General features: G+C 57.7%; 1 protein-coding gene across 1 annotated transcript; it reads left to right on the forward strand.

Moving 5' to 3' along the window:
- Positions 1-3894: 3894 nt before the first annotated feature.
- LOC308614126 (uncharacterized protein) lies at positions 3895-33344 on the forward strand (the record flags this gene model as incomplete). Its single annotated transcript, XM_081228314.1, is given in 9 exon segments — positions 3895-3952; positions 5592-5644; positions 7032-7118; positions 7122-7216; positions 12203-13359; positions 25361-25377; positions 25381-26632; positions 31999-32015; positions 32019-33344. Coding segments are annotated over 9 exon segments (4062 nt in total).
- Between the last annotated feature and the right edge of the window lie 37285 nt (positions 33345-70629).

Genomic DNA, 70629 nt, shown 5'->3' on the forward strand with positions numbered 1-70629 from the left:
CCCCGAATAGCCAAAGCAATCTTGAGAATGAAAAACGGAGCTGGAGGAATCAGGCTCCCTGACTTCAGACTATACTACAAAGCTACAGTAATCAAGACAGTGTGGTACTGGCACAAAAACAGAAAGGTGGATCAATGGAATAGGATAGAAAGCCCAGAGATAAACCCACAGACATATGGTCACCTTATCTTTGATAAAGGAGGCAGGAAGGTACAGTGGAGAAAGGACAGTCTCTTCAATAAGTGGTGCTGGGAAAACTGGACAGGGACATGTAAAAGTATGAGATTAGATAATTCCCTAACACCATACACAAAAATAAGCTCAAATGGATTAAAGTCCTAAATGTAAGGCCAGAAACTATCAAACTCTTAGAGGAAAACATAGGCAGAACACTCTATGACATAAATCACAGCAAGATCCGTTTGGACCCACCTCCTAGAGAAATGGAAATAAAAACAAAGATAAACAAATGGGACCTAATGAAACTTCAAAGCTTTTGCACAGCAAAGGAAACCATAAACAAGACCAAAAGACAACCCTCAGAATGGGAGAAAATATTTGCAAATGAAGCAACTGACAAAGGATTAATCTCCAAAATTTATAAGCAGCTCATGCAGCTCAATAACAAAAAAACAGACAACCCAATCCAAAAATGGGCAGAAGACTTAAATAGGAATTTCTCCAAAGAAGATATACAGACTGCCAACAAACACATGAAAGAATGCTCAACATCATTAATCATTAGAGAAATGCAAATCAAAACTACAATGAGATATCATCTCACACCAGTCAGAATGGCCATCATCAAGAAATCTAGAAACAATAAATGCTGGAGAGAGTGTGGAGAAAAGGGAACCCTCTTGCACTGCTGGTGGGAATGTGAATTGGTACAGCCACTATGGAGAACAGTATGGAGGTTCCTTAAAAAACTACAAATAGAACTACCATATGACCCAGCAATCCCACTACTAGGCATATACCCTGAGAAAACCATAATTCAAAAAGAGACATGTACCAAAATGTTCACTGCAGCTCTATTCACAATAGCCTGGAGATGGAAACAACCCAAGTGTCCATCATCGGATGAATGGATAAAGAAGATGTGGCACATATATACAATGGAATATTACTCAGCCATAAAAAGAAACGAAACAGAGCTATTTGTAATGAGGTGGATAGACCTAGAGTCTGTCATACAGAGTGAAGTAAGTCAGAAAGAGAAAGACAAATACCATATGCTAACACATATATATGCAATTTAAGAAAAAGAAATGTCATGAAGAACTTAGGGGTAAAACAGGAATAGAGACACAGACCTACTGGGGGTGGGCTTGGGGATATGGGGGGGGGCCGTGACGGGGCGCGGGAGAGGCATGGACGTGTATACACTGCCGGCCGTGGGGTGGATGGATGGTGGGGGGTGGCCGCATGGCGCGGGGGGATCAGCTCGGTGCTTTGTGGCCGCCTGGAGGGGTGGGATGGGGAGGGTGGGAGGGAGGGAGATGCAGGAGGGAGGGGATGTGGGAACAGATGTATATGTATGACTGATTCACTTTGTTGTAAAGCAGAGACCAATAAAGAAAATATATATATTTAAAAAAAAGGGGCTAAACGTTTACAATGTTGAGACATTTGGCTAAACTGTCCTTCGGAAAAGTTTGTTCTGTTTATCTTCTCCAACCCCAGGGTAGTAGAGGGGCGTGCCAACTTCAACACACCCTCAGTACCAATTCTCTCTTATTTTCATTGTTCCCATCTGATAGTGGAAACGTGGGGTGTGTGGCAGTTTGGGTCCTGCAAGAAGCAGATGTCAAGATGGGATTAGACATTCAAGAGAGTTCTTGTGGGGGGAATGCGGAGGAGCCATCAGATGCCCACTCAGGGCTGACTCCATGAAGGACAGAAGAAGAAAGCAGGGCTGGGAGGCAGAGTCCAAGATTCAAGAAAGTGTTTAGAAAGTTTCAGCCAGGCCGGTGGGGTCGCCAAGCCAAAGTCGCCCGCAGAGGAGTTTCCTTCATAATGGAAGGGGCTGCACCAGCACCTCTGCCAGCTAAACTCATGGGTAGGCAAGAAGCCCTGGGAAGTGCGGCCTGGGGGCAGATGAAGTGGTGAATTCAGAGCACAGCCAGGGCTGTCTATCAGTTACACCACTCCTCCCACCAGCAGGAGAGCCGAGTACACAGTCTTATGGCTGCCACAGGCTGTTTATTTTATTCTTAATAATTTGTATATTAGGTATATTATGTATATTAACCCTTGTGAACATTGCAGATATTTCCCCCCATTTATTGAATGTCTTATGATCTCTTGGGAGAGAGAAGGGAAGACTGTCATAAAGGAAGGAAATTCTAAATATTTAGACAGAAATATCTAACCATTTTCTAAACAGCTTTTGGGTTGTGTTTTTCTTTCTTTTCTTTCTTTTTTTGGGGCATTCTTGGAAGGCTTTTCTCTCCACCCCACACATTTAAAAAATATTCACTCATCAGTACAGACTAAGCCATACAGACTCAACTGAACTGAACTGCCAGTTTGCAGGAAACACAGTGGATGGAGGGACATGTTCAACGACACCAGGGGATGTAGCTGGCCGAATCCAGACTGTGGGAAACTGCAGGACCAGAGACCCTGACTCTTCATCAGAGAAATTGCAAGGATGGAGAAAAAAGAGTTGAAGGTGGGGAACTAGTGGGTTAGAAGAGACTTGAGAGCACGGTCAAACAACCTCAATAAATGGACCCCTCCCCAAAAGTGGGACAAACAGGGAAGTTGGAAAACGCATTGAATATTTGCTATGAAGAAATTATTTTTTTAGAGTGAGGATGGAACTGTGGTTATGTTTGAAGAAAAATGTTTCTGTCTTTTAGAACCAGAGGCAGAAATACTTTCACCTGAAGTGATGTGCAGTCTGGGATCTGTTTCAAAGTCACCCAAGGAGAACAGAAATGGGTGGGACTACAAAAGACGTGGGATGGTTTATGACGACTCTTTCGAGTGGGTGGTAGGTCCTTGGAGACTCTCTGTACTATTCTTTCTACTTCTGTATTCATGTAAGCTTTTCCCATAATAAAACGTTTAAAAATGTTACCTATCAGAAAAACACACATGTGCACGCACATACAGACACACACACACACACACACACGGGGAAAAAAGCAAGCAAGGACTCTGGAGTCAGAATTTCGGTGTTTAAACATCATTTTCACACTGATTAGCTGGATGGCCCTTGGGGACTTATCTAACCTCTTTGTGGCTCTGTTTCTCATCAGCAAAATATGGAAACTATTATTCCCTATCTCGTAGTCCTGACAGAAGGATTAAGTGAGATAAGACATACAGAACACTTTATGGAGAACCTGGCACATTGCATATCGGTTCTCCAAATGTTTATTGGATGCCTCAAATACACCAGATACTGTACCCAATGCAGGGATGAGCTAGTGTTGTTTCATTTTTATTGATACTATCACAGTAGTCATCTTGTGATTCTATCTCTTATATGTCCATCTTTTTCCATCTGGAATTTATTTTGATATAAGGAAGGACACTGGGAACTTTTTAAAGATGTTTTGCCAATTATCCATCTTATTCATTAAATATTCCTTTTTTCCTCCACTGAGATGAAACATTCTCGTATTCAATTCATATGTTTATTTCTGGACTCCCTGTATCCTTTGATACTCTTCTAATGATTTTTTTTTTTTGCTCTAGTAGCCTTTATAAATCTGTTTTTAATTCTTGGCAAGTTTAGGGAAGAAAAATAGGAATATTTTAAATGTTTGGGGTTTTTTTCTAATTTAAGGAAGCATAATATTTTTGTTTCTGTTTTACTTATCAAGGACTTTTGCTTTCTGTCCATCAGGTCCCTCCACAAAGGACAGAGCAGTTTGTACGATGATCCGCCAAACTCAGGACAACGGGCGAACAGGGATTTCGTCCTCATGGCGGATTGGTAGGCAGGAGGGGGAGGACCTGGCATCCTTTGGTGACACCAAGTCAGGGCGCCTGCAGTCAGAACCAGGGTCTGGGCCTTCTGCATCTTCACCCAAGTTCCTTTCCACTTTCTGACTGGAATAGTTAGGTCCACATATTATGTTATTTCAAATATCAGGGCAGTACATCCCAGAGTTGTTTTAACCAGTGTTTAGAAAACATGCAACTCTGGACATATATACACTACCAAACATAAAGTAGATAGCTACTGGGAAGCAGCCGCATAGCACAGGGAGATCAGCTTGGTGCTTTGTGACCGCCTAGAGGGGTGGGATAGGGAGGGTGGGAGGGAGGGAGACGCAAGAGGGAAGAGATATGGGGATATATATATGCATAGGGCTGATTCACTTTGTTGTACAACGGAAATTAGCACAGCACTGTGAAGCAATTATACTCCAATAAAGATGTATTGAAAAAGCAAAACAAACAAGCAAACAAAACATGCAACTCTAATTTTTACGTACTTGGTGCTGAGCATTTAAATTTTCTGTGCGTACTCATGATGAGCAATTTTTACCTTTTTTGGTGAAACCCTAGGAGTGGATAAAGTTGGCATTTATTGAGTGCCTATTATAAGAAAGATACTTTCTATGTGTTGACTGCCTTTTCCCCTCTTCTGCCTCCTTTGGATGGGCTCAACCTCTCTTGGTTACTGCAAGGGGGATGAGAGTAGTTGAGCCAGCAAAACACTGCAACTGCCCCAAACCACAGCAACCACACAAGCTCATAAGCCATGGACACCATGAACTCTGCCTGCCCCAGCCCAAGACCCACTGCAGGGACAGGATAAGCAGGGCACAGGATGCAATGCAAGTGTAGGAGCATGTAGCTTTTCTTTTTTTTTTTTTTTTTTCCAGTTTGAAACCATCCCACAGGAGAATGAACAGGCAAGTTCACGATGCTCTCAGACACGAAGTCCAACTCTCTCTCACTCTGAGTGCATGTGTGTACTGTTTGTCTCTCAAGGATCTCCCTTCCCCAAACAATGTCCTTTTTCATCTTCTATCAAATGCCGCTCAAGCTCGGCTCCAATGCCCGTTCCAAGGGGGATCTCCTAAGACCGTGTGTTCCTCTCTGTCTCTGTCACTGTTTACTTCTTCGCATGAGGATGGACCCCACACCAGGGTGGTTACCCACACACCTGGTCTTAAGCAGACCCTTCAGTACCTTGGCTGACATCCCCTGGAGGCCACAGGGATTTGAGCCTCCTCGTCTTCCTTTCTTGCCTAAGTTCCCTTACATCTTACTGACCACGACATCCCCTCACCCCCAACTCAGCACTTGATCTTCCTGCTGCCATCACACACAAAGTGTTTCCAAACGTACATGTTACGCGTCACGGGATTTTCCACCTTTTTGACTAACTGAACCCATTCGAACTAAATGTATTTCTCTCTTCCGGTTCAGTAGGTTTCTTTCCCACTCAGAACTACCCAAAACGGTGTATTGTTTCACTGGACCAACACTCACTTTGCAAGGTGCAAAGGGGAAAAATGAGAGAGCTTAATTCAATTACCAGAGTCCCACGTGATACACAGCAAAACCAGGATCCGAGTGTGCAGATCTCTGAGTCTGAATCTCACCCTCTTCTCCTCCAGGGCTCTGCCTCTCCTTCCTGATGCCCCTGCCACTTACGTTCCCACAGGATGATGTAAAGGGCCCAGGATCAGGGTTTGGGAATTCAGAAACATGGCTTGGGTTTTACTCTTTATATTGGTGTCCGCTGGGGGAGGTGTTTTGAATCTTCTGAAAAATCCCAGGGAAATTTGATCAACGGAGCTTATCCTAAATATTACTCTTCAGAGAAGTCCTTGAAATACTAAATATAATCCTGTAGCTGAAAAAATTCCCTCATTAAAGAGATTTTGAATTATGGACCAAGACGTCAGATAACAGATCTATAGGGAGATGAATGTATGACAGGATTTCACCTTATTTATTCATTCATTTCTTTAAGAAACAGAACTAAAGTGCACAATTAGTTTCTCCTTAGTATTCTTTTAGTAACTCTAGCTGAACAGGGACTGGGCAGATGAAGGCAAGTAGAATGCACCAACCTGTGTTTGGGCTCAGGAGGCACAGGAGAGTTTACTTTTGGGGGAATATCCTTAGTATGTGACAGAAATTCATTAGGTAGATAAGAAGAGCACAGTGATTTGATAGGGAAGAATGGTGTTTGTTTCTAGAAAACTGGGCACCAACCTCAATAACTCACTCTCTCCTGCTCATTCCTTTGGTACAAAGCTTAGTAAAATGCAGCCAAAGAGGTGAACAAGTGCTTACCTTTAAGCTGGATTAGGGACCCGGGCATCAGAGAAGGCATATACGATGGGCACTGTGACAAACCAGCTCCAAGATCTGAGGCAGGTCCCCTCCTCTCAGTGTCCCCATGTAGTAGTTTCCTGTGGCTGCCATAACAAATGGGTGACTCCAAACAAGAGAAGTATACTTCGTCCCAGTTCAGGAGGCCAGAAGCCCCAAATCAAGATGCCGACAGGGTTGGTTCCTTCTGACGGCTCCGTGGAGAACCTATTCTCTGCCTTTTTCTTCACGTCGTTGGTGTTGCCTGCAATCCTGGGTGTTTCTGGACTTGTAGGCACATGGCTTCAGTCTCTGCCTTCACATGCTTTCTTCCCTGTTTCCGGGTCTCTGTGGGCAAATTTCCCTCTTCTTATGAGGACACTCAACTAATCCAGTTTGACCTCATCTTAACTGGATAATATCCAAAAAGACCCTATCTCGGGGTGGCTTAGCGTGGCGTCCTCTTGAGAGACCGTTAGAGCAAACGTCCTAGTACTCAGCAGCACTCTGGGCTGGGCTCGTGCCCGGGCCAACGGCGCCTGGAGAGGAAGCTTGTCCACTGCACCACTGAGGTATAGGCCATGGGAGCACGAAGCAGTCGGATGCCATGGCACTGGTGGGGGCGTGCCCCAGAGGAGCCAGGTGCCACTGGTGGGGAGGAGGAGCCTGAGGAGGCAGTAGTGGCAGAGAGAAACGAACGGAAGGAGAGTGAAGAGGCCAGACCCGCCACCCGTCAGGGGAGCCGCAAGCGGAAGAGAGGCCCAGGAGGGCCGCTCACAAAAAAGCCCCGCCAGAAATGTGCTCAAGATCGTTCAGGGTCCGTTTAGGAGGCACTCGTCCTGAGAGGAGAACACAGCGACGTGCGGATCCGCGCACTGGGGGAGGAGTGGAACTTGCATAGGGTATACCTGTGCCAGTCAAGGTACTTTGCTAGCATGTTCAGGGGCGCTTGGCGGGAGACAAACATGGATACTATCGAGTTGCAGATGCCTGACGAGAACATTGATCGCGAGGCACTGCACGAGGCTTTCGGTGCCCTGTACCGAGGCTCCATTTTCATCAAACCCGGTCGAGTCGTCGCCATCTTGGCCATAGCCAGCATGCTGCAGCTGGACGAGGTGATTCGGCAGTGCGGGGAGGTCATGAAGGTGACTGTCCGTGCCCACACCGTGTGCAGTTACGACTACTCTGCTGAAAGCTACGGGCTCCAGACCGTCAGGACCATGTGTCTTCAGTGGCTGCTGGACAACATGATGACCCAGTGTAGCGAGCAGCTATTGCGAGAAGTCAGCCTGGATCTCATGAAAGAGGTCATTGCCTCCTCAGAGCTCTTGGTGATGGGGGTGGAGATGGACGTGTACACCATGCTGAAAAAGTGGATGTTCTTGCAGCTGCAGCCGACATGGAGGGGCCCGCGCAGGGCCCTATTGCCTGACACCGACTCATGGTTTGCCAGGTCCAGGAGGGATTCGGAGGGCACCCCTTTCCTGGAGACCGAGCAGGGCAGAGCCTTCGTGCCAGTGTTCCAGCAGCTGCGGTTTGCCTACATAAACTGCGACCCGACGTCAGCACGCGTCATCCACCAGCATGCGCTGATCCCTGCCGCTTGGTTGTGTCCAGTGAACAAAGAGTGTTTTCTTGGCCCCCTCCGGGCTAAGCAGACTAGAGAGCTCTGGCCCGTGGACGTCCACGGGTCTGACTCCCAGGGGAACAGCATGCGGTGCGCTGGCAAGCTCCACAGGCACAAGCAGTGCAGCTGGCGGTGGGAAGGCTTCAACTTCAGCTGGGACCTGGTGGTGTGCTACGCCAACCAGCATATCATTTTCTAGAACAGCACGCCAAACAACTCCTACAGCCTCGGGGTCAGCCTACTCGAGCAGAGAAAGGTCTCGTACCGCCTGCGCCTGTCCTCCTTGGACAGGGATGGGAGAGCCGTTTTCAGGAAGGACACAGGATACCAGAGGCTTTCCCTGAGAGAGGATCAAGAGCTAGAGGTAATGAACCTGGAAAACCAATACGTGGTTTTCCCCATCCATGTGGCCTGTAACTTCCTGTACCTCCACTGAGAGGGGTGTTGCCCAGAGTGAGGACCCCTGCAGTATCTCAGGTGGCTTAGCGTGGCGTCCTCTCGCGACACCGTTAGAGCAAACGTCCTAGTACTCAGCAGCACTCTGGGCTGAGCTCGTGCCCGGGCCAACGGCGCCTGGAGAGGAAGCTTGTCCACTGCACCACTGAGGTATAGGCCATGGGAGCACGAAGCAGTCGGATGCCATGGCACTGGTGGGGGCGTGCCCCAGAGGAGCCAGGTGCCACTGGTGGGGAGGAGGAGCCTGAGGAGGCAGTAGTGGCAGAGAGAAACGAACGGAAGGAGAGTCAAGAGGCCAGACCTGCCGCCCGTCAGTGGAGCCACAAGCGGAAGAGAGGCCCAGGAGGGCCGCTCACAAAAAAGCCCTGCCGGAAACGTGCTCAAGATCGTCCAGGGTCCGTTTAGGAGGCACTCTTCCTGAGAGGAGAACAGAGCGACGTGCGGATCCGCACACTGGGGGACGAGTGGAACTTGCATAGGGTCTGCTTGTGCCAGTCAAGGTACTTTGCTAGCATGTTCAGGGGCGCTTGGCGGGAGACAAACATGGATACTATCGAGTCGCAGATGCCTGACGAGAACATTGATCGCGAGGCACTGCACGAGGCTTTCGGTGCCCTGTACCGAGGCTCCATTTTCATCCCACCCGGTCGAATCGTCGCCATCCTGGCCACTGCCAGCATGCTGCAGCTGGTCGAGGTGATTCGGCAGTGCGGGGAGGTCATGAAGGTGACTGTCCGTGCCCACACCGTGTGCAGTTACGCCTACTCTGCTGAAAGCTACGGGCTCCAGACCGTCAGGACCATGTGTCTTCAGTGGCTGCTGGACAACATGATGACCCAGTGTAGCGAGCAGCTATTGCGAGAAGTCAGCCTGGATCTCATGAAAGAGGTCATTGCCTCTTAGAGCTCTTGGTGATGGGGGTGGAGATGAACGTGTACACCATGCTGAAAAAGTGGATGTTCTTGCAGCTGCAGCCGACATGGAGGGGCCCGCGCAGGGCCCTATTGCCTGACACCGACTCATGGTTTGCCAGGTCCAGGAGGGATTCGGAGGGCACCCCTTTCCTGGAGACCGAGCAGGGCAGAGCCTTCGTGCCAGTGTTCCAGCAGCTGCGGTTTGCCTACATAAACTGCGACCCGACGTCAGCACGCGTCATCCACCAGCATGCGCTGATCCCTGCCGCTTGGTTGTGTCCAGTGTACAAAGAGTGTTTTCTTGGCCCCCTCCGGGCTAAGCAGACTAGAGAGCTCTGGCCAGTGGACGTCCACGGGTCCGACTTCCAGGGGAACAGCATGCGGTGCGGGGGCAGCTCCACAGGCACAAGCAGTGCAGCTGGCGGTGGGAAGGCTTCAACTTCAGCTGGGACCTGGTGGTGTGCTACGCCAACCAGCACAGCATTTTCTGGTACAGCGTGACAAACAACTCCTACAACCTCGGGGTCAGCCTACTCGAGCAGAGAGAGGTCGCGTTCCACCTGCGCCTGTCCTCCTTGGACAGGGATGGGAGAGCCGTTTTCAGGAAGGACACAGGATACCACAGGCTTTCCCTGAGAGAGGATCAAGAGCTAGAGGTAATGAACCTGGAAAACCAATACGTGGTTTTCCCCATCCATGGGGCCTGTAATTTCCTGTACTTCCACTGAGAGGGGTGTTGCCCAGAGTGAGGATCCCTGCAGTATCTCATGTGGCTTAGCGTGGCGTTCTCTCGCGACACCGTTAGAGCAAACGTCCTAGTACTCAGCAGCACTCTGGGCTGGGCTCGTGCCCGGGCCAACGGCGCCTGGAGAGGAAGCTTGTCCACTGCACCACTGAGGTATAGGCCATGGGAGCACGAAGCAGTCGGATGCCATGGCACTGGTGGGGGCGTGCCCCAGAGGAGCCAGGTGCCACTGGTGGGGAGGAGGAGCCTGAGGAGGCAGTAGTGGCCGAGAGAAACGAACGGAAGGAGAGTCAAGAGGCCAGACCTGCCGCCCGTCAGTGGAGCCACAAGCGGAAGAGAGGCCCAGGAGGGCCGCTCACAAAAAAGCCCTGCCGGAAACGTGCTCAAGATCGTCCAGGGTCCGTTTAGGAGGCACTCTTCCTGAGAGGAGAACAGAGCGACGTGCGGATCCGCACACTGGGGGACGAGTGGAACTTGCATAGGGTCTGCTTGTGCCAGTCAAGGTACTTTGCTAGCATGTTCAGGGGCGCTTGGCGGGAGACAAACATGGATACTATCGAGTCGCAGATGCCTGACGAGAACATTGATCGCGAGGCACTGCACGAGGCTTTCGGTGCCCTGTACCGAGGCTCCATTTTCATTTCACCCGGTCGAATCGTCGCCATCCTGGCCACTGCCAGCCTGCTACAGCTGGTCGAGGTGATTCGGCAGTGCGGGGAGGTCACGAAGGTGACTGTCCGTGCCCACACCGTGTGCAGTTACGACTACTCTGCTGAAAGCTACGGGCTCCAGACCGTCAGGACCATGTGTCTTCAGTGGCTGCTGGACAACATGATGACCCAGTGTAGCGAGCAGCTATTGCGAGAAGTCAGCCTGGATCTCATGAAAGAGGTCATTGCCTCTTCAGAGCTCTTGGTGATGGGGGTGGAGATGCACGTGTACACCATGCTGAAAAAGTGGATGTTCTTGCAGCAGCAGCCGACATGGAGGGGCCCGCGCAGGGCCCTATTGCCTGACACCGACTCATGGTTTGCCAGGTCCAGGAGGGATTCGGAGGGCACCCCTTTCCTGGAGACCGAGCAGGGCAGAGCCTTCGTGCCAGTGTTCCAGCAGCTGCGGTTTGCCTACATAATCTGCGACCCGACGTCAGCACGCGTCATCCAGCAGCATGCGCTGATCCCTGCCTCTTGGTTGTGTCCAGTGTACAAAGAGTGTTTTGTTGGCCCCCTCCGGGCTAAGCAGACTAGAGAGCTCTGGCCCGTGGACGTCCACGGGTCCGACTCCCAGGGGAACAGCATGCGGTGCGGGGGCCAGCTCCACAGGCACAAGCAGTGCAGCTGGCGGTGGGAAGGCTTCAACTTCAGCTGGGACCTGGTGGTGTGCTCCGCCAATCAGCACATCATTTTCTGGTACAGCGTGCTAAACAACTCCTACAGCCTCGGGGTCAGCCTACTCGAGCAGAGAGAGGTCGCTTTCCACCTGCGCCTGTCCTCCTTGGACAGGGATGGGAGAGCCGTTTTCAGGAAGGACACAGGATACCACAGGCTTTCCCTGAGAGAAGATCAAGAGCTAGAGGTAATGAACCTGGAAAACCAATACGTGGTTTTCCCCATCCATGTGGCAACTTCCTGTACCTCCACTGAGAGAGGTGTTGCCCAGAGTGAGGACCCCTGCAGTATCTCGTGTCGCTTAGTGTGGCGTCCTCTCGCGAGACCTTTAGTGCAAACGTCCTAGTACTCAGCAGCACTCTGGGCTGAGCTCGTGCCCGGGCCAACGGCGCCTGGAGAGGAAGCTTGTCCACTGCACCACTGAGGTATAGGCCATGGGAGCACGAAGCAGTCGGATGCCATGGCACTGGTGGGGGCGTGCCCCAGAGGAGCCAGGTGCCACTGGTGGGGAGGAGGAGCCTGAGGAGGCAGTAGTGGCAGAGAGAAAGGAACGGAAGGAGAGTCAAGAGGCCAGACCTGCCGCCCGTCAGGGGAGGCGCAAGCGGAAGACAGGCCCAGCGGGGCCGCTCACAAAAAAGCCCCGCCGGAAACGTGCTCAAGATCGTCCAGGGTCCGTTTAGGACGCACTCGTCCTGAGAGGAGAACAGAGCGACGTGCGGATCCGCACACTGGGGGACGAGTGGAACTTGCATAGGGTCTGCTTGTGCCAGTCAAGGTACTTTGCTAGCATGTTCAGGGGCGCTTGGCGGGAGACAAACATGGATACTATCGAGTCGCAGAAGCCTGACGAGAACATTGATCGCGAGGCACTGCACGAGGCTTTCGCTGCCCTGTACCGAGGCTCCATTTTCATCCCACCCGGTCGAATCGTCGCCATCCTGGCCACTGCCAGCATGCTGCAGCTGGTCGAGGTGATTCGGCAGTGCGGGGAGGTCATGAAGGTGACTGTCCGTGCCCACACCGTGTGCAGTTACGACTACTCTGCTGAAAGCTACGGGCTCCAGACCGTCAGGACCATGTGTCTTCAGTGGCTGCTGGACAACATGATGACCCAGTGTAGCGAGCAGCTATTGCGAGAAGTCAGCCTGGATCTCATGAAAGAGGTCATTGCCTCTCCAGAGCTCTTTGTGATGGGGGTGGAGATGGACGTGTACTCCATGCTGAAAAAGTGGATGTTCTTGCAGCTGCAGCCGACATGGAGGGGCCCGCGCAGGGCCCTATTGCCTGACACCGACTCATGGTTTGCCAGGTCCAGGAGGGATTCGGAGGGCACCCCTTTCCTGGAGACCGAGCAGGGCAGAGCCTTCGTGCCAGTGTTCCAGCAGCTGCGGCTTGCCTACATAATCTGCGACCCGACGTCAGCACGCGTCATCCACCAGCATGCGCTGATCCCTGCCGCTTGGTTGTGTCCAGTGTACAAAGAGTGTTTTCTTGGCCCCCTCTGGGCTAAGCAGACTAGAGAGCTCTGGCCCGTGGACGTCCACGGGTCCGACTCCCAGGGGAACAGCATGCGGTGCGGGGGCCAGCTCCACAGGCACAAGCAGTGCAGCTGGCGGTGGGAAGGCTTCAACTTCAGCTGGGACCTGGTGGTGTGCTCCGCCAATCAGCATATCATTTTCTGGTACAGCGCGCCAAACAACTCCTACAGCCTCGGGGTCAGCCTACTCGAGCAGAGAAAGGTCGCGTTCCGCCTGCGCCTGTCCTCCTTGGACAGGGATGGGAGAGCCGTTTTCAGGAAGGACACAGGATACCACAGGCTTTCCCTGAGAGAGGATCAAGAGCTAGAGGTAATGAACCTGGAAAACCAATACGTGGTTTTCCCCATCCATGTGGCAACTTCCTGTACCTCCACTGAGAGGGGTGTTGCCCAGAGTGAGGACCCCTGCAGTATCTCAGGTGGCTTAGCGTGGCGTTCTCTCGCGACACCGTTAGAGCAAACGTCCTAGTACTCAGCAGCACTCTGGGCTGGGCTCGTGCCCGGGCCAACGGCGCCTGGAGAGGAAGCTTGTCCACTGCACCACTGAGGTATAGGCCATGGGAGCACGAAGCAGTCGGATGCCATGGCACTGGTGGGGGCGTGCCCCAGAGGAGCCAGGTGCCACCGGTGGGGAGGAGGAGCCTGAGGAGGCAGTAGAGGCAGAGAGAAACGAACGGAAGGAGAGTCAAGAGGCCAGACCTGCCGCCCGTCAGTGGAGCCACAAGCGGAAGAGAGGCCCAGGAGGGCCGCTCACAAAAAAGCCCTGCCGGAAACGTGCTCAAGATCGTCCAGGGTCCGTTTAGGAGGCACTCTTCCTGAGAGGAGAACAGAGCGACGTGCGGATCCGCACACTGGGGGACGAGTGGAACTTGCATAGGGTCTGCTTGTGCCAGTCAAGGTACTTTGCTAGCATGTTCAGGGGCGCTTGGCGGGAGACAAACATGGATACTATCGAGTCGCAGATGCCTGACGAGAACATTGATCGCGAGGCACTGCACGAGGCTTTCGGTGCCCTGTACCGAGGCTCCATTTTCATCCCACCCGGTCGAATCGTCACCATCCTGGCCACTGCCAGCATGCTGCAGCTGGTCGAGGTGATTCGGCAGTGCGGGGAGGTCATGAAGGTGACTGTCGGTGCCCACACCGTGTGCAGTTACGACTACTCTGCTGAAAGCTACGGGCTCCAGACCGTCAGGACCATGTGTCTTCAGTGGCTGCTGGACAACATGATGACCCAGTGTAGCGAGCAGCTATTGCGAGAAGTCAGCCTGGATCTCATGAAAGAGGTCATTGCCTCTTAGAGCTCTTGGTGATGGGGGTGGAGATGAACGTGTACACCATGCTGAAAAAGTGGATGTTCTTGCAGCTGCAGCCGACATGGAGGGGCCCGCGCAAGGCCCTATTGCCTGACACCGACTCATGGTTTGCCAGGTCCAGGAGGGATTCGGAGGGCACCCCTTTCCTGGAGACCGAGCAGGGCAGAGCCTTCGTGCCAGTGTTCCAGCAGCTGCGGTTTGCCTACATAATCTGCGACCCGACGTCAGCACGCGTCATCCACCAGCATGTGCTGATCCCTGCCGCTTGGTTGTGTCCAGTGAACAAAGAGTGTTTTCTTGGCCCCCTCCGGGCTAAGCAGACTAGAGAGCTCTGGCCCGTGGACGTCCACGGGTCCGACTCCCAGGGGAACAGCATGCGGTGCGGGGGCCAGCTCCACAGGCACAAGCAGTGCAGCTGGCGGTGGGAAGGCTTCAACTTCAGCTGGGACCTGGTGGTGTGCTACGCCAACCAGCATATCATTTTCTGGTACAGCGCGCCAAACAACTCCTACAGCCTCGGGGTCAGCCTACTCGAGCAGAGAAAGGTCGCGTTCCACCTGCGCCTGTCCTCCTTGGACAGGGATGGGAGAGCCGTTTTCAGGAAGGACACAGGATACCACAGGCTTTCCCTGAGAGAGGATCAAGAGCTAGAGGTAATGAACCTGGAAAACCAATACGTGGTTTTCCCCATCCATGTGGCAACTTCCTGTACCTCCACTGAGAGGGGTGTTGCCCAGAGTGAGGACCCCTGCAGTATCTCATGTGGCTTAGCGTGGCGTTCTCTCGCGACACCGTTAGAGCAAACGTCCTAGTACTCAGCAGCACTCTGGGCTGGGCTCGTGCCCGGGCCAACGGCGCCTGGAGAGGAAGCTTGTCCACTGCACCACTGAGGTATAGGCCATGGGAGCACGAAGCAGTCGGATGCCATGGCACTGGTGGGGGCGTGCCCCAGAGGAGCCAGGTGCCACTGGTGGGGAGGAGGAGCCTGAGGAGGCAGTAGTGGCCGAGAGAAACGAACGGAAGGAGAGTCAAGAGGCCAGACCTGCCGCCCGTCAGTGGAGCCACAAGCGGAAGAGAGGCCCAGGAGGGCCGCTCACAAAAAAGCCCTGCCGGAAACGTGCTCAAGATCGTCCAGGGTCCGTTTAGGAGGCACTCTTCCTGAGAGGAGAACAGAGCGACGTGCGGATCCGCACACTGGGGGACGAGTGCAACTTGCATAGGGCCTGCTTGTGCCAGTCAAGGTACTTTGCTAGCATGTTCAGGGGCGCTTGGCGGGAGACAAACATGGATACTATCGAGTCGCAGATGCCTGACGAGAACATTGATCGCGAGGCACTGCACGAGGCTTTCGGTGCCCTGTACCGAGGCTCCATTTTCATCCCACCCGGTCGAATCGTCACCATCCTGGCCACTGCCAGCATGCTGCAGCTGGTCGAGGTGATTCGGCAGTGCGGGGAGGTCATGAAGGTGACTGTCCGTGCCCACACCGTGTGCATTTACGACTACTCTGCTGAAAGCTACGGGCTCCAGACCGTCAGGACCATGTGTCTTCAGTGGCTGCTGGACAACATGATGACCCAGTGTAGCGAGCAGCTATTGCGAGAAGTCAGCCTGGATCTCATGAAAGAGGTCATTGCCTCTTCAGCGCTCTTGGTGATGGGGGTGGAGATGCACGTGCACACCATGCTGAAAAAGTGGATGTTCTTGCAGCTGCAGCCGACATGGAGGGGCCCGCGCAGGGCCCTATTGCCTGACACCGACTCATGGTTTGCCAGGTCCAGGAGGGATTCGGAGGGCACCCCTTTCCTGGAGACCGAGCAGGGCAGAGCCTTCGTGCCAGTGTTCCAGCAGCTGCGGTTTGCCTACATAATCTGCAACCCGACGTCAGCACGCGTCATCCACCAGCATGCGCTGATCCCTGCCGCTTGGTTGTGTCCAGTGTACAAAGAGTGTTTTCTTGGCCCCCTCCGGGCTAAGCAGACTAGAGAGCTCTGGCCCGTGGACGTCCACGGGTCCGACTCCCAGGGGAACAGTATGCGGTGCGGGGGCCAGCTCCACAGGCACAAGCAGTGCAGCTGGCGGTGGGAAGGCTTCAACTTCAGCTGGGACCTGGTGGTGTGCTCCGCCAATCAGCACATCATTTTCTGGTACAGCGCGCCAAACAACTCCTACAGCCTCGGGGTCAGCCTACTCGAGCAGAGAAAGGTCGCGTTCCACCTGCGCCTGTCCTCCTTGGACAGGGATGGGAGAGCCGTTTTCAGGAAGGACACAGGATACCACAGGCTTTCCGTGAGAGAGGATCAAGAGCTAGAGGTAATGAACCTGGAAAACCAATACGTGGTTTTCCCCATCCATGTGGCAACTTCCTGTACCTCCACTGAGAGGGGTGTTGCCCAGAGTGAGGACCCCTGCAGTATCTCAGGTGGCTTAGCGTGGTGTCATCTCGCGAGACCGTTAGCGCAAACGTCCTAGTACTCAGCAGCACTCTGGGCTGAGCTCGTGCCCGGGCCAACGGCGCCTGGAGAGGAAGCTTGTCCACTGCACCACTGAGGTATAGGCCATGGGAGCACGAAGCAGTCGGATGCCATGGCACTGGTGGGGGCGTGCCCCAGAGGAGCCAGGTGCCACTGGTGGGGAGGAGGAGCCTGAGGAGGCAGTAGTGGCCGAGAGAAACGAACGGAAGGAGAGTCAAGAGGCCAGACCTGCGGCCCGTCAGTGGAGCCACAAGCGGAAGAGAGGCCCAGGAGGGCCGCTCACAAAAAAGCCCTGCCGGAAACGTGCTCAAGATCGTCCAGGGTCCGTTTAGGAGGCACTCTTCCTGAGAGGAGAACAGAGCGACGTGCGGATCCGCACACTGGGGGACGAGTGGAACTTGCATAGGGCCTGCTTGTGCCAGTCAAGGTACTTTGCTATCATGTTCAGGGGTGCTTGGCGGGAGACAAACATGGATACTATCGAGTCGCAGATGCCTGACGAGAACATTGATGGCGAGGCACTGCACGAGGCTCTCGGTGCCCTGTACCGAGGCTCCATTTTCATCCCACCCGGTCGAATCGTCGCCATCCTGGCCACTGCCAGCATGCTGCAGCTGGTCGAGGTGATTCGGCAGTGCGGGGAGGTCACGAAGGTGACTGTCCGTGCCCACACCGTGTGCAGTTACGACTACTCTGCTGAAAGCTACGGGCTCCAGACCGTCAGGACCATGTGTCTTCAGTGGCTGCTGGACAACATGATGACCCAGTGTAGCGAGCAGCTATTGCGAGAAGTCAGCCTGGATCTCATGAAAGAGGTCATTGCCTCTTAGAGCTCTTGGTGATGGGGGTGGAGATGCACGTGTACACCATGCTGAAAAAGTGGATGTTCTTGCAGCTGCAGCCGACATGGAGGGGCCCGCGCAGGGCCCTATTGCCTGACACCGACTCATGGTTTGCCAGGTCCAGGAGGGATTCGGAGGGCACCCCTTTCCTGGAGACCGAGCAGGGCAGAGCCTTCGTGCCAGTGTTCCAGCAGCTGCGGTGTGCCTACATAATCTGCAACCCGACGTCAGCACGCGTCATCCACCAGCATGCGCTGATCCCTGCCGCTTGGTTGTGTCCAGTGAACAGAGTGTTTTGTTGGCCCCCTCCGGGCTAAGCAGACTAGAGAGCTCTGGCCCGTGGACGTCCACGGGTCCGACTCCCAGGGGAACAGCATGCGGTGCGGGGGCCAGCTCCACAGGCACAAGCAGTGCAGCTGGCGGTGGGAAGGCTTCAACTTCAGCTGGGACCTGGTGGTGTGCTACGCCAACCAGCATATCATTTTCTGGTACAGCGCGCCAAACAACTCCTACAGCCTCGGGGTCAGCCTACTCGAGCAGAGAAAGGTCGCGTTCCACCTGCGCCTGTCCTCCTTGGACAGGGATGGGAGAGCCGTTTTCAGGAAGGACACAGGATACCACAGGCTTTCCCTGAGAGAGGATCAAGAGCTAGAGGTAATGAACCTGGAAAACCAATACGTGGTTTTCCCCATCCATGTGGCAACTTCCTGTACCTCCACTGAGAGGGGTGTTGCCCAGAGTGAGGACCCCTGCAGTATCTCATGTGGCTTAGTGTGGCGTTCTCTCGCGACACCGTTAGAGCAAACGTCCTAGTACTCAGCAGCACTCTGGGCTGAGCTCGTGCCCGGGCCAACGGCGCCTGGAGAGGAAGCTTGTCCACTGCACCACTGAGGTATAGGCCATGGGAGCACGAAGCAGTCGGATGCCATGGCACTGGTGGGGGCGTGCCCCAGAGGAGCCAGGTGCCACTGGTGGGGAGGAGGAGCCTGAGGAGGCAGTAGTGGCCGAGAGAAACGAACGGAAGGAGAGTCAAGAGGCCAGACCTGCCGCCCGTCAGTGGAGCCACAAGCGGAAGAGAGGCCCAGGAGGGCCGCTCACAAAAAAGCCCTGCCGGAAACGTGCTCAAGATCGTCCAGGGTCCGTTTAGGAGGCACTCTTCCTGAGAGGAGAACAGAGCGGCGTGCGGATCCGCACACTGGGGGACGAGTGGAACTTGCATAGGGTCTGCTTGTGCCAGTCAAGGTACTTTGCTAGCATGTTCAGGGGCGCTTGGCGGGAGACAAACATGGATACTATCGAGTCGCAGATGCCTGACGAGAACATTGATCGCGAGGCACTGCACGAGGCTTTCGCTGCCCTGTACCGAGGCTCCATTTTCATCCCACCCGGTCAAATCGTCGCCATCCTGGCCACTGCCAGCATGCTGCAGCTGGTCGAGGTGATTCGGCAGTGCGGGGAGGTCACGAAGGTGACTGTCCGTGCCCACACCGTGTGCAGTTACGACTACTCTGCTGAAAGCTACGGGCTCCAGACCGTCAGGACCATGTGTCTTCAGTGGCTGCTGGACAACATGATGACCCAGTGTAGCGAGCAGCTATTGCGAGAAGTCAGCCTGGATCTCATGAAAGAGGTCATTGCCTCTTATAGCTCTTGGTGATGGGGGTGGAGATGCACGTGTACACCATGCTGAAAAAGTGGATGTTCTTGCAGCTGCAGCCGACATGGAGGGGCCCGCGCAGGGCCCTATTGCCTGACACCGACTCATGGTTTGCCAGGTCCAGGAGGGATTCGGAGGGCACCCCTTTCCTGGAGACCGAGCAGGGCAGAGCCTTCGTGCCAGTGTTCCAGCAGCTGCGGTTTGCCTACATAATCTGCAACCCGACGTCAGCACGCGTCATCCACCAGCATGCGCTGATCCCTGCCGCTTGGTTGTGTCCAGTGTACAAAGAGTGTTTTCTTGGCCCCCTCCGGGCTAAGCAGACTAGAGAGCTCTGGCCCGTGGACGTCCACGGGTCCGACTCCCAGGGGAACAGCATGCGGTGCGGGGGCCAGCTCCACAGGCACAAGCAGTGCAGCTGGCGGTGGGAAGGCTTCAACTTCAGCTGGGACCTGGTGGTGTGCTCCGCCAATCAGCACATCATTTTCTGGTACAGCGCGCCAAACAACTCCTACAGCCTCGGGGTCAGCCTACTCGAGAAGAGAAAGGTCGCGTTCCGCCTGCGCCTGTCCTCCTTGGACAGGGATGGGAGAGCCGTTTTCAGGAAGGACACAGGATACCACAGGCTTTCCCTGAGAGAGGATCAAGAGCTAGAGGTAATGAACCTGGAAAACCAATACGTGGTTTTCCCCATCCATGTGGCAACTTCCTGTACCTCCACTGAGAGGGGTGTTGCCCAGAGTGAGGACCCCTGCAGTATCTCAGGTGGCTTAGCGTGGTGTCATCTCGCGAGACCGTTAGCGTAAACGTCCTAGTACTCAGCAGCACTCTGGGCTGAGCTCGTGCCCGGGCCACCGGCGCCTGGAGAGGAAGCTTGTCCACTGCACCACTGAGGTATAGGCCATGGGAGCACGAAGCAGTCGGATGCCATGGCACTGGTGGGGGCGTGCCCCAGAGGAGCCACGTGCCACCGGTGGGGAGGAGGAGCCTGAGGAGGCAGTAGGGGCAGAGAGAAACGAACGGAAGGAGAGTCAAGAGGCCAGACCTGCCGCCCGTCAGTGGAGCCACAAGCGGAAGAGAGGCCCAGGAGGGCCGCTCACAAAAAAGCCCTGCCGGAAACGTGCTCAAGATCGTCCAGGGTCCGTTTAGGAGGCACTCTTCCTGAGAGGAGAACAGAGCGACGTGCGGATCCGCACACTGGGGGACGAGTGGAACTTGCATAGGGCCTGCTTGTGCCAGTCAAGGTACTTTGCTAGCATGTTCAGGGGCGCTTGGCGGGAGACAAACATGGATACTATCGAGTCGCAGATGCCTGACGAGAACATTGATCGCGAGGCACTGCACGAGGCTCTCGGTGCCCTGTACCGAGGCTCCATTTTCATCCCACCCGGTCGAATCGTCGCCATCCTGGCCACTGCCAGCATGCTGCAGCTGGTCGAGGTGATTCGGCAGTGCGGGGAGGTCACGAAGGTGACTGTCCGTGCCCACACCGTGTGCAGTTACGCCTACTCTGCTGAAAGCTACGGGCTCCAGACCGTCAGGACCATGTGTCTTCAGTGGCTGCTGGACAACATGATGACCCAGTGTAGCGAGCAGCTATTGCGAGAAGTCAGCCTGGATCTCATGAAAGAGGTCATTGCCTCTTAGAGCTCTTGGTGATGGGGGTGGAGATGCACGTGTACACCATGCTGAAAAAGTGGATGTTCTTGCAGCTGCAGCCGACATGGAGGGGCCCGCGCAGGGCCCTATTGCCTGACACCGACTCATGGTTTGCCAGGTCCAGGAGGGATTCGGAGGGCACCCCTTTCCTGGAGACCGAGCAGGGCAGAGCCTTCGTGCCAGTGTTCCAGCAGCTGCGGTTTGCCTACATAATCTGCAACCGGATGTCAGCACGCGTCATCCACCAGCATGCGCTGATCCCTGCCGCTTGGTTGTGTCCAGTGAACAAAGAGTGTTTTCTTGGGCCCCTCCGGGCTAAGCAGACTAGAGAGCTCTGGCCCGTGGACGTCCACGGGTCCGACTCCCAGGGGAACAGCATGCGGTGCGGGGGCCAGCTCCACAGGCACAAGCAGTGCAGCTGGCGGTGGGAAGGCTTCAACTTCAGCTGGGACCTGGTGGTGTGCTACGCCAACCAGCATATCATTTTCTGGTACAGCGCGCCAAACAACTCCTACAGCCTCGGGGTCAGCCTACTCGAGCAGAGAAAGGTCGCGTGCCGCCTGCGCCTGTCCTCCTTGGACAGGGATGGGAGAGCCGTTTTCAGGAAGGACACAGGATACCACAGGCTTTCCCTGAGAGAGGATCAAGAGCTAGAGGTAATGAACCTGGAAAACCAATACGTGGTTTTCCCCATCCATGTGGCAACTTCCTGTACCTCCACTGAGAGGGGTGTTGCCCAGAGTGAGGACCCCTGCAGTATCTCATGTGGCTTAGCGTGGCGTTCTCTCGCGACACCGTTAGAGCAAACGTCCTAGTACTCAGCAGCACTCTGGGCTGGGCTCGTGCCCGGGCCAACGGCGCCTGGAGAGGAAGCTTGTCCACTGCACCACTGAGGTATAGGCCATGGGAGCACGAAGCAGTCGGATGCCATGGCACTGGTGGGGGCGTGCCCCAGAGGAGCCAGGTGCCACTGGTGGGGAGGAGGAGCCTGAGGAGGCAGTAGTGGCAGAGAGAAACGAACGGAAGGAGAGTCAAGAGGCCAGACCTGCGGCCCGTCAGTGGAGCCACAAGCGGAAGAGAGGCCCAGGAGGGCCGCTCACAAAAAAGCCCTGCCGGAAACGTGCTCAAGATCGTCCAGGGTCCGTTTAGGAGGCACTCTTCCTGAGAGGAGAACAGAGCGACGTGCGGATCCGCACACTGGGGGACGAGTGGAACTTGCATAGGGCCTGCTTGTGCCAGTCAAGGTACTTTGCTAGCATGTTCAGGGGCGCTTGGCGGGAGACAAACATGGATACTATCGAGTCGCAGATGCCTGACGAGAACATTGATCGCGAGGCACTGCACGAGGCTCTCGGTGCCCTGTACCGAGGCTCCATTTTCATCCCACCCGGTCGAATCGTCGCCATCCTGGCCACTGCCAGCATGCTGCAGCTGGTCGAGGTGATTCGGCAGTGCGGGGAGGTCACGAAGGTGACTGTCCGTGCCCACACCGTGTGCAGTTACGACTACTCTGCTGAAAGCTACGGGCTCCAGACCGTCAGGACCATGTGTCTTCAGTGGCTGCTGGACAACATGATGACCCAGTGTAGCGAGCAGCTATTGCGAGAAGTCAGCCTGGATCTCATGAAAGAGGTCATTGCCTCTTATAGCTCTTGGTGATGGGGGTGGAGATGCACGTGTACACCATGCTGAAAAAGTGGATGTTCTTGCAGCTGCAGCCGACATGGAGGGGCCCGCGCAGGGCCCTATTGCCTGACACCGACTCATGGTTTGCCAGGTCCAGGAGGGATTCGGAGGGCACCCCTTTCCTGGAGACCGAGCAGGGCAGAGCCTTCGTGCCAGTGTTCCAGCAGCTGCGGTTTGCCTACATAATCTGCAACCCGACGTCAGCACGCGTCATCCACCAGCATGCGCTGATCCCTGCCGCTTGGTTGTGTCCAGTGAACAAAGAGTGTTTTGTTGGCCCCCTCCGGGCTAAGCAGACTAGAGAGCTCTGGCCCGTGGACGTCCACGGGTCCGACTCCCAGGGGAACAGCATGCGGTGCGGGGGCCAGCTCCACAGGCACAAGCAGTGCAGCTGGCGGTGGGAAGGCTTCAACTTCAGCTGGGACCTGGTGGTGTGCTACGCCAACCAGCATATCATTTTCTGGTACAGCGCGCCAAACAACTCCTACAGCCTCGGGGTCAGCCTACTCGAGCAGAGAAAGGTCGCGTTCCACCTGCGCCTGTCCTCCTTGGACAGGGATGGGAGAGCCGTTTTCAGGAAGGACACAGGATACCACAGGCTTTCCCTGAGAGAGGATCAAGAGCTAGAGGTAATGAACCTGGAAAACCAATACGTGGTTTTCCCCATCCATGTGGCAACTTCCTGTACCTCCACTGAGAGGGGTGTTGCCCAGAGTGAGGACCCCTGCAGTATCTCATGTGGCTTAGTGTGGCGTTCTCTCGCGACACCGTTAGAGCAAACGTCCTAGTACTCAGCAGCACTCTGGGCTGAGCTCGTGCCCGGGCCAACGGCGCCTGGAGAGGAAGCTTGTCCACTGCACCACTGAGGTATAGGCCATGGGAGCACGAAGCAGTCGGATGCCATGGCACTGGTGGGGGCGTGCCCCAGAGGAGCCAGGTGCCACCGGTGGGGAGGAGGAGCCTGAGGAGGCAGTAGTGGCCGAGAGAAACGAACGGAAGGAGAGTCAAGAGGCCAGACCTGCCGCCCGTCAGTGGAGCCACAAGCGGAAGAGAGGCCCAGGAGGGCCGCTCACAAAAAAGCCCTGCCGGAAACGTGCTCAAGATCGTCCAGGGTCCGTTTAGGAGGCACTCTTCCTGAGAGGAGAACAGAGCGACGTGCGGATCCGCACACTGGGGGACGAGTGGAACTTGCATAGGGTCTGCTTGTGCCAGTCAAGGTACTTTGCTAGCATGCTCAGGGGGGCTTGGCGGGAGACAAACATGGATACTATCGAGTCGCAGATGCCTGACGAGAACATTGATCGCGAGGCACTGCACGAGGCTTTCGGTGCCCTGTACCGAGGCTCCATTTTCATCCCACCCGGTCGAGTCGTCGCCATCCTGGCCACAGCCAGCATGCTGCAGCTGGTCGAGGTGATTCGGCAGTGCGGGGAGGTCACGAAGGTGACTGTCCGTGCCCACACCGTGTGCAGTTACGACTACTCTGCTGAAAGCTACGGGCTCCAGATCGTCAGGACCATGTGTCTTCAGTGGCTGCTGGACAACATGATGACCCAGTGTAGCGAGCAGCTATTGCGAGAAGTCAGCCTGGATCTCATGAAAGAGGTCATTGCCTCTTCAGCGCTCTTGGTGATGGGGGTGGAGATGCACGTGTACACCATGCTGAAAAAGTGGATGTTCTTGCAGCTGCAGCCGACATGGAGGGGCCCGCGCAGGGCCCTATTGCCTGACACCGACTCATGGTTTGCCAGGTCCAGGAGGGATTCGGAGGGCACCCCTTTCCTGGAGACCGAGCAGGGCAGAGCCTTCATGCCAGTGTTCCAGCAGCTGCGGTTTGCCTACATAATCTGCGACCCGACGTCAGCACGCGTCATCCACCAGCATGCGCTGATCCCTGCCGCTTGGTTGTGTCCAGTGAACAAAGAGTGTTTTCTTGGCCCCCTCCGGGCTAAGCAGACTAGAGAGCTCTGGCCCGTGGACGTCCACGGGTCCGACTCCCAGGGGAACAGCATGCGGTGCGGGGGCCAGCTCCACAGGCACAAGCAGTGCAGCTGGCGGTGGGAAGGCTTCAACTTCAGCTGGGACCTGGTGTTGTGCTACGCCAACCAGCATATCATTTTCTGGTACAGCGCGCCAAACAACTCCTACAGCCTCGGGGTCAGCCTACTCGAGCAGAGAAAGGTCGCGTTCCACCTGCGCCTGTCCTCCTTGGACAGGGATGGGAGAGCCGTTTTCAGGAAGGACACAGGATACCACAGGCTTTCCCTGAGAGAGGATCAAGAGCTAGAGGTAATGAACCTGGAAAACCAATACGTGGTTTTCCCCATCCATGTGGCAACTTCCTGTACCTCCACTGAGAGGGGTGTTGCCCAGAGTGAGGACCCCTGCAGTATCTCATGTGGCTTAGCGTGGCGTTCTCTCGCGACACCGTTAGAGCAAACGTCCTAGTACTCAGCAGCACTCTGGGCTGGGCTCGTGCCCGGGCCAACGGCGCCTGGAGAGGAAGCTTGTCCACTGCACCACTGAGGTATAGGCCATGGGAGCACGAAGCAGTCGGATGCCATGGCACTGGTGGGGGCGTGCCCCAGAGGAGCCAGGTGCCACTGGTGGGGAGGAGGAGCCTGAGGAGGCAGTAGTGGCCGAGAGAAACGAACGGAAGGAGAGTCAAGAGGCCAGACCTGCCGCCCGTCAGTGGAGCCACAAGCGGAAGAGAGGCCCAGGAGGGCCGCTCACAAAAAAGCCCTGCCGGAAACGTGCTCAAGATCGTCCAGGGTCCGTTTAGGAGGCACTCTTCCTGAGAGGAGAACAGAGCGACGTGCGGATCCGCACACTGGGGGACGAGTGGAACTTGCATAGGGCCTGCTTGTGCCAGTCAAGGTACTTTGCTAGCATGTTCAGGGGCGCTTGGCGGGAGACAAACATGGATACTATCGAGTCGCAGATGCCTGACGAGAACATTGATCGCGAGGCACTGCACGAGGCTCTCGGTGCTCTGTACCGAGGCTCCATTTTCATCCCACCCGGTCGAATCGTCGCCATCCTGGCCACTGCCAGCATGCTGCAGCTGGTCGAGGTGATTCGGCAGTGCGGGGAGGTCATGAAGGTGACTGTCCGTGCCCACACCGTGTGCAGTTACGCCTACTCTGCTGAAAGCTACGGGCTCCAGACCGTCAGGACCATGTGTCTTCAGTGGCTGCTGGACAACATGATGACCCAGTGTAGCGAGCAGCTATTGCGAGAAGTCAGCCTGGATCTCATGAAAGAGGTCATTGCCTCTTCAGCGCTCTTGGTGATGGGGGTGGAGATGAACGTGTACACCATGCTGAAAAAGTGGATGTTCTTGCAGCTGCAGCCGACATGGAGGGGCCCGCGCAGGGCCCTATTGCCTGACACCGACTCATGGTTTGCCAGGTCCAGGAGGGATTCGGAGGGCACCCCTTTCCTGGAGACCGAGCAGGGCAGAGCCTTCGTGCCTGTGTTCCAGCAGCTGCGGTTTGCCTACATAATCTGCGACCCGACGTCAGCACGCGTCATCCACCAGCATGCGCTGATCCCTGCCGCTTGGTTGTGTCCAGTGTACAAAGAGTGTTTTCTTGGCCCCCTCCGGGCTAAGCAGACTAGAGAGCTCTGGCCCGTGGACGTCTACGGGTCCGACTCCCAGGGGAACAGCATGCGGTGCGGGGGCCAGCTCCACAGGCACAAGCAGTGCAGCTGGCGGTGGGAAGGCTTCAACTTCAGCTGGGACCTGGTGGTGTGCTACGCCAACCAGCATATCATTTTCTGGTACAGCGCGCCAAACAACTCCTACAGCCTCGGGGTCAGCCTACTCGAGCAGAGAAAGGTCGCGTTCCACCTGCGCCTGTCCTCCTTGGACAGGGATGGGAGAGCCGTTTTCAGGAAGGACACAGGATACCACAGGCTTTCCCTGAGAGAGGATCAAGAGCTAGAGGTAATGAACCTGGAAAACCAATACGTGGTTTTCCCCATCCATGTGGCAACTTCCTGTACCTCCACTGAGAGGGGTGTTGCCCAGAGTGAGGACCCCTGCAGTATCTCATGTGGTTTAGCGTGGCGTTCTCTCGCGACACCGTTAGAGCAAACGTCCTAGTACTCAGCAGCACTCTGGGCTGGGCTCGTGCCCGGGCCAACGGCGCCTGGAGAGGAAGCTTGTCCACTGCACCACTGAGGTATAGGCCATGGGAGCACGAAGCAGTCGGATGCCATGGCACTGGTGGGGGCGTGCCCCAGAGGAGCCAGGTGCCACTGGTGGGGAGGAGGAGCCTGAGGAGGCAGTAGTGGCCGAGAGAAACGAACGGAAGGAGAGTCAAGAGGCCAGACCTGCCGCCCGTCAGTGGAGCCACAAGCGGAAGAGAGGCCCAGGAGGGCCGCTCACAAAAAAGCCCTGCCGGAAACGTGCTCAAGATCGTCCAGGGTCCGTTTAGGAGGCACTCTTCCTGAGAGGAGAACAGAGCGGCGTGCGGATCCGCACACTGGGGGACGAGTGCAACTTGCATAGGGTCTGCTTGTGCCAGTCAAGGTACTTTGCTAGCATGTTCAGGGGCGCTTGGCGGGAGACAAACATGGATACTATCGAGTCGCAGATGCCTGACGAGAACATTGATCGCGAGGCACTGCACGAGGCTTTCGCTGCCCTGTACCGAGGCTCCATTTTCATCCCACCCGGTCAAATCGTCGCCATCCTGGCCACTGCCAGCATGCTGCAGCTGGTCGAGGTGATTCGGCAGTGCGGGGAGGTCACGAAGGTGACTGTCCGTGCCCACACCGTGTGCAGTTACGACTACTCTGCTGAAAGCTACGGGCTCCAGACCGTCAGGACCATGTGTCTTCAGTGGCTGCTGGACAACATGATGACCCAGTGTAGCGAGCAGCTATTGCGAGAAGTCAGCCTGGATCTCATGAAAGAGGTCATTGCCTCTTAGAGCTCTTGGTGATGGGGGTGGAGATGCACGTGTACACCATGCTGAAAAAGTGGATGTTCTTGCAGCTGCAGCCGACATGGAGGGGCCCGCGCAGGGCCCTATTGCCTGACACCGACTCATGGTTTGCCAGGTCCAGGAGGGATTCGGAGGGCACCCCTTTCCTGGAGACCGAGCAGGGCAGAGCCTTCGTGCCAGTGTTCCAGCAGCTGCGGTTTGCCTACATAATCTGCAACCCGACGTCAGCACGCGTCATCCACCAGCATGCGCTGATCCCTGCCGCTTGGTTGTGTCCAGTGTACAAAGAGTGTTTTCTTGGCCCCCTCCGGGCTAAGCAGACTAGAGAGCTCTGGCCCGTGGACGTCCACGGGTCCGACTCCCAGGGGAACAGCATGCGGTGCGGGGGCCAGCTCCACAGGCACAAGCAGTGCAGCTGGCGGTGGGAAGGCTTCAACTTCAGCTGGGACCTGGTGGTGTGCTCCGCCAATCAGCACATCATTTTCTGGTACAGCGCGCCAAACAACTCCTACAGCCTCGGGGTCAGCCTACTCGAGAAGAGAAAGGTCGCGTTCCGCCTGCGCCTGTCCTCCTTGGACAGGGATGGGAGAGCCGTTTTCAGGAAGGACACAGGATACCACAGGCTTTCCGTGAGAGAGGATCAAGAGCTAGAGGTAATGAACCTGGAAAACCAATACGTGGTTTTCCCCATCCATGTGGCAACTTCCTGTACCTCCACTGAGAGGGGTGTTGCCCAGAGTGAGGACCCCTGCAGTATCTCAGGTGGCTTAGCGTGGTGTCATCTCGCGAGACCGTTAGCGTAAACGTCCTAGTACTCAGCAGCACTCTGGGCTGAGCTCGTGCCCGGGCCACCGGCGCCTGGAGAGGAAGCTTGTCCACTGCACCACTGAGGTATAGGCCATGGGAGCACGAAGCAGTCGGATGCCATGGCACTGGTGGGGGCGTGCCCCAGAGGAGCCACGTGCCACCGGTGGGGAGGAGGAGCCTGAGGAGGCAGTAGGGGCAGAGAGAAACGAACGGAAGGAGAGTCAAGAGGCCAGACCTGCCGCCCGTCAGTGGAGCCACAAGCGGAAGAGAGGCCCAGGAGGGCCGCTCACAAAAAAGCCCTGCCGGAAACGTGCTCAAGATCGTCCAGGGTCCGTTTAGGAGGCACTCTTCCTGAGAGGAGAACAGAGCGACGTGCGGATCCGCACACTGGGGGACGAGTGCAACTTGCATAGGGCCTGCTTGTGCCAGTCAAGGTACTTTGCTAGCATGTTCAGGGGCGCTTGGCGGGAGACAAACATGGATACTATCGAGTCGCAGATGCCTGACGAGAACATTGATCGCGAGGCACTGCACGAGGCTCTCGGTGCCCTGTACCGAGGCTCCATTTTCATCCCACCCGGTCGAATCGTCGCCATCCTGGCCACTGCCAGCATGCTGCAGCTGGTCGAGGTGATTCGGCAGTGCGGGGAGGTCACGAAGGTGACTGTCCGTGCCCACACCGTGTGCAGTTACGCCTACTCTGCTGAAAGCTACGGGCTCCAGACCGTCAGGACCATGTGTCTTCAGTGGCTGCTGGACAACATGATGACCCAGTGTAGCGAGCAGCTATTGCGAGAAGTCAGCCTGGATCTCATGAAAGAGGTCATTGCCTCTTAGAGCTCTTGGTGATGGGGGTGGAGATGCACGTGTACACCATGCTGAAAAAGTGGATGTTCTTGCAGCTGCAGCCGACATGGAGGGGCCCGCGCAGGGCCCTATTGCCTGACACCGACTCATGGTTTGCCAGGTCCAGGAGGGATTCGGAGGGCACCCCTTTCCTGGAGACCGAGCAGGGCAGAGCCTTCGTGCCAGTGTTCCAGCAGCTGCGGTTTGCCTACATAATCTGCAACCCGATGTCAGCACGCGTCATCCACCAGCATGCGCTGATCCCTGCCGCTTGGTTGTGTCCAGTGAACAAAGAGTGTTTTCTTGGGCCCCTCCGGGCTAAGCAGACTAGAGAGCTCTGGCCCGTGGACGTCCACGGGTCCGACTCCCAGGGGAACAGCATGCGGTGCGGGGGCCAGCTCCACAGGCACAAGCAGTGCAGCTGGCGGTGGGAAGGCTTCAACTTCAGCTGGGACCTGGTGGTGTGCTACGCCAACCAGCATATCATTTTCTGGTACAGCGCGCCAAACAACTCCTACAGCCTCGGGGTCAGCCTACTCGAGCAGAGAAAGGTCGCGTGCCGCCTGCGCCTGTCCTCCTTGGACAGGGATGGGAGAGCCGTTTTCAGGAAGGACACAGGATACCACAGGCTTTCCCTGAGAGAGGATCAAGAGCTAGAGGTAATGAACCTGGAAAACCAATACGTGGTTTTCCCCATCCATGTGGCAACTTCCTGTACCTCCACTGAGAGGGGTGTTGCCCAGAGTGAGGACCCCTGCAGTATCTCATGTGGCTTAGCGTGGCGTTCTCTCGCGACACCGTTAGAGCAAACGTCCTAGTACTCAGCAGCACTCTGGGCTGGGCTCGTGCCCGGGCCAACGGCGCCTGGAGAGGAAGCTTGTCCACTGCACCACTGAGGTATAGGCCATGGGAGCACGAAGCAGTCGGATGCCATGGCACTGGTGGGGGCGTGCCCCAGAGGAGCCAGGTGCCACTGGTGGGGAGGAGGAGCCTGAGGAGGCAGTAGTGGCCGAGAGAAACGAACGGAAGGAGAGTCAAGAGGCCAGACCTGCCGCCCGTCAGTGGAGCCACAAGCGGAAGAGAGGCCCAGGAGGGCCGCTCACAAAAAAGCCCTGCCGGAAACGTGCTCAAGATCGTCCAGGGTCCGTTTAGGAGGCACTCTTCCTGAGAGGAGAACAGAGCGACGTGCGGATCCGCACACTGGGGGACGAGTGGAACTTGCATAGGGCCTGCTTGTGCCAGTCAAGGTACTTTGCTAGCATGTTCAGGGGCGCTTGGCGGGAGACAAACATGGATACTATCGAGTCGCAGATGCCTGACGAGAACATTGATCGCGAGGCACTGCACGAGGCTCTCGGTGCCCTGTACCGAGGCTCCATTTTCATCCCACCCGGTCGAATCGTCGCCATCCTGGCCACTGCCAGCATGCTGCAGCTGGTCGAGGTGATTCGGCAGTGCGGGGAGGTCACGAAGGTGACTGTCCGTGCCCACACCGTGTGCAGTTACGACTACTCTGCTGAAAGCTACGGGCTCCAGATCGTCAGGACCATGTGTCTTCAGTGGCTGCTGGACAACATGATGACCCAGTGTAGCGAGCAGCTATTGCGAGAAGTCAGCCTGGATCTCATGAAAGAGGTCATTGCCTCTTCAGCGCTCTTGGTGATGGGGGTGGAGATGCACGTGTACACCATGCTGAAAAAGTGGATGTTCTTGCAGCTGCAGCCGACATGGAGGGGCCCGCGCAGGGCCCTATTGCCTGACACCGACTCATGGTTTGCCAGGTCCAGGAGGGATTCGGAGGGCACCCCTTTCCTGGAGACCGAGCAGGGCAGAGCCTTCATGCCAGTGTTCCAGCAGCTGCGGTTTGCCTACATAATCTGCGACCCGACGTCAGCACGCGTCATCCACCAGCATGCGCTGATCCCTGCCGCTTGGTTGTGTCCAGTGAACAAAGAGTGTTTTGTTGGCCCCCTCCGGGCTAAGCAGACTAGAGAGCTCTGGCCCGTGGACGTCCACGGGTCCGACTCCCAGGGGAACAGCATGCGGTGCGGGGGCCAGCTCCACAGGCACAAGCAGTGCAGCTGGCGGTGGGAAGGCTTCAACTTCAGCTGGGACCTGGTGGTGTGCTACGCCAACCAGCATATCATTTTCTGGTACAGCGCGCCAAACAACTCCTACAGCCTCGGGGTCAGCCTACTCGAGCAGAGAAAGGTCGCGTTCCACCTGCGCCTGTCCTCCTTGGACAGGGATGGGAGAGCCGTTTTCAGGAAGGACACAGGATACCACAGGCTTTCCCTGAGAGAGGATCAAGAGCTAGAGGTAATGAACCTGGAAAACCAATACGTGGTTTTCCCCATCCATGTGGCAACTTCCTGTACCTCCACTGAGAGGGGTGTTGCCCAGAGTGAGGACCCCTGCAGTATCTCATGTGGCTTAGCGTGGCGTTCTCTCGCGACACCGTTAGAGCAAACGTCCTAGTACTCAGCAGCACTCTGGGCTGGGCTCGTGCCCGGGCCAACGGCGCCTGGAGAGGAAGCTTGTCCACTGCACCACTGAGGTATAGGCCATGGGAGCACGAAGCAGTCGGATGCCATGGCACTGGTGGGGGCGTGCCCCAGAGGAGCCAGGTGCCACTGGTGGGGAGGAGGAGCCTGAGGAGGCAGTAGTGGCCGAGAGAAACGAACGGAAGGAGAGTCAAGAGGCCAGACCTGCCGCCCGTCAGTGGAGCCACAAGCGGAAGAGAGGCCCAGGAGGGCCGCTCACAAAAAAGCCCTGCCGGAAACGTGCTCAAGATCGTCCAGGGTCCGTTTAGGAGGCACTCTTCCTGAGAGGAGAACAGAGCGACGTGCGGATCCGCACACTGGGGGACGAGTGGAACTTGCATAGGGCCTGCTTGTGCCAGTCAAGGTACTTTGCTAGCATGTTCAGGGGCGCTTGGCGGGAGACAAACATGGATACTATCGAGTCGCAGATGCCTGACGAGAACATTGATCGCGAGGCACTGCACGAGGCTCTCGGTGCTCTGTACCGAGGCTCCATTTTCATCCCACCCGGTCGAATCGTCGCCATCCTGGCCACTGCCAGCATGCTGCAGCTGGTCGAGGTGATTCGGCAGTGCGGGGAGGTCATGAAGGTGACTGTCCGTGCCCACACCGTGTGCAGTTACGCCTACTCTGCTGAAAGCTACGGGCTCCAGACCGTCAGGACCATGTGTCTTCAGTGGCTGCTGGACAACATGATGACCCAGTGTAGCGAGCAGCTATTGCGAGAAGTCAGCCTGGATCTCATGAAAGAGGTCATTGCCTCTTCAGCGCTCTTGGTGATGGGGGTGGAGATGAACGTGTACACCATGCTGAAAAAGTGGATGTTCTTGCAGCTGCAGCCGACATGGAGGGGCCCGCGCAGGGCCCTATTGCCTGACACCGACTCATGGTTTGCCAGGTCCAGGAGGGATTCGGAGGGCACCCCTTTCCTGGAGACCGAGCAGGGCAGAGCCTTCGTGCCTGTGTTCCAGCAGCTGCGGTTTGCCTACATAATCTGCGACCCGACGTCAGCACGCGTCATCCACCAGCATGCGCTGATCCCTGCCGCTTGGTTGTGTCCAGTGTACAAAGAGTGTTTTCTTGGCCCCCTCCGGGCTAAGCAGACTAGAGAGCTCTGGCCCGTGGACGTCTACGGGTCCGACTCCCAGGGGAACAGCATGCGGTGCGGGGGCCAGCTCCACAGGCACAAGCAGTGCAGCTGGCGGTGGGAAGGCTTCAACTTCAGCTGGGACCTGGTGGTGTGCTACGCCAACCAGCATATCATTTTCTGGTACAGCGCGCCAAACAACTCCTACAGCCTCGGGGTCAGCCTACTCGAGCAGAGAAAGGTCGCGTTCCACCTGCGCCTGTCCTCCTTGGACAGGGATGGGAGAGCCGTTTTCAGGAAGGACACAGGATACCACAGGCTTTCCCTGAGAGAGGATCAAGAGCTAGAGGTAATGAACCTGGAAAACCAATACGTGGTTTTCCCCATCCATGTGGCAACTTCCTGTACCTCCACTGAGAGGGGTGTTGCCCAGAGTGAGGACCCCTGCAGTATCTCATGTGGCTTAGCGTGGCGTTCTCTCGCGACACCGTTAGAGCAAACGTCCTAGTACTCAGCAGCACTCTGGGCTGGGCTCGTGCCCGGGCCAACGGCGCCTGGAGAGGAAGCTTGTCCACTGCACCACTGAGGTATAGGCCATGGGAGCACGAAGCAGTCGGATGCCATGGCACTGGTGGGGGCGTGCCCCAGAGGAGCCAGGTGCCACTGGTGGGGAGGAGGAGCCTGAGGAGGCAGTAGTGGCCGAGAGAAACGAACGGAAGGAGAGTCAAGAGGCCAGACCTGCCGCCCGTCAGTGGAGCCACAAGCGGAAGAGAGGCCCAGGAGGGCCGCTCACAAAAAAGCCCTGCCGGAAACGTGCTCAAGATCGTCCAGGGTCCGTTTAGGAGGCACTCTTCCTGAGAGGAGAACAGAGCGGCGTGCGGATCCGCACACTGGGGGACGAGTGCAACTTGCATAGGGTCTGCTTGTGCCAGTCAAGGTACTTTGCTAGCATGTTCAGGGGCGCTTGGCGGGAGACAAACATGGATACTATCGAGTCGCAGATGCCTGACGAGAACATTGATCGCGAGGCACTGCACGAGGCTTTCGCTGCCCTGTACCGAGGCTCCATTTTCATCCCACCCGGTCAAATCGTCGCCATCCTGGCCACTGCCAGCATGCTGCAGCTGGTCGAGGTGATTCGGCAGTGCGGGGAGGTCACGAAGGTGACTGTCCGTGCCCACACCGTGTGCAGTTACGACTACTCTGCTGAAAGCTACGGGCTCCAGACCGTCAGGACCATGTGTCTTCAGTGGCTGCTGGACAACATGATGACCCAGTGTAGCGAGCAGCTATTGCGAGAAGTCAGCCTGGATCTCATGAAAGAGGTCATTGCCTCTTAGAGCTCTTGGTGATGGGGGTGGAGATGCACGTGTACACCATGCTGAAAAAGTGGATGTTCTTGCAGCTGCAGCCGACATGGAGGGGCCCGCGCAGGGCCCTATTGCCTGACACCGACTCATGGTTTGCCAGGTCCAGGAGGGATTCGGAGGGCACCCCTTTCCTGGAGACCGAGCAGGGCAGAGCCTTCGTGCCAGTGTTCCAGCAGCTGCGGTTTGCCTACATAATCTGCAACCCGACGTCAGCACGCGTCATCCACCAGCATGCGCTGATCCCTGCCGCTTGGTTGTGTCCAGTGTACAAAGAGTGTTTTCTTGGCCCCCTCCGGGCTAAGCAGACTAGAGAGCTCTGGCCCGTGGACGTCCACGGGTCCGACTCCCAGGGGAACAGCATGCGGTGCGGGGGCCAGCTCCACAGGCACAAGCAGTGCAGCTGGCGGTGGGAAGGCTTCAACTTCAGCTGGGACCTGGTGGTGTGCTCCGCCAATCAGCACATCATTTTCTGGTACAGCGCGCCAAACAACTCCTACAGCCTCGGGGTCAGCCTACTCGAGAAGAGAAAGGTCGCGTTCCGCCTGCGCCTGTCCTCCTTGGACAGGGATGGGAGAGCCGTTTTCAGGAAGGACACAGGATACCACAGGCTTTCCCTGAGAGAGGATCAAGAGCTAGAGGTAATGAACCTGGAAAACCAATACGTGGTTTTCCCCATCCATGTGGCAACTTCCTGTACCTCCACTGAGAGGGGTGTTGCCCAGAGTGAGGACCCCTGCAGTATCTCAGGTGGCTTAGCGTGGTGTCATCTCGCGAGACCGTTAGCGTAAACGTCCTAGTACTCAGCAGCACTCTGGGCTGAGCTCGTGCCCGGGCCACCGGCGCCTGGAGAGGAAGCTTGTCCACTGCACCACTGAGGTATAGGCCATGGGAGCACGAAGCAGTCGGATGCCATGGCACTGGTGGGGGCGTGCCCCAGAGGAGCCACGTGCCACCGGTGGGGAGGAGGAGCCTGAGGAGGCAGTAGGGGCAGAGAGAAACGAACGGAAGGAGAGTCAAGAGGCCAGACCTGCCGCCCGTCAGTGGAGCCACAAGCGGAAGAGAGGCCCAGGAGGGCCGCTCACAAAAAAGCCCTGCCGGAAACGTGCTCAAGATCGTCCAGGGTCCGTTTAGGAGGCACTCTTCCTGAGAGGAGAACAGAGCGACGTGCGGATCCGCACACTGGGGGACGAGTGCAACTTGCATAGGGCCTGCTTGTGCCAGTCAAGGTACTTTGCTAGCATGTTCAGGGGCGCTTGGCGGGAGACAAACATGGATACTATCGAGTCGCAGATGCCTGACGAGAACATTGATCGCGAGGCACTGCACGAGGCTCTCGGTGCCCTGTACCGAGGCTCCATTTTCATCCCACCCGGTCGAATCGTCGCCATCCTGGCCACTGCCAGCATGCTGCAGCTGGTCGAGGTGATTCGGCAGTGCGGGGAGGTCACGAAGGTGACTGTCCGTGCCCACACCGTGTGCAGTTACGCCTACTCTGCTGAAAGCTACGGGCTCCAGACCGTCAGGACCATGTGTCTTCAGTGGCTGCTGGACAACATGATGACCCAGTGTAGCGAGCAGCTATTGCGAGAAGTCAGCCTGGATCTCATGAAAGAGGTCATTGCCTCTTAGAGCTCTTGGTGATGGGGGTGGAGATGCACGTGTACACCATGCTGAAAAAGTGGATGTTCTTGCAGCTGCAGCCGACATGGAGGGGCCCGCGCAGGGCCCTATTGCCTGACACCGACTCATGGTTTGCCAGGTCCAGGAGGGATTCAGAGGGCACCCCTTTCCTGGAGACCGAGCAGGGCAGAGCCTTCGTGCCAGTGTTCCAGCAGCTGCGGTTTGCCTACATAATCTGCAACCGGATGTCAGCACGCGTCATCCACCAGCATGCGCTGATCCCTGCCGCTTGGTTGTGTCCAGTGAACAAAGAGTGTTTTCTTGGGCCCCTCCGGGCTAAGCAGACTAGAGAGCTCTGGCCCGTGGACGTCCACGGGTCCGACTCCCAGGGGAACAGCATGCGGTGCGGGGGCCAGCTCCACAGGCACAAGCAGTGCAGCTGGCGGTGGGAAGGCTTCAACTTCAGCTGGGACCTGGTGGTGTGCTACGCCAACCAGCATATCATTTTCTGGTACAGCGCGCCAAACAACTCCTACAGCCTCGGGGTCAGCCTACTCGAGCAGAGAAAGGTCGCGTGCCGCCTGCGCCTGTCCTCCTTGGACAGGGATGGGAGAGCCGTTTTCAGGAAGGACACAGGATACCACAGGCTTTCCCTGAGAGAGGATCAAGAGCTAGAGGTAATGAACCTGGAAAACCAATACGTGGTTTTCCCCATCCATGTGGCAACTTCCTGTACCTCCACTGAGAGGGGTGTTGCCCAGAGTGAGGACCCCTGCAGTATCTCATGTGGCTTAGCGTGGCGTTCTCTCGCGACACCGTTAGAGCAAACGTCCTAGTACTCAGCAGCACTCTGGGCTGGGCTCGTGCCCGGGCCAACGGCGCCTGGAGAGGAAGCTTGTCCACTGCACCACTGAGGTATAGGCCATGGGAGCACGAAGCAGTCGGATGCCATGGCACTGGTGGGGGCGTGCCCCAGAGGAGCCAGGTGCCACTGGTGGGGAGGAGGAGCCTGAGGAGGCAGTAGTGGCCGAGAGAAACGAACGGAAGGAGAGTCAAGAGGCCAGACCTGCCGCCCGTCAGTGGAGCCACAAGCGGAAGAGAGGCCCAGGAGGGCCGCTCACAAAAAAGCCCTGCCGGAAACGTGCTCAAGATCGTCCAGGGTCCGTTTAGGAGGCACTCTTCCTGAGAGGAGAACAGAGCGACGTGCGGATCCGCACACTGGGGGACGAGTGGAACTTGCATAGGGCCTGCTTGTGCCAGTCAAGGTACTTTGCTAGCATGTTCAGGGGCGCTTGGCGGGAGACAAACATGGATACTATCGAGTCGCAGATGCCTGACGAGAACATTGATCGTGAGGCACTGCACGAGGCTTTCGCTGCTCTGTACCGAGGCTCCATTTTCATCCCACCCGGTCGAATCGTCGCCATCCTGGCCACTGCCAGCATGCTGCAGCTGGTCGAGGTGATTCGGCAGTGCGGGGAGGTCATGAAGGTGACTGTCCGTGCCCACACCGTGTGCAGTTACGCCTACTCTGCTGAAAGCTACGGGCTCCAGACCGTCAGGACCATGTGTCTTCAGTGGCTGCTGGACAACATGATGACCCAGTGTAGCGAGCAGCTATTGCGAGAAGTCAGCCTGGATCTCATGAAAGAGGTCATTGCCTCTTCAGCGCTCTTGGTGATGGGGGTGGAGATGAACGTGTACACCATGCTGAAAAAGTGGATGTTCTTGCAGCTGCAGCCGACATGGAGGGGCCCGCGCAGGGCCCTATTGCCTGACACCGACTCATGGTTTGCCAGGTCCAGGAGGGATTCGGAGGGCACCCCTTTCCTGGAGACCGAGCAGGGCAGAGCCTTCGTGCCTGTGTTCCAGCAGCTGCGGTTTGCCTACATAATCTGCGACCCGACGTCAGCACGCGTCATCCACCAGCATGCGCTGATCCCTGCCGCTTGGTTGTGTCCAGTGTACAAAGAGTGTTTTCTTGGCCCCCTCCGGGCTAAGCAGACTAGAGAGCTCTGGCCCGTGGACGTCTACGGGTCCGACTCCCAGGGGAACAGCATGCGGTGCGGGGGCCAGCTCCACAGGCACAAGCAGTGCAGCTGGCGGTGGGAAGGCTTCAACTTCAGCTGGGACCTGGTGGTGTGCTACGCCAACCAGCATATCATTTTCTGGTACAGCGCGCCAAACAACTCCTACAGCCTCGGGGTCAGCCTACTCGAGCAGAGAAAGGTCGCGTTCCACCTGCGCCTGTCCTCCTTGGACAGGGATGGGAGAGCCGTTTTCAGGAAGGACACAGGATACCACAGGCTTTCCCTGAGAGAGGATCAAGAGCTAGAGGTAATGAACCTGGAAAACCAATACGTGGTTTTCCCCATCCATGTGGCAACTTCCTGTACCTCCACTGAGAGGGGTGTTGCCCAGAGTGAGGACCCCTGCAGTATCTCATGTGGCTTAGCGTGGCGTTCTCTCGCGACACCGTTAGAGCAAACGTCCTAGTACTCAGCAGCACTCTGGGCTGGGCTCGTGCCCGGGCCAACGGCGCCTGGAGAGGAAGCTTGTCCACTGCACCACTGAGGTATAGGCCATGGGAGCACGAAGCAGTCGGATGCCATGGCACTGGTGGGGGCGTGCCCCAGAGGAGCCAGGTGCCACTGGTGGGGAGGAGGAGCCTGAGGAGGCAGTAGTGGCCGAGAGAAACGAACGGAAGGAGAGTCAAGAGGCCAGACCTGCCGCCCGTCAGTGGAGCCACAAGCGGAAGAGAGGCCCAGGAGGGCCGCTCACAAAAAAGCCCTGCCGGAAACGTGCTCAAGATCGTCCAGGGTCCGTTTAGGAGGCACTCTTCCTGAGAGGAGAACAGAGCGGCGTGCGGATCCGCACACTGGGGGACGAGTGCAACTTGCATAGGGTCTGCTTGTGCCAGTCAAGGTACTTTGCTAGCATGTTCAGGGGCGCTTGGCGGGAGACAAACATGGATACTATCGAGTCGCAGATGCCTGACGAGAACATTGATCGCGAGGCACTGCACGAGGCTTTCGCTGCCCTGTACCGAGGCTCCATTTTCATCCCACCCGGTCAAATCGTCGCCATCCTGGCCACTGCCAGCATGCTGCAGCTGGTCGAGGTGATTCGGCAGTGCGGGGAGGTCACGAAGGTGACTGTCCGTGCCCACACCGTGTGCAGTTACGACTACTCTGCTGAAAGCTACGGGCTCCAGACCGTCAGGACCATGTGTCTTCAGTGGCTGCTGGACAACATGATGACCCAGTGTAGCGAGCAGCTATTGCGAGAAGTCAGCCTGGATCTCATGAAAGAGGTCATTGCCTCTTATAGCTCTTGGTGATGGGGGTGGAGATGCACGTGTACACCATGCTGAAAAAGTGGATGTTCTTGCAGCTGCAGCCGACATGGAGGGGCCCGCGCAGGGCCCTATTGCCTGACACCGACTCATGGTTTGCCAGGTCCAGGAGGGATTCGGAGGGCACCCCTTTCCTGGAGACCGAGCAGGGCAGAGCCTTCGTGCCAGTGTTCCAGCAGCTGCGGTTTGCCTACATAATCTGCAACCCGACGTCAGCACGCGTCATCCACCAGCATGCGCTGATCCCTGCCGCTTGGTTGTGTCCAGTGTACAAAGAGTGTTTTCTTGGCCCCCTCCGGGCTAAGCAGACTAGAGAGCTCTGGCCCGTGGACGTCCACGGGTCCGACTCCCAGGGGAACAGCATGCGGTGCGGGGGCCAGCTCCACAGGCACAAGCAGTGCAGCTGGCGGTGGGAAGGCTTCAACTTCAGCTGGGACCTGGTGGTGTGCTCCGCCAATCAGCACATCATTTTCTGGTACAGCGCGCCAAACAACTCCTACAGCCTCGGGGTCAGCCTACTCGAGAAGAGAAAGGTCGCGTTCCGCCTGCGCCTGTCCTCCTTGGACAGGGATGGGAGAGCCGTTTTCAGGAAGGACACAGGATACCACAGGCTTTCCCTGAGAGAGGATCAAGAGCTAGAGGTAATGAACCTGGAAAACCAATACGTGGTTTTCCCCATCCATGTGGCAACTTCCTGTACCTCCACTGAGAGGGGTGTTGCCCAGAGTGAGGACCCCTGCAGTATCTCAGGTGGCTTAGCGTGGTGTCATCTCGCGAGACCGTTAGCGTAAACGTCCTAGTACTCAGCAGCACTCTGGGCTGAGCTCGTGCCCGGGCCACCGGCGCCTGGAGAGGAAGCTTGTCCACTGCACCACTGAGGTATAGGCCATGGGAGCACGAAGCAGTCGGATGCCATGGCACTGGTGGGGGCGTGCCCCAGAGGAGCCAGGTGCCACCGGTGGGGAGGAGGAGCCTGAGGAGGCAGTAGTGGCCGAGAGAAACGAACGGAAGGAGAGTCAAGAGGCCAGACCTGCCGCCCGTCAGTGGAGCCACAAGCGGAAGAGAGGCCCAGGAGGGCCGCTCACAAAAAAGCCCTGCCGGAAACGTGCTCAAGATCGTCCAGGGTCCGTTTAGGAGGCACTCTTCCTGAGAGGAGAACAGAGCGACGTGCGGATCCGCACACTGGGGGACGAGTGGAACTTGCATAGGGCCTGCTTGTGCCAGTCAAGGTACTTTGCTAGCATGTTCAGGGGCGCTTGGCGGGAGACAAACATGGATACTATCGAGTCGCAGATGCCTGACGAGAACATTGATCGCGAGGCACTGCACGAGGCTCTCGGTGCCCTGTACCGAGGCTCCATTTTCATCCCACCCAGTCGAATCGTCGCCATCCTGGCCACTGCCAGCATGCTGCAGCTGGTCGAGGTGATTCGGCAGTGCGGGGAGGTCACGAAGGTGACTGTCCGTGCCCACACCGTGTGCAGTTACGCCTACTCTGCTGAAAGCTACGGGCTCCAGACCGTCAGGACCATGTGTCTTCAGTGGCTGCTGGACAACATGATGACCCAGTGTAGCGAGCAGCTATTGCGAGAAGTCAGCCTGGATCTCATGAAAGAGGTCATTGCCTCTTAGAGCTCTTGGTGATGGGGGTGGAGATGCACGTGTACACCATGCTGAAAAAGTGGATGTTCTTGCAGCTGCAGCCGACATGGAGGGGCCCGCGCAGGGCCCTATTGCCTGACACCGACTCATGGTTTGCCAGGTCCAGGAGGGATTCGGAGGGCACCCCTTTCCTGGAGACCGAGCAGGGCAGAGCCTTCGTGCCAGTGTTCCAGCAGCTGCGGTTTGCCTACATAATCTGCAACCCGATGTCAGCACGCGTCATCCACCAGCATGCGCTGATCCCTGCCGCTTGGTTGTGTCCAGTGAACAAAGAGTGTTTTCTTGGGCCCCTCCGGGCTAAGCAGACTAGAGAGCTCTGGCCCGTGGACGTCCACGGGTCCGACTCCCAGGGGAACAGCATGCGGTGCGGGGGCCAGCTCCACAGGCACAAGCAGTGCAGCTGGCGGTGGGAAGGCTTCAACTTCAGCTGGGACCTGGTGGTGTGCTACGCCAACCAGCATATCATTTTCTGGTACAGCGCGCCAAACAACTCCTACAGCCTCGGGGTCAGCCTACTCGAGCAGAGAAAGGTCGCGTGCCGCCTGCGCCTGTCCTCCTTGGACAGGGATGGGAGAGCCGTTTTCAGGAAGGACACAGGATACCACAGGCTTTCCCTGAGAGAGGATCAAGAGCTAGAGGTAATGAACCTGGAAAACCAATACGTGGTTTTCCCCATCCATGTGGCAACTTCCTGTACCTCCACTGAGAGGGGTGTTGCCCAGAGTGAGGACCCCTGCAGTATCTCATGTGGCTTAGCGTGGCGTTCTCTCGCGACACCGTTAGAGCAAACGTCCTAGTACTCAGCAGCACTCTGGGCTGGGCTCGTGCCCGGGCCAACGGCGCCTGGAGAGGAAGCTTGTCCACTGCACCACTGAGGTATAGGCCATGGGAGCACGAAGCAGTCGGATGCCATGGCACTGGTGGGGGCGTGCCCCAGAGGAGCCAGGTGCCACTGGTGGGGAGGAGGAGCCTGAGGAGGCAGTAGGGGCAGAGAGAAACGAACGGAAGGAGAGTCAAGAGGCCAGACCTGCCGCCCGTCAGTGGAGCCACAAGCGGAAGAGAGGCCCAGGAGGGCCGCTCACAAAAAAGCCCTGCCGGAAACGTGCTCAAGATCGTCCAGGGTCCGTTTAGGAGGCACTCTTCCTGAGAGGAGAACAGAGCGACGTGCGGATCCGCACACTGGGGGACGAGTGGAACTTGCATAGGGTCTGCTTCTGCCAGTCAAGGTACTTTGCTAGCATGTTCAGGGGCGCTTGGCGGGAGACAAACATGGATACTATCGAGTCGCAGATGCCTGACGAGAACATTGATCGCGAGGCACTGCACGAGGCTCTCGGTGCCCTGTACCGAGGCTCCATTTTCATCCCACCCGGTCGAATCGTCGCCATCCTGGCCACTGCCAGCATGCTGCAGCTGGTCAAGGTGATTCGGCAGTGCGGGGAGGTCACGAAGGTGACTGTCCGTGCCCACACCGTGTGCAGTTACGCCTACTCTGCTGAAAGCTACGGGCTCCAGACCGTCAGGACCATGTGTCTTCAGTGGCTGCTGGACAACATGATGACCCAGTGTAGCGAGCAGCTATTGCGAGAAGTCAGCCTGGATCTCATGAAAGAGGTCATTGCCTCTTAGAGCTCTTGGTGATGGGGGTGGAGATGCACGTGTACACCATGCTGAAAAAGTGGATGTTCTTGCAGCTGCAGCCGACATGGAGGGGCCCGCGCAGGGCCCTATTGCCTGACACCGACTCATGGTTTGCCAGGTCCAGGAGGGATTCGGAGGGCACCCCTTTCCTGGAGACCGAGCAGGGCAGAGCCTTCTTGCCAGTGTTCCAGCAGCTGCGGTTTGCCTACATAATCTGCGACCCGACGTCAGCACGCGTCATCCACCAGCATGCGCTGATCCCTGCCGCTTGGTTGTGTCCAGTGTACAAAGAGTGTTTTCTTGGCCCCCTCCGGGCTAAGCAGACTAGAGAGCTCTGGCCAGTGGACGTCCACGGGTCCGACTCCCAGGGGAATAGCATGCGGTGCGGGGGCAGCTCCACAGGCACAAGCAGTGTAGCTGGCGGTGGGAAGGCTTCAACTTCAGCTGGGACCTGGTGGTGTGCTACGCCAACCAGCACAGCATTTTCTTGTACAGTGTGACAAACAACTCCTACAGCCTCGGGGTCAGCCTACTCGAGCAGAGAGAGGTCGCGTTCCACCTGCGCCTGTCCTCCTTGGACAGGGATGGGAGAGCCTTTTTCAGGAAGGACACAGGATACCACAGGCTTTCCCTGAGAGAGGATCAAGAGCTAGAGGTAATGAACCTGGAAAACCAATACGTGGTTTTCCCCATCCATGTGGCAACTTCCTGTACCTCCACTGAGAGGGGTGTTGCCCAGAGTGAGGACCCCTGCAGTATCTCGTGTCGCTTAGTGTGGCGTCCTCTCGCGAGACCGTTAGCGCAAACGTCCTAGTACTCAGCAGCACTCTGGGCTGAGCTCGTGCCCGGGCCAACGGCGCCTGGAGAGGAAGCTTGTCCACTGCACCACTGAGGTATAGGCCATGGGAGCACGAAGCAGTCGGATGCCATGGCACTGGTGGGGGCGTGCCCCAGAGGAGCCAGGTGCCACCGGTGGGGAGGAGGAGCCTGAGGAGGCAGTAGTGGCCGAGAGAAACGAACGGAAGGAGAGTCAAGAGGCCAGACCTGCCGCCCGTCAGTGGAGCCACAAGCGGAAGAGAGGCCCAGGAGGGCCGCTCACAAAAAAGCCCTGCCGGAAACGTGCTCAAGATCGTCCAGGGTCCGTTTAGGAGGCACTCTTCCTGAGAGGAGAACAGAGCGACGTGCGGATCCGCACACTGGGGGACGAGTGGAACTTGCATAGGGTCTGCTTGTGCCAGTCAAGGTACTTTGCTAGCATGTTCAGGGGCGCTTGGCGGGAGACAAACATGGATACTATCGAGTCGCAGATGCCTGACGAGAACATTGATCGCGAGGCACTGCACGAGGCTTTCGCTGCCCTGTACCGAGGCTCCATTTTCATCCCACCCGGTCGAATCGTCGCCATCCTGGCCACTGCCAGCATGCTGCAGCTGGTCGAGGTGATTCGGCAGTGAGGGGAGGTCATGAAGGTGACTGTCCGTGCCCACACCGTGTGCAGTTACGACTACTCTGCTGAAAGCTACGGGCTCCAGACCGTCAGGACCATGTGTCTTCAGTGGCTGCTGGACAACATGATGACCCAGTGTAGCGAGCAGCTATTGCGAGAAGTCAGCCTGGATCTCATGAAAGAGGTCATTGCCTCTTCAGAGCTCTTGGTGATGGGGGTGGAGATGAACGTGTACACCATGCTGAAAAAGTGGATGTTCTTGCAGCTGCAGCCGACATGGAGGGGCCCGCGCAGGGCCCTATTGCCTGACACCGACTCATGGTTTGCCAGGTCCAGGAGGGATTCGGTGGGCACCCCTTTCCTGGAGACCGAGCAGGGCAGAGCCTTCTTGCCAGTGTTCCAGCAGCTGCGGTTTGCCTACATAATCTGCGACCCGACGTCAGCACGCGTCATCCACCAGCATGCGCTGATCCCTGCCGCTTGGTTGTGTCCAGTGTACAAAGAGTGTTTTCTTGGCCCCCTCCGGGCTAAGCAGACTAGAGAGCTCTGGCCAGTGGACGTCCACGGGTCCGACTCCCAGGGGAATAGCATGCGGTGCGGGGGCAGCTCCACAGGCACAAGCAGTGTAGCTGGCGGTGGGAAGGCTTCAACTTCAGCTGGGACCTGGTGGTGTGCTACGCCAACCAGCACAGCATTTTCTTGTACAGTGTGACAAACAACTCCTACAGCCTCGGGGTCAGCCTACTCGAGCAGAGAGAGGTCGCGTTCCACCTGCGCCTGTCCTCCTTGGACAGGGATGGGAGAGCCGTTTTCAGGAAGGACACAGGATACCACAGGCTTTCCCTGAGAGAGGATCAAGAGCTAGAGGTAATGAACCTGGAAAACCAATACGTGGTTTTCCCCATCCATGTGGCAACTTCCTGTACCTCCACTGAGAGGGGTGTTGCCCAGAGTGAGGACCCCTGCAGTATCTCGTGTCGCTTAGTGTGGCGTCCTCTCGCGAGACCGTTAGCGCAAACGTCCTAGTACTCAGCAGCACTCTGGGCTGAGCTCGTGCCCGGGCCAACGGCGCCTGGAGAGGAAGCTTGTCCACTGCACCACTGAGGTATAGGCCATGGGAGCACGAAGCAGTCGGATGCCATGGCACTGGTGGGGGCGTGCCCCAGAGGAGCCAGGTGCCACCGGTGGGGAGGAGGAGCCTGAGGAGGCAGTAGTGGCCGAGAGAAACGAACGGAAGGAGAGTCAAGAGGCCAGACCTGCCGCCCGTCAGTGGAGCCACAAGCGGAAGAGAGGCCCAGGAGGGCCGCTCACAAAAAAGCCCTGCCGGAAACGTGCTCAAGATCGTCCAGGGTCCGTTTAGGAGGCACTCTTCCTGAGAGGAGAACAGAGCGACGTGCGGATCCGCACACTGGGGGACGAGTGGAACTTGCATAGGGTCTGCTTGTGCCAGTCAAGGTACTTTGCTAGCATGTTCAGGGGCGCTTGGCGGGAGACAAACATGGATACTATCGAGTCGCAGATGCCTGACGAGAACATTGATCGCGAGGCACTGCACGAGGCTTTCGCTGCCCTGTACCGAGGCTCCATTTTCATCCCACCCGGTCGAATCGTCGCCATCCTGGCCACTGCCAGCATGCTGCAGCTGGTCGAGGTGATTCGGCAGTGAGGGGAGGTCATGAAGGTGACTGTCCGTGCCCACACCGTGTGCAGTTACGACTACTCTGCTGAAAGCTACGGGCTCCAGACCGTCAGGACCATGTGTCTTCAGTGGCTGCTGGACAACATGATGACCCAGTGTAGCGAGCAGCTATTGCGAGAAGTCAGCCTGGATCTCATGAAAGAGGTCATTGCCTCTTCAGAGCTCTTGGTGATGGGGGTGGAGATGAACGTGTACACCATGCTGAAAAAGTGGATGTTCTTGCAGCTGCAGCCGACATGGAGGGTCCCGCGCAGGGCCCTATTGCCTGACACCGACTCATGGTTTGCCAGGTCCAGGAGGGATTCGGAGGGCACCCCTTTCCTGGAGACCGAGCAGGGCAGAGCCTTCGTGCCAGTGTTCCAGCAGCTGCGGTTTGCCTACATAATCTGCGACCCGACGTCAGCACGCGTCATCCACCAGCATGCGCTGATCCCTGCCGCTTGGTTGTGTCCAGTGAACAAAGAGTGTTTTCTTGGCCCCCTCCGGGCTAAGCAGACTAGAGAGCTCTGGCCCGTGGACGTCCACGGGTCCGACTCCCAGGGGAACCGCATGCGGTGCGGGGGCCAGCTCCACAGGCACAAGCAGTGCAGCTGGCGGTGGGAAGGCTTCAACTTCAGCTGGGACCTGGTGGTGTGCTACGCCAACCAGCATATCATTTTCTGGTACAGCGTGCCAAACAACTCCTACAGCCTCGGGGTCAGCCTACTCGAGCAGAGAAAGGTCGCGTGCCGCCTGCGCCTGTCCTCCTTGGACAGGGATGGGAGAGCCGTTTTCAGGAAGGACACAGGATACCACAGGCTTTCCCTGAGAGAGGATCAAGAGCCAGAGGTAATGAACCTGGAAAAACAATACGTGGTTTTCCCCATCCATGTGGCAACTTCCTGTACCTCCACTGAGAGGGGTGTTGCCCAGAGTGCGGACCCCTGCAGTATCTCATGTGGCTTAGCGTGGCGTCCTCTCGCTACACCGTTAGCGCAAACGTCCTAGTACTCAGCAGCACTCTGGGCTGGGCTCGTGCCCGGGCCAACGGCGCCTGGAGAGGAAGCTTGTCCACTGCACCACTGAGGTATAGGCCATGGGAGCACGAAGCAGTCGGATGCCATGGCACTGGTGGGGGCGTGCCCCAGAGGAGCCAGGTGCCACCGGTGGGGAGGAGGAGCCTGAGGAGGCAGTAGTGGCCGAGAGAAACGAACGGAAGGAGAGTCAAGAGGCCAGACCTGCCGCCCGTCAGTGGAGCCACAAGCGGAAGAGAGGCCCAGGAGGGCCGCTCACAAAAAAGCCCTGCCGGAAACGTGCTCAAGATCGTCCAGGGTCCGTTTAGGAGGCACTCTTCCTGAGAGGAGAACAGAGCGACGTGCGGATCCGCACACTGGGGGACGAGTGGAACTTGCATAGGGTCTGCTTGTGCCAGTCAAGGTACTTTGCTAGCATGCTCAGGGGGGCTTGGCGGGAGACAAACATGGATACTATCGAGTCGCAGATGCCTGACGAGAACATTGATCGCGAGGCACTGCACGAGGCTTTCGGTGCCCTGTACCGAGGCTCCATTTTCATCCCACCCGGTCGAGTCGTCGCCATCCTGGCCACAGCCAGCATGCTGCAGCTGGTCGAGGTGATTCGGCAGTGCGGGGAGGTCACGAAGGTGACTGTCCGTGCCCACACCGTGTGCAGTTACGACTACTCTGCTGAAAGCTACGGGCTCCAGATCGTCAGGACCATGTGTCTTCAGTGGCTGCTGGACAACATGATGACCCAGTGTAGCGAGCAGCTATTGCGAGAAGTCAGCCTGGATCTCATGAAAGAGGTCATTGCCTCTTCAGCGCTCTTGGTGATGGGGGTGGAGATGCACGTGTACACCATGCTGAAAAAGTGGATGTTCTTGCAGCTGCAGCCGACATGGAGGGGCCCGCGCAGGGCCCTATTGCCTGACACCGACTCATGGTTTGCCAGGTCCAGGAGGGATTCGGAGGGCACCCCTTTCCTGGAGACCGAGCAGGGCAGAGCCTTCGTGCCAGTGTTCCAGCAGCTGCGGTTTGCCTACATAATCTGCAACCCGACGTCAGCACGCGTCATCCACCAGCATGCGCTGATCCCTGCCGCTTGGTTGTGTCCAGTGTACAAAGAGTGTTTTCTTGGCCCCCTCCGGGCTAAGCAGACTAGAGAGCTCTGGCCCGTGGACGTCCACGGGTCCGACTCCCAGGGGAACAGCATGCGGTGCGGGGGCCAGCTCCACAGGCACAAGCAGTGCAGCTGGCGGTGGGAAGGCTTCAACTTCAGCTGGGACCTGGTGGTGTGCTCCGCCAATCAGCACATCATTTTCTGGTACAGCGCGCCAAACAACTCCTACAGCCTCGGGGTCAGCCTACTCGAGAAGAGAAAGGTCGCGTTCCGCCTGCGCCTGTCCTCCTTGGACAGGGATGGGAGAGCCGTTTTCAGGAAGGACACAGGATACCACAGGCTTTCCCTGAGAGAGGATCAAGAGCTAGAGGTAATGAACCTGGAAAACCAATACGTGGTTTTCCCCATCCATGTGGCAACTTCCTGTACCTCCACTGAGAGGGGTGTTGCCCAGAGTGAGGACCCCTGCAGTATCTCATGTGGCTTAGCGTGGCGTTCTCTCGCGACACCGTTAGAGCAAACGTCCTAGTACTCAGCAGCACTCTGGGCTGGGCTCGTGCCCGGGCCAACGGCGCCTGGAGAGGAAGCTTGTCCACTGCACCACTGAGGTATAGGCCATGGGAGCACGAAGCAGTCGGATGCCATGGCACTGGTGGGGGCGTGCCCCAGAGGAGCCAGGTGCCACTGGTGGGGAGGAGGAGCCTGAGGAGGCAGTAGTGGCCGAGAGAAACGAACGGAAGGAGAGTCAAGAGGCCAGACCTGCCGCCCGTCAGTGGAGCCACAAGCGGAAGAGAGGCCCAGGAGGGCCGCTCACAAAAAAGCCCTGCCGGAAACGTGCTCAAGATCGTCCAGGGTCCGTTTAGGAGGCACTCTTCCTGAGAGGAGAACAGAGCGGCGTGCGGATCCGCACACTGGGGGACGAGTGGAACTTGCATAGGGTCTGCTTGTGCCAGTCAAGGTACTTTGCTAGCATGTTCAGGGGCGCTTGGCGGGAGACAAACATGGATACTATCGAGTCGCAGATGCCTGACGAGAACATTGATCGCGAGGCACTGCACGAGGCTTTCGGTGCCCTGTACCGAGGCTCCATTTTCATCCCACCCGGTCAAATCGTCGCCATCCTGGCCACTGCCAGCATGCTGCAGCTGGTCGAGGTGATTCGGCAGTGCGGGGAGGTCATGAAGGTGACTGTCCGTGCCCACACCGTGTGCAGTTACGACTACTCTGCTGAAAGCTACGGGCTCCAGACCGTCAGGACCATGTGTCTTCAGTGGCTGCTGGACAACATGATGACCCAGTGTAGCGAGCAGCTATTGCGAGAAGTCAGCCTGGATCTCATGAAAGAGGTCATTGCCTCTTAGAGCTCTTGGTGATGGGGGTGGAGATGCACGTGTACACCATGCTGAAAAAGTGGATGTTCTTGCAGCTGCAGCCGACATGGAGGGGCCCGCGCAGGGCCCTATTGCCTGACACCGACTCATGGTTTGCCAGGTCCAGGAGGGATTCGGAGGGCACCCCTTTCCTGGAGACCGAGCAGGGCAGAGCCTTCGTGCCAGTGTTCCAGCAGCTGCGGTTTGCCTACATAATCTGCAACCCGACGTCAGCACGCGTCATCCACCAGCATGCGCTGATCCCTGCCGCTTGGTTGTGTCCAGTGTACAAAGAGTGTTTTCTTGGCCCCCTCCGGGCTAAGCAGACTAGAGAGCTCTGGCCCGTGGACGTCCACGGGTCCGACTCCCAGGGGAACAGCATGCGGTGCGGGGGCCAGCTCCACAGGCACAAGCAGTGCAGCTGGCGGTGGGAAGGCTTCAACTTCAGCTGGGACCTGGTGGTGTGCTCCGCCAATCAGCACATCATTTTCTGGTACAGCGCGCCAAACAACTCCTACAGCCTCGGGGTCAGCCTACTCGAGAAGAGAAAGGTCGCGTTCCGCCTGCGCCTGTCCTCCTTGGACAGGGATGGGAGAGCCGTTTTCAGGAAGGACACAGGATACCACAGGCTTTCCCTGAGAGAGGATCAAGAGCTAGAGGTAATGAACCTGGAAAACCAATACGTGGTTTTCCCCATCCATGTGGCAACTTCCTGTACCTCCACTGAGAGGGGTGTTGCCCAGAGTGAGGACCCCTGCAGTATCTCAGGTGGCTTAGCGTGGTGTCTTCTCGCGAGACCGTTAGCGTAAACGTCCTAGTACTCAGCAGCACTCTGGGCTGAGCTCGTGCCCGGGCCACCGGCGCCTGGAGAGGAAGCTTGTCCACTGCACCACTGAGGTATAGGCCATGGGAGCACGAAGCAGTCGGATGCCATGGCACTGGTGGGGGCGTGCCCCAGAGGAGCCACGTGCCACCGGTGGGGAGGAGGAGCCTGAGGAGGCAGTAGTGGCCGAGAGAAACGAACGGAAGGAGAGTCAAGAGGCCAGACCTGCCGCCCGTCAGTGGAGCCACAAGCGGAAGAGAGGCCCAGGAGGGCCGCTCACAAAAAAGCCCTGCCGGAAACGTGCTCAAGATCGTCCCGGGTCCGTTTAGGAGGCACTCTTCCTGAGAGGAGAACAGAGCGACGTGCGGATCCGCACACTGGGGGACGAGTGGAACTTGCATAGGGCCTGCTTGTGCCAGTCAAGGTACTTTGCTAGCATGTTCAGGGGCGCTTGGCGGGAGACAAACATGGATACTATCGAGTCGCAGATGCCTGACGAGAACATTGATCGCGAGGCACTGCACGAGGCTCTCGGTGCCCTGTACCGAGGCTCCATTTTCATCCCACCCGGTCGAATCGTCGCCATCCTGGCCACTGCCAGCATGCTGCAGCTGGTCGAGGTGATTCGGCAGTGCGGGGAGGTCACGAAGGTGACTGTCCGTGCCCACACCTTGTGCAGTTACGACTACTCTGCTGAAAGCTACGGGCTCCAGACCGTCAGGACCATGTGTCTTCAGTGGCTGCTGGACAACATGATGACCCAGTGTAGCGAGCAGCTATTGCGAGAAGTCAGCCTGGATCTCATGAAAGAGGTCATTGCCTCTTAGAGCTCTTGGTGATGGGGGTGGAGATGCACGTGTACACCATGCTGAAAAAGTGGATGTTCTTGCAGCTGCAGCCGACATGGAGGGGCCCGCGCAGGGCCCTATTGCCTGACACCGACTCATGGTTTGCCAGGTCCAGGAGGGATTCGGAGGGCACCCCTTTCCTGGAGACCGAGCAGGGCAGAGCCTTCGTGCCAGTGTTCCAGCAGCTGCGGTTTTCCTACATAATCTGCGACCCGACGTCAGCACGCGTCATCCACCAGCATGCGCTGATCCCTGCCGCTTGGTTGTGTCCAGTGTACAAAGAGTGTTTTCTTGGCCCCCTCCGGGCTAAGCAGACTAGAGAGCTCTGGCCAGTGGACGTCCACGGGTCCGACTTCCAGGGGAATAGCATGCGGTGCGGGGGCAGCTCCACAGGCACAAGCAGTGTAGCTGGCGGTGGGAAGGCTTCAACTTCAGCTGGGACCTGGTGGTGTGCTACGCCAACCAGCACAGCATTTTCTTGTACAGTGTGACAAACAACCCCTACAGCCTCGGGGTCAGCCTACTCGAGCAGAGAGAGGTCGCGTTCCACCTGCGCCTGTCCTCCTTGGACAGGGATGGGAGAGCCGTTTTCAGGAAGGACACAGGATACCACAGGCTTTCCCTGAGAGAGGATCAAGAGCTAGAGGTAATGAACCTGGAAAACCAATACGTGGTTTTCCCCATCCATGTGGCAACTTCCTGTACCTCCACTGAGAGGGGTGTTGCCCAGAGTGAGGACCCCTGCAGTATCTCGTGTCGCTTAGTGTGGCGTCCTCTCGCGAGACCGTTAGCGCAAACGTCCTAGTACTCAGCAGCACTCTGGGCTGGGCTCGTGCCCGGGCCAACGGCGCCTGGAGAGGAAGCTTGTCCACTGCACCACTGAGGTATAGGCCATGGGAGCACGAAGCAGTCGGATGCCATGGCACTGGTGGGGGCGTGCCCCAGAGGAGCCACGTGCCACCGGTGGGGAGGAGGAGCCTGAGGAGGCAGTAGGGGCAGAGAGAAACGAACGGAAGGAGAGTCAAGAGGCCAGACCTGCCGCCCGTCAGTGGAGCCACAAGCGGAAGAGAGGCCCAGGAGGGCCGCTCACAAAAAAGCCCTGCCGGAAACGTGCTCAAGATCGTCCAGGGTCCGTTTAGGAGGCACTCTTCCTGAGAGGAGAACAGAGCGACGTGCGGATCCGCACACTGGGGGACGAGTGGAACTTGCATAGGGTCTGCTTGTGCCAGTCAAGGTACTTTGCTAGCATGTTCAGGGGCGCTTGGCGGGAGACAAACATGGATACTATCGAGTCGCAGATGCCTGACGAGAACATTGATCGTGAGGCACTGCACGAGGCTCTCGGTGCCCTGTACCGAGGCTCCATTTTCATCCCACCCGGTCGAATCGTCGCCATCCTGGCCACTGCCAGCATGCTGCAGCTGGTCGAGGTGATTCGGCAGTGCGGGGAGGTCACGAAGGTGACTGTCCGTGCCCACACCGTGTGCAGTTACGACTACTCTGCTGAAAGCTACGGGCTCCAGACCGTCAGGACCATGTGTCTTCAGTGGCTGCTGGACAACATGATGACCCAGTGTAGCGAGCAGCTATTGCGAGAAGTCAGCCTGGATCTCATGAAAGAGGTCATTGCCTCTTCAGAGCTCTTGGTGATGGGGGTGGAGATGAACGTGTACACCATGCTGAAAAAGTGGATGTTCTTGCAGCTGCAGCCGACATGGAGGGGCCCGCGCAGGGCCCTATTGCCTGACACCGACTCATGGTTTGCCAGGTCCAGGAGGGATTCGGAGGGCACCCCTTTCCTGGAGACCGAGCAGGGCAGAGCCTTCGTGCCAGTGTTCCAGCAGCTGCGGTTTGCCTACATAATCTGCAACCCGACGTCAGCACGCGTCATCCACCAGCATGCGCTGATCCCTGCCGCTTGGTTGTGTCCAGTGTACAAAGAGTGTTTTGTTGGCCCCCTCCGGGCTAAGCAGACTAGAGAGCTCTGGCCCGTGGACGTCCACGGGTCCGACTCCCAGGGGAACAGCATGCGGTGCGGGGGCCAGCTCCACAGGCACAAGCAGTGCAGCTGGCGGTGGGAAGGCTTCAACTTCAGCTGGGACCTGGTGGTGTGCTTCGCCAATCAGTACATCATTTTCTGGTACAGCGCGCCAAACAACTCCTACAGCCTCGGGGTCAGCCTACTCGAGCAGAGAAAGGTCGCGTTCCGCCTGCGCCTGTCCTCCTTGGACAGGGATGGGAGAGCCGTTTTCAGGAAGGACACAGGATACCACAGGCTTTCCCTGAGAGAGGATCAAGAGCTAGAGGTAATGAACCTGGAAAACCAATACGTGGTTTTCCCCATCCATGTGGCAACTTCCTGTACCTCCACTGAGAGGGGTGTTGCCCAGAGTGAGGACCCTTGCAGTATCTCAGGTGGCTTAGCGTGGTGTCATCTCGCGAGACCGTTAGAGCAAACGTCCTAGTACTCAGCAGCACTCTGGGCTGGGCTCGTGCCCGGGCCAACGGCGCCTGGAGAGGAAGCTTGTCCACTGCAACACTGAGGTATAGGCCATGGGAGCACGAAGCAGTCGGATGCCATGGCACTGGTGGGGGCGTGCCCCAGAGGAGCCAGGTGCCACTGGTGGGGAGGAGGAGCCTGAGGAGGCAGTAGTGGCAGAGAGAAACGAACGGAAGGAGAGTCAAGAGGCCAGACCTGCCGCCCGTCAGTGGAGCCACAAGCGGAAGAGAGGCCCAGCGGGGCCGCTCACAAAAAAGCCCCGCCGGAAACGTGCTCAAGATCGTCCAGGGTCCGTTTAGGAGGCACTCTTCCTGAGAGGAGAACAGAGCGACGTGCGGATCCGCACACTGGGGGACGAGTGGAACTTGCATAGGGCCTGCTTGTGCCAGTCAAGGTACTTTGCTAGCATGCTCAGGGGGGCTTGGCGGGAGACAAACATGGATACTATCGAGTCGCAGATGCCTGACGAGAACATTGATCGCGAGGCACTGCACGAGGCTTTCGCTGCCCTGTACCGAGGCTCCATTTTCATCCCACCCGGTCGAATCGTCGCCATCCTGGCCACTGCCAGCATGCTGCAGCTGGTCGAGGTGATTCGGCAGTGAGGGGAGGTCATGAAGGTGACTGTCCGTGCCCACACCGTGTGCAGTTACGACTACTCTGCTGAAAGCTACGGGCTCCAGACCGTCAGGACCATGTGTCTTCAGTGGCTGCTGGACAACATGATGACCCAGTGTAGCGAGCAGCTATTGCGAGAAGTCAGCCTGGATCTCATGAAAGAGGTCATTGCCTCTTCAGCGCTCTTGGTGATGGGGGTGGAGATGAACGTGTACACCATGCTGAAAAAGTGGATGTTCTTGCAGCTGCAGCCGACATGGAGGGGCCCGCGCAGGGCCCTATTGCCTGACACCGACTCATGGTTTGCCAGGTCCAGGAGGGATTCGGAGGGCACCCCTTTCCTGGAGACCGAGCAGGGCAGAGCCTTCGTGCCTGTGTTCCAGCAGCTGCGGTTTGCCTACATAATCTGCGACCCGACGTCAGCACGCGTCATCCACCAGCATGCGCTGATCCCTGCCGCTTGGTTGTGTCCAGTGTACAAAGAGTGTTTTCTTGGCCCCCTCCGGGCTAAGCAGACTAGAGAGCTCTGGCCCGTGGACGTCTACGGGTCCGACTCCCAGGGGAACAGCATGCGGTGCGGGGGCCAGCTCCACAGGCACAAGCAGTGCAGCTGGCGGTGGGAAGGCTTCAACTTCAGCTGGGACCTGGTGGTGTGCTACGCCAACCAGCATATCATTTTCTGGTACAGCGCGCCAAACAACTCCTACAGCCTCGGGGTCAGCCTACTCGAGCAGAGAAAGGTCGCGTTCCACCTGCGCCTGTCCTCCTTGGACAGGGATGGGAGAGCCGTTTTCAGGAAGGACACAGGATACCACAGGCTTTCCCTGAGAGAGGATCAAGAGCTAGAGGTAATGAACCTGGAAAACCAATACGTGGTTTTCCCCATCCATGTGGCAACTTCCTGTACCTCCACTGAGAGGGGTGTTGCCCAGAGTGAGGACCCCTGCAGTATCTCATGTGGCTTAGCGTGGCGTTCTCTCGCGACACCGTTAGAGCAAACGTCCTAGTACTCAGCAGCACTCTGGGCTGGGCTCGTGCCCGGGCCAACGGCGCCTGGAGAGGAAGCTTGTCCACTGCACCACTGAGGTATAGGCCATGGGAGCACGAAGCAGTCGGATGCCATGGCACTGGTGGGGGCGTGCCCCAGAGGAGCCAGGTGCCACTGGTGGGGAGGAGGAGCCTGAGGAGGCAGTAGTGGCCGAGAGAAACGAACGGAAGGAGAGTCAAGAGGCCAGACCTGCCGCCCGTCAGTGGAGCCACAAGCGGAAGAGAGGCCCAGGAGGGCCACTCACAAAAAAGCCCTGCCGGAAACGTGCTCAAGATCGTCCAGGGTCCGTTTAGGAGGCACTCTTCCTGAGAGGAGAACAGAGCGGCGTGCGGATCCGCACACTGGGGGACGAGTGCAACTTGCATAGGGTCTGCTTGTGCCAGTCAAGGTACTTTGCTAGCATGTTCAGGGGCGCTTGGCGGGAGACAAACATGGATACTATCGAGTCGCAGATGCCTGACGAGAACATTGATCGCGAGGCACTGCAGGAGGCTTTCGCTGCCCTGTACCGAGGCTCCATTTTCATCCCACCCGGTCAAATCGTCGCCATCCTGGCCACTGCCAGCATGCTGCAGCTGGTCGAGGTGATTCGGCAGTGCGGGGAGGTCACGAAGGTGACTGTCCGTGCCCACACCGTGTGCAGTTACGACTACTCTGCTGAAAGCTACGGGCTCCAGACCGTCAGGACCATGTGTCTTCAGTGGCTGCTGGACAACATGATGACCCAGTGTAGCGAGCAGCTATTGCGAGAAGTCAGCCTGGATCTCATGAAAGAGGTCATTGCCTCTTAGAGCTCTTGGTGATGGGGGTGGAGATGCACGTGTACACCATGCTGAAAAAGTGGATGTTCTTGCAGCTGCAGCCGACATGGAGGGGCCCGCGCAGGGCCCTATTGCCTGACACCGACTCATGGTTTGCCAGGTCCAGGAGGGATTCGGAGGGCACCCCTTTCCTGGAGACCGAGCAGGGCAGAGCCTTCGTGCCAGTGTTCCAGCAGCTGCGGTTTGCCTACATAATCTGCAACCCGACGTCAGCACGCGTCATCCACCAGCATGCGCTGATCCCTGCCGCTTGGTTGTGTCCAGTGTACAAAGAGTGTTTTCTTGGCCCCCTCCGGGCTAAGCAGACTAGAGAGCTCTGGCCCGTGGACGTCCACGGGTCCGACTCCCAGGGGAACAGCATGCGGTGCGGGGGCCAGCTCCACAGGCACAAGCAGTGCAGCTGGCGTTGGGAAGGCTTCAACTTCAGCTGGGACCTGGTGGTGTGCTCCGCCAATCAGCACATCATTTTCTGGTACAGCGCGCCAAACAACTCCTACAGCCTCGGGGTCAGCCTACTCGAGAAGAGAAAGGTCGCGTTCCGCCTGCGCCTGTCCTCCTTGGACAGGGATGGGAGAGCCGTTTTCAGGAAGGACACAGGATACCACAGGCTTTCCCTGAGAGAGGATCAAGAGCTAGAGGTAATGAACCTGGAAAACCAATACGTGGTTTTCCCCATCCATGTGGCAACTTCCTGTACCTCCACTGAGAGGGGTGTTGCCCAGAGTGAGGACCCCTGCAGTATCTCAGGTGGCTTAGCGTGGTGTCATCTCGCGAGACCGTTAGCGTAAACGTCCTAGTACTCAGCAGCACTCTGGGCTGAGCTCGTGCCCGGGCCACCGGCGCCTGGAGAGGAAGCTTGTCCACTGCACCACTGAGGTATAGGCCATGGGAGCACGAAGCAGTCGGATGCCATGGCACTGGTGGGGGCGTGCCCCAGAGGAGCCACGTGCCACCGGTGGGGAGGAGGAGCCTGAGGAGGCAGTAGGGGCAGAGAGAAACGAACGGAAGGAGAGTCAAGAGGCCAGACCTGCCGCCCGTCAGTGGAGCCACAAGCGGAAGAGAGGCCCAGGAGGGCCGCTCACAAAAAAGCCCTGCCGGAAACGTGCTCAAGATCGTCCAGGGTCCGTTTAGGAGGCACTCTTCCTGAGAGGAGAACAGAGCGACGTGCGGATCCGCACACTGGGGGACGAGTGGAACTTGCATAGGGCCTGCTTGTGCCAGTCAAGGTACTTTGCTAGCATGTTCAGGGGCGCTTGGCGGGAGACAAACATGGATACTATCGAGTCGCAGATGCCTGACGAGAACATTGATCGCGAGGCACTGCACGAGGCTCTCGGTGCCCTGTACCGAGGCTCCATTTTCATCCCACCCGGTCGAATCGTCGCCATCCTGGCCACTGCCAGCATGCTGCAGCTGGTCGAGGTGATTCGGCAGTGCGGGGAGGTCACGAAGGTGACTGTCCGTGCCCACACCGTGTGCAGTTACGACTACTCTGCTGAAAGCTACGGGCTCCAGACCGTCAGGACCATGTGTCTTCAGTGGCTGCTGGACAACATGATGACCCAGTGTAGCGAGCAGCTATTGCGAGAAGTCAGCCTGGATCTCATGAAAGAGGTCATTGCCTCTTAGAGCTCTTGGTGATGGGGGTGGAGATGCACGTGTACACCATGCTGAAAAAGTGGATGTTCTTGCAGCTGCAGCCGACATGGAGGGGCCCGCGCAGGGCCCTATTGCCTGACACCGACTCATGGTTTGCCAGGTCCAGGAGGGATTCGGAGGGCACCCCTTTCCTGGAGACCGAGCAGGGCAGAGCCTTCGTGCCAGTGTTCCAGCAGCTGCGGTTTGCCTACATAATCTGCAACCCGATGTCAGCACGCGTCATCCACCAGCATGCGCTGATCCCTGCCGCTTGGTTGTGTCCAGTGAACAAAGAGTGTTTTCTTGGCCCCCTCCGGGCTAAGCAGACTAGAGAGCTCTGGCCCGTGGACGTCCACGGGTCCGACTCCCAGGGGAACAGCATGCGGTGCGGGGGCCAGCTCCACAGGCACAAGCAGTGCAGCTGGCGGTGGGAAGGCTTCAACTTCAGCTGGGACCTGGTGGTGTGCTACGCCAACCAGCATATCATTTTCTGGTACAGCGCGCCAAACAACTCCTACAGCCTCGGGGTCAGCCTACTCGAGCAGAGAAAGGTCGCGTGCCGCCTGCGCCTGTCCTCCTTGGACAGGGATGGGAGAGCCGTTTTCAGGAAGGACACAGGATACCACAGGCTTTCCCTGAGAGAGGATCAAGAGCTAGAGGTAATGAACCTGGAAAACCAATACGTGGTTTTCCCCATCCATGTGGCAACTTCCTGTACCTCCACTGAGAGGGGTGTTGCCCAGAGTGAGGACCCCTGCAGTATCTCATGTGGCTTAGCGTGGCGTTCTCTCGCGACATCGTTAGAGCAAACGTCCTAGTACTCAGCAGCACTCTGGGCTGGGCTCGTGCCCGGGCCAACGGCGCCTGGAGAGGAAGCTTGTCCACTGCACCACTGAGGTATAGGCCATGGGAGCACGAAGCAGTCGGATGCCATGGCACTGGTGGGGGCGTGCCCCAGAGGAGCCAGGTGCCACTGGTGGGGAGGAGGAGCCTGAGGAGGCAGTAGTGGCCGAGAGAAACGAACGGAAGGAGAGTCAAGAGGCCAGACCTGCCGCCCGTCAGTGGAGCCACAAGCGGAAGAGAGGCCCAGGAGGGCCGCTCACAAAAAAGCCCTGCCGGAAACGTGCTCAAGATCGTCCAGGGTCCGTTTAGGAGGCACTCTTCCTGAGAGGAGAACAGAGCGACGTGCGGATCCGCACACTGGGGGACGAGTGGAACTTGCATAGGGTCTGCTTCTGCCAGTCAAGGTACTTTGCTAGCATGTTCAGGGGCGCTTGGCGGGAGACAAACATGGATACTATCGAGTCGCAGATGCCTGACGAGAACATTGATCGCGAGGCACTGCACGAGGCTCTCGGTGCCCTGTACCGAGGCTCCATTTTCATCCCACCCGGTCGAATCGTCGCCATCCTGGCCACTGCCAGCATGCTGCAGCTGGTCAAGGTGATTCGGCAGTGCGGGGAGGTCACGAAGGTGACTGTCCGTGCCCACACCGTGTGCAGTTACGCCTACTCTGCTGAAAGCTACGGGCTCCAGACCGTCAGGACCATGTGTCTTCAGTGGCTGCTGGACAACATGATGACCCAGTGTAGCGAGCAGCTATTGCGAGAAGTCAGCCTGGATCTCATGAAAGAGGTCATTGCCTCTTATAGCTCTTGGTGATGGGGGTGGAGATGCACGTGTACACCATGCTGAAAAAGTGGATGTTCTTGCAGCTGCAGCCGACATGGAGGGGCCCGCGCAGGGCCCTATTGCCTGACACCGACTCATGGTTTGCCAGGTCCAGGAGGGATTCGGAGGGCACCCCTTTCCTGGAGACCGAGCAGGGCAGAGCCTTCTTGCCAGTGTTCCAGCAGCTGCGGTTTGCCTACATAATCTGCGACCCGACGTCAGCACGCGTCATCCACCAGCATGCGCTGATCCCTGCCGCTTGGTTGTGTCCAGTGTACAAAGAGTGTTTTCTTGGCCCCCTCCGGGCTAAGCAGACTAGAGAGCTCTGGCCAGTGGACGTCCACGGGTCCGACTTCCAGGGGAATAGCATGCGGTGCGGGGGCAGCTCCACAGGCACAAGCAGTGTAGCTGGCGGTGGGAAGGCTTCAACTTCAGCTGGGACCTGGTGGTGTGCTACGCCAACCAGCACAGCATTTTCTTGTACAGTGTGACAAACAACTCCTACAGCCTCGGGGTCAGCCTACTCGAGCAGAGAGAGGTCGCGTTCCACCTGCGCCTGTCCTCCTTGGACAGGGATGGGAGAGCCGTTTTCAGGAAGGACACAGGATACCACAGGCTTTCCCTGAGAGAGGATCAAGAGCTAGAGGTAATGAACCTGGAAAACCAATACGTGGTTTTCCCCATCCATGTGGCAACTTCCTGTACCTCCACTGAGAGGGGTGTTGCCCAGAGTGAGGACCCCTGCAGTATCTCGTGTCGCTTAGTGTGGCGTCCTCTCGCGAGACCGTTAGCGCAAACGTCCTAGTACTCAGCAGCACTCTGGGCTGAGCTCGTGCCCGGGCCAACGGCGCCTGGAGAGGAAGCTTGTCCACTGCACCACTGAGGTATAGGCCATGGGAGCACGAAGCAGTCGGATGCCATGGCACTGGTGGGGGCGTGCCCCAGAGGAGCCAGGTGCCACCGGTGGGGAGGAGGAGCCTGAGGAGGCAGTAGTGGCAGAGAGAAACGAACGGAAGGAGAGTCAAGAGGCCAGACCTGCCGCCCGTCAGTGGAGCCACAAGCGGAAGAGAGGCCCAGGAGGGCCGCTCACAAAAAAGCCCTGCCGGAAACGTGCTCAAGATCGTCCAGGGTCCGTTTAGGAGGCACTCTTCCTGAGAGGAGAACAGAGCGACGTGCGGATCCGCACACTGGGGGACGAGTGGAACTTGCATAGGGTCTGCTTGTGCCAGTCAAGGTACTTTGCTAGCATGTTCAGGGGCGCTTGGCGGGAGACAAACATGGATACTATCGAGTCGCAGATGCCTGACGAGAATATTGATCGCGAGGCACTGCACGAGGCTTTCGCTGCCCTGTACCGAGGCTCCATTTTCATCCCACCCGGTCGAATCGTCGCCATCCTGGCCACTGCCAGCATGCTGCAGCTGGTCGAGGTGATTCGGCAGTGAGGGGAGGTCATGAAGGTGACTGTCCGTGCCCACACCGTGTGCAGTTACGACTACTCTGCTGAAAGCTACGGGCTCCAGACCGTCAGGACCATGTGTCTTCAGTGGCTGCTGGACAACATGATGACCCAGTGTAGCGAGCAGCTATTGCGAGAAGTCAGCCTGGATCTCATGAAAGAGGTCATTGCCTCTTCAGAGCTCTTGGTGATGGGGGTGGAGATGAACGTGTACACCATGCTGAAAAAGTGGATGTTCTTGCAGCTGCAGCCGACATGGAGGGGCCCGCGCAGGGCCCTATTGCCTGACACCGACTCATGGTTTGCCAGGTCCAGGAGGGATTCGGAGGGCACCCCTTTCCTGGAGACCGAGCAGGGCAGAGCCTTCGTGCCAGTGTTCCAGCAGCTGAGGTTTGCCTACAGAATCTGCGACCCGACGTCAGCACGCGTCATCCACCAGCATGCGCTGATCCCTGCCGCTTGGTTGTGTCCAGTGAACAAAGAGTGTTTTCTTGGCCCCCTCCGGGCTAAGCAGACTAGAGAGCTCTGGCCCGTGGACGTCCACGGGTCCGACTCCCAGGGGAACAGCATGCGGTGCGGGGGCCAGCTCCACAGGCACAAGCAGTGCAGCTGGCGGTGGGAAGGCTTCAACTTCAGCTGGGACCTGGTGGTGTGCTACGCCAACCAGCATATCATTTTCTGGTACAGCGTGCCAAACAACTCCTACAGCCTCGGGGTCAGCCTACTCGAGCAGAGAAAGGTCGCGTGCCGCCTGCGCCTGTCCTCCTTGGACAGGGATGGGAGAGCCGTTTTCAGGAAGGACACAGGATACCACAGGCTTTCCCTGAGAGAGGATCAAGAGCCAGAGGTAATGAACCTGGAAAAACAATACGTGGTTTTCCCCATCCATGTGGCAACTTCCTGTACCTCCACTGAGAGGGGTGTTGCCCAGAGTGCGGACCCCTGCAGTATCTCATGTGGCTTAGCGTGGCGTCCTCTCGCTACACCGTTAGCGCAAACGTCCTAGTACTCAGCAGCACTCTGGGCTGGGCTCGTGCCCGGGCCAACGGCGCCTGGAGAGGAAGCTTGTCCACTGCACCACTGAGGTATAGGCCATGGGAGCACGAAGCAGTCGGATGCCATGGCACTGGTGGGGGCGTGCCCCAGAGGAGCCAGGTGCCACCGGTGGGGAGGAGGAGCCTGAGGAGGCAGTAGTGGCCGAGAGAAACGAACGGAAGGAGAGTCAAGAGGCCAGACCTGCCGCCCGTCAGTGGAGCCACAAGCGGAAGAGAGGCCCAGGAGGGCCGCTCACAAAAAAGCCCTGCCGGAAACGTGCTCAAGATCGTCCAGGGTCCGTTTAGGAGGCACTCTTCCTGAGAGGAGAACAGAGCGACGTGCGGATCCGCACACTGGGGGACGAGTGGAACTTGCATAGGGTCTGCTTGTGCCAGTCAAGGTACTTTGCTAGCATGCTCAGGGGGGCTTGGCGGGAGACAAACATGGATACTATCGAGTCGCAGATGCCTGACGAGAACATTGATCGCGAGGCACTGCACGAGGCTTTCGGTGCCCTGTACCGAGGCTCCATTTTCATCCCACCCGGTCGAGTCGTCGCCATCCTGGCCACAGCCAGCATGCTGCAGCTGGTCGAGGTGATTCGGCAGTGCGGGGAGGTCACGAAGGTGACTGTCCGTGCCCACACCGTGTGCAGTTACGACTACTCTGCTGAAAGCTACGGGCTCCAGATCGTCAGGACCATGTGTCTTCAGTGGCTGCTGGACAACATGACCCAGTGTAGCGAGCAGCTATTGCGAGAAGTCAGCCTGGATCTCATGAAAGAGGTCATTGCCTCTTCAGCGCTCTTGGTGATGGGGGTGGAGATGCACGTGTACACCATGCTGAAAATGTGGATGTTCTTGCAGCTGCAGCCGACATGGAGGGGCCCGCGCAGGGCCCTATTGCCTGACACCGACTCATGGTTTGCCAGGTCCAGGAGGGATTCGGAGGGCACCCCTTTCCTGGAGACCGAGCAGGGCAGAGCCTTCGTGCCAGTGTTCCAGCAGCTGCGGTTTGCCTACAGAATCTGCGACCCGACGTCAGCACGCGTCATCCACCAGCATGCGCTGATCCCTGCCGCTTGGTTGTGTCCAGTGAACAAAGAGTGTTTTCTTGGCCCCCTCCGGGCTAAGCAGACTAGAGAGCTCTGGCCCGTGGACGTCCACGGGTCCGACTCCCAGGGGAACAGCATGCGGTGCGGGGGCCAGCTCCACAGGCACAAGCAGTGCAGCTGGCGGTGGGAAGGCTTCAACTTCAGCTGGGACCTGGTGGTGTGCTACGCCAACCAGCATATCATTTTCTGGTACAGCGCGCCAAACAACTCCTACAGCCTCGGGGTCAGCCTACTCGAGCAGAGAAAGGTCGCGTTCCACCTGCGCCTGTCCTCCTTGGACAGGGATGGGAGAGCCGTTTTCAGGAAGGACACAGGATACCACAGGCTTTCCCTGAGAGAGGATCAAGAGCTAGAGGTAATGAACCTGGAAAACCAATACGTGGTTTTCCCCATCCATGGGGCAACTTCCTGTACCTCCACTGAGAGGGGTGTTGCCCAGAGTGAGGACCCCTGCAGTATCTCATGTGGCTTAGCGTGGCGTTCTCTCGCGACACCGTTAGAGCAAACGTCCTAGTACTCAGCAGCACTCTGGGCTGGGCTCGTGCCCGGGCCAACGGCGCCTGGAGAGGAAGCTTGTCCACTGCACCACTGAGGTATAGGCCATGGGAGCACGAAGCAGTCGGATGCCATGGCACTGGTGGGGGCGTGCCCCAGAGGAGCCAGGTGCCACTGGTGGGGAGGAGGAGCCTGAGGAGGCAGTAGTGGCCGAGAGAAACGAACGGAAGGAGAGTCAAGAGGCCAGACCTGCCGCCCGTCAGTGGAGCCACAAGCGGAAGAGAGGCCCAGGAGGGCCGCTCACAAAAAAGCCCTGCCGGAAACGTGCTCAAGATCGTCCAGGGTCCGTTTAGGAGGCACTCTTCCTGAGAGGAGAACAGAGCGGCGTGCGGATCCGCACACTGGGGGACGAGTGGAACTTGCATAGGGTCTGCTTGTGCCAGTCAAGGTACTTTGCTAGCATGTTCAGGGGCGCTTGGCGGGAGACAAACATGGATACTATCGAGTCGCAGATGCCTGACGAGAACATTGATCGCGAGGCACTGCACGAGGCTCTCGGTGCCCTGTACCGAGGCTCCATTTTCATCCCACCCGGTCGAATCGTCGCCATCCTGGCCACTGCCAGCATGCTGCAGCTGGTCGAGGTGATTCGGCAGTGCGGGGAGGTCACGAAGGTGACTGTCCGTGCCCACACCTTGTGCAGTTACGACTACTCTGCTGAAAGCTACGGGCTCCAGACCGTCAGGACCATGTGTCTTCAGTGGCTGCTGGACAACATGATGACCCAGTGTAGCGAGCAGCTATTGCGAGAAGTCAGCCTGGATCTCATGAAAGAGGTCATTGCCTCTTAGAGCTCTTGGTGATGGGGGTGGAGATGCACGTGTACACCATGCTGAAAAAGTGGATGTTCTTGCAGCTGCAGCCGACATGGAGGGGCCCGCGCAGGGCCCTATTGCCTGACACCGACTCATGGTTTGCCAGGTCCAGGAGGGATTCGGAGGGCACCCCTTTCCTGGAGACCGAGCAGGGCAGAGCCTTCGTGCCAGTGTTCCAGCAGCTGCGGTTTTCCTACATAATCTGCGACCCGACGTCAGCACGCGTCATCCACCAGCATGCGCTGATCCCTGCCGCTTGGTTGTGTCCAGTGTACAAAGAGTGTTTTCTTGGCCCCCTCCGGGCTAAGCAGACTAGAGAGCTCTGGCCAGTGGACGTCCACGGGTCCGACTTCCAGGGGAATAGCATGCGGTGCGGGGGCAGCTCCACAGGCACAAGCAGTGTAGCTGGCGGTGGGAAGGCTTCAACTTCAGCTGGGACCTGGTGGTGTGCTACGCCAACCAGCACAGCATTTTCTTGTACAGTGTGACAAACAACCCCTACAGCCTCGGGGTCAGCCTACTCGAGCAGAGAGAGGTCGCGTTCCACCTGCGCCTGTCCTCCTTGGACAGGGATGGGAGAGCCGTTTTCAGGAAGGACACAGGATACCACAGGCTTTCCCTGAGAGAGGATCAAGAGCTAGAGGTAATGAACCTGGAAAACCAATACGTGGTTTTCCCCATCCATGTGGCAACTTCCTGTACCTCCACTGAGAGGGGTGTTGCCCAGAGTGAGGACCCCTGCAGTATCTCGTGTCGCTTAGTGTGGCGTCCTCTCGCGAGACCGTTAGCGCAAACGTCCTAGTACTCAGCAGCACTCTGGGCTGGGCTCGTGCCCGGGCCAACGGCGCCTGGAGAGGAAGCTTGTCCACTGCACCACTGAGGTATAGGCCATGGGAGCACGAAGCAGTCGGATGCCATGGCACTGGTGGGGGCGTGCCCCAGAGGAGCCACGTGCCACCGGTGGGGAGGAGGAGCCTGAGGAGGCAGTAGGGGCAGAGAGAAACGAACGGAAGGAGAGTCAAGAGGCCAGACCTGCCGCCCGTCAGTGGAGCCACAAGCGGAAGAGAGGCCCAGGAGGGCCGCTCACAAAAAAGCCCTGCCGGAAACGTGCTCAAGATCGTCCAGGGTCCGTTTAGGAGGCACTCTTCCTGAGAGGAGAACAGAGCGACGTGCGGATCCGCACACTGGGGGACGAGTGGAACTTGCATAGGGTCTGCTTGTGCCAGTCAAGGTACTTTGCTAGCATGTTCAGGGGCGCTTGGCGGGAGACAAACATGGATACTATCGAGTCGCAGATGCCTGACGAGAACATTGATCGTGAGGCACTGCACGAGGCTCTCGGTGCCCTGTACCGAGGCTCCATTTTCATCCCACCCGGTCGAATCGTCGCCATCCTGGCCACTGCCAGCATGCTGCAGCTGGTCGAGGTGATTCGGCAGTGCGGGGAGGTCACGAAGGTGACTGTCCGTGCCCACACCGTGTGCAGTTACGACTACTCTGCTGAAAGCTACGGGCTCCAGACCGTCAGGACCATGTGTCTTCAGTGGCTGCTGGACAACATGATGACCCAGTGTAGCGAGCAGCTATTGCGAGAAGTCAGCCTGGATCTCATGAAAGAGGTCATTGCCTCTTCAGAGCTCTTGGTGATGGGGGTGGAGATGAACGTGTACACCATGCTGAAAAAGTGGATGTTCTTGCAGCTGCAGCCGACATGGAGGGGCCCGCGCAGGGCCCTATTGCCTGACACCGACTCATGGTTTGCCAGGTCCAGGAGGGATTCGGAGGGCACCCCTTTCCTGGAGACCGAGCAGGGCAGAGCCTTCGTGCCAGTGTTCCAGCAGCTGCGGTTTGCCTACATAATCTGCAACCCGACGTCAGCACGCGTCATCCACCAGCATGCGCTGATCCCTGCCGCTTGGTTGTGTCCAGTGTACAAAGAGTGTTTTGTTGGCCCCCTCCGGGCTAAGCAGACTAGAGAGCTCTGGCCCGTGGACGTCCACGGGTCCGACTCCCAGGGGAACAGCATGCGGTGCGGGGGCCAGCTCCACAGGCACAAGCAGTGCAGCTGGCGGTGGGAAGGCTTCAACTTCAGCTGGGACCTGGTGGTGTGCTTCGCCAATCAGTACATCATTTTCTGGTACAGCGCGCCAAACAACTCCTACAGCCTCGGGGTCAGCCTACTCGAGCAGAGAAAGGTCGCGTTCCGCCTGCGCCTGTCCTCCTTGGACAGGGATGGGAGAGCCGTTTTCAGGAAGGACACAGGATACCACAGGCTTTCCCTGAGAGAGGATCAAGAGCTAGAGGTAATGAACCTGGAAAACCAATACGTGGTTTTCCCCATCCATGTGGCAACTTCCTGTACCTCCACTGAGAGGGGTGTTGCCCAGAGTGAGGACCCTTGCAGTATCTCAGGTGGCTTAGCGTGGTGTCATCTCGCGAGACCGTTAGAGCAAACGTCCTAGTACTCAGCAGCACTCTGGGCTGGGCTCGTGCCCGGGCCAACGGCGCCTGGAGAGGAAGCTTGTCCACTGCAACACTGAGGTATAGGCCATGGGAGCACGAAGCAGTCGGATGCCATGGCACTGGTGGGGGCGTGCCCCAGAGGAGCCAGGTGCCACTGGTGGGGAGGAGGAGCCTGAGGAGGCAGTAGTGGCAGAGAGAAACGAACGGAAGGAGAGTCAAGAGGCCAGACCTGCCGCCCGTCAGTGGAGCCACAAGCGGAAGAGAGGCCCAGCGGGGCCGCTCACAAAAAAGCCCCGCCGGAAACGTGCTCAAGATCGTCCAGGGTCCGTTTAGGAGGCACTCTTCCTGAGAGGAGAACAGAGCGACGTGCGGATCCGCACACTGGGGGACGAGTGGAACTTGCATAGGGCCTGCTTGTGCCAGTCAAGGTACTTTGCTAGCATGCTCAGGGGGGCTTGGCGGGAGACAAACATGGATACTATCGAGTCGCAGATGCCTGACGAGAACATTGATCGCGAGGCACTGCACGAGGCTTTCGGTGCCCTGTACCGAGGCTCCATTTTCATCCCACCCGGTCGAATCGTCGCCATCCTGGCCACTGCCAGCATGCTGCAGCTGGTCGAGGTGATTCGGCAGTGAGGGGAGGTCATGAAGGTGACTGTCCGTGCCCACACCGTGTGCAGTTACGACTACTCTGCTGAAAGCTACGGGCTCCAGACCGTCAGGACCATGTGTCTTCAGTGGCTGCTGGACAACATGATGACCCAGTGTAGCGAGCAGCTATTGCGAGAAGTCAGCCTGGATCTCATGAAAGAGGTCATTGCCTCTTCAGCGCTCTTGGTGATGGGGGTGGAGATGAACGTGTACACCATGCTGAAAAAGTGGATGTTCTTGCAGCTGCAGCCGACATGGAGGGGCCCGCGCAGGGCCCTATTGCCTGACACCGACTCATGGTTTGCCAGGTCCAGGAGGGATTCGGAGGGCACCCCTTTCCTGGAGACCGAGCAGGGCAGAGCCTTCGTGCCTGTGTTCCAGCAGCTGCGGTTTGCCTACATAATCTGCGACCCGACGTCAGCACGCGTCATCCACCAGCATGCGCTGATCCCTGCCGCTTGGTTGTGTCCAGTGTACAAAGAGTGTTTTCTTGGCCCCCTCCGGGCTAAGCAGACTAGAGAGCTCTGGCCCGTGGACGTCTACGGGTCCGACTCCCAGGGGAACAGCATGCGGTGCGGGGGCCAGCTCCACAGGCACAAGCAGTGCAGCTGGCGGTGGGAAGGCTTCAACTTCAGCTGGGACCTGGTGGTGTGCTACGCCAACCAGCATATCATTTTCTGGTACAGCGCGCCAAACAACTCCTACAGCCTCGGGGTCAGCCTACTCGAGCAGAGAAAGGTCGCGTTCCACCTGCGCCTGTCCTCCTTGGACAGGGATGGGAGAGCCGTTTTCAGGAAGGACACAGGATACCACAGGCTTTCCCTGAGAGAGGATCAAGAGCTAGAGGTAATGAACCTGGAAAACCAATACGTGGTTTTCCCCATCCATGTGGCAACTTCCTGTACCTCCACTGAGAGGGGTGTTGCCCAGAGTGAGGACCCCTGCAGTATCTCATGTGGCTTAGCGTGGCGTTCTCTCGCGACACCGTTAGAGCAAACGTCCTAGTACTCAGCAGCACTCTGGGCTGGGCTCGTGCCCGGGCCAACGGCGCCTGGAGAGGAAGCTTGTCCACTGCACCACTGAGGTATAGGCCATGGGAGCACGAAGCAGTCGGATGCCATGGCACTGGTGGGGGCGTGCCCCAGAGGAGCCAGGTGCCACTGGTGGGGAGGAGGAGCCTGAGGAGGCAGTAGTGGCCGAGAGAAACGAACGGAAGGAGAGTCAAGAGGCCAGACCTGCCGCCCGTCAGTGGAGCCACAAGCGGAAGAGAGGCCCAGGAGGGCCACTCACAAAAAAGCCCTGCCGGAAACGTGCTCAAGATCGTCCAGGGTCCGTTTAGGAGGCACTCTTCCTGAGAGGAGAACAGAGCGGCGTGCGGATCCGCACACTGGGGGACGAGTGCAACTTGCATAGGGTCTGCTTGTGCCAGTCAAGGTACTTTGCTAGCATGTTCAGGGGCGCTTGGCGGGAGACAAACATGGATACTATCGAGTCGCAGATGCCTGACGAGAACATTGATCGCGAGGCACTGCAGGAGGCTTTCGCTGCCCTGTACCGAGGCTCCATTTTCATCCCACCCGGTCAAATCGTCGCCATCCTGGCCACTGCCAGCATGCTGCAGCTGGTCGAGGTGATTCGGCAGTGCGGGGAGGTCACGAAGGTGACTGTCCGTGCCCACACCGTGTGCAGTTACGACTACTCTGCTGAAAGCTACGGGCTCCAGACCGTCAGGACCATGTGTCTTCAGTGGCTGCTGGACAACATGATGACCCAGTGTAGCGAGCAGCTATTGCGAGAAGTCAGCCTGGATCTCATGAAAGAGGTCATTGCCTCTTAGAGCTCTTGGTGATGGGGGTGGAGATGCACGTGTACACCATGCTGAAAAAGTGGATGTTCTTGCAGCTGCAGCCGACATGGAGGGGCCCGCGCAGGGCCCTATTGCCTGACACCGACTCATGGTTTGCCAGGTCCAGGAGGGATTCGGAGGGCACCCCTTTCCTGGAGACCGAGCAGGGCAGAGCCTTCGTGCCAGTGTTCCAGCAGCTGCGGTTTGCCTACATAATCTGCAACCCGACGTCAGCACGCGTCATCCACCAGCATGCGCTGATCCCTGCCGCTTGGTTGTGTCCAGTGTACAAAGAGTGTTTTCTTGGCCCCCTCCGGGCTAAGCAGACTAGAGAGCTCTGGCCCGTGGACGTCCACGGGTCCGACTCCCAGGGGAACAGCATGCGGTGCGGGGGCCAGCTCCACAGGCACAAGCAGTGCAGCTGGCGTTGGGAAGGCTTCAACTTCAGCTGGGACCTGGTGGTGTGCTCCGCCAATCAGCACATCATTTTCTGGTACAGCGCGCCAAACAACTCCTACAGCCTCGGGGTCAGCCTACTCGAGAAGAGAAAGGTCGCGTTCCGCCTGCGCCTGTCCTCCTTGGACAGGGATGGGAGAGCCGTTTTCAGGAAGGACACAGGATACCACAGGCTTTCCCTGAGAGAGGATCAAGAGCTAGAGGTAATGAACCTGGAAAACCAATACGTGGTTTTCCCCATCCATGTGGCAACTTCCTGTACCTCCACTGAGAGGGGTGTTGCCCAGAGTGAGGACCCCTGCAGTATCTCAGGTGGCTTAGCGTGGTGTCATCTCGCGAGACCGTTAGCGTAAACGTCCTAGTACTCAGCAGCACTCTGGGCTGAGCTCGTGCCCGGGCCACCGGCGCCTGGAGAGGAAGCTTGTCCACTGCACCACTGAGGTATAGGCCATGGGAGCACGAAGCAGTCGGATGCCATGGCACTGGTGGGGGCGTGCCCCAGAGGAGCCACGTGCCACCGGTGGGGAGGAGGAGCCTGAGGAGGCAGTAGGGGCAGAGAGAAACGAACGGAAGGAGAGTCAAGAGGCCAGACCTGCCGCCCGTCAGTGGAGCCACAAGCGGAAGAGAGGCCCAGGAGGGCCGCTCACAAAAAAGCCCTGCCGGAAACGTGCTCAAGATCGTCCAGGGTCCGTTTAGGAGGCACTCTTCCTGAGAGGAGAACAGAGCGACGTGCGGATCCGCACACTGGGGGACGAGTGGAACTTGCATAGGGCCTGCTTGTGCCAGTCAAGGTACTTTGCTAGCATGTTCAGGGGCGCTTGGCGGGAGACAAACATGGATACTATCGAGTCGCAGATGCCTGACGAGAACATTGATCGCGAGGCACTGCACGAGGCTCTCGGTGCCCTGTACCGAGGCTCCATTTTCATCCCACCCGGTCGAATCGTCGCCATCCTGGCCACTGCCAGCATGCTGCAGCTGGTCGAGGTGATTCGGCAGTGCGGGGAGGTCACGAAGGTGACTGTCCGTGCCCACACCGTGTGCAGTTACGACTACTCTGCTGAAAGCTACGGGCTCCAGACCGTCAGGACCATGTGTCTTCAGTGGCTGCTGGACAACATGATGACCCAGTGTAGCGAGCAGCTAT

The sequence above is a fragment of the Mesoplodon bidens genome, assembly GCF_964165515.1.
Source record: "Mesoplodon bidens genome assembly, chromosome: 3".
NCBI lineage: Eukaryota > Metazoa > Chordata > Mammalia > Artiodactyla > Ziphiidae > Mesoplodon > Mesoplodon bidens.